The sequence below is a fragment of the Ziziphus jujuba genome, chromosome 6, assembly GCF_031755915.1.
Source record: "Ziziphus jujuba cultivar Dongzao chromosome 6, ASM3175591v1".
Taxonomy (NCBI): domain Eukaryota; kingdom Viridiplantae; phylum Streptophyta; class Magnoliopsida; order Rosales; family Rhamnaceae; genus Ziziphus; species Ziziphus jujuba.
The window spans coordinates 32056580-32128668 of record NC_083384.1 but is presented as its reverse complement, the minus strand read 5'-3'; the positions used below and the strand labels follow the sequence as shown (position 1 = coordinate 32128668).

The 72089-nt window shown below is 31.1% G+C and overlaps 5 protein-coding genes across 7 annotated transcripts in view; 4 read left to right on the top strand and 1 right to left on the bottom strand.

Moving 5' to 3' along the window:
- The window catches only part of LOC107435913 (uncharacterized), an 18431-nt gene extending 8364 nt beyond the window's left edge, over window positions 1-10067 (bottom strand). Inside the window, exons 1-15 of the mRNA XM_048463751.2 lie at window positions 9620-10067; window positions 9442-9540; window positions 9195-9355; window positions 8824-9082; window positions 8658-8731; window positions 8463-8532; window positions 7973-8329; window positions 6926-7005; window positions 6762-6813; window positions 6533-6686; window positions 6343-6430; window positions 5469-5571; window positions 5252-5342; window positions 3890-3987; window positions 1407-1583 (exon numbers count right to left, since the gene is read on the bottom strand). Of these exons, the coding sequence (XP_048319708.2) occupies window positions 1407-1583; window positions 3890-3987; window positions 5252-5342; window positions 5469-5571; window positions 6343-6430; window positions 6533-6686; window positions 6762-6813; window positions 6926-7005; window positions 7973-8329; window positions 8463-8532; window positions 8658-8731; window positions 8824-9082; window positions 9195-9355; window positions 9442-9540; window positions 9620-9868 (2112 nt within the window). The 5' untranslated portion in view covers window positions 9869-10067. The remainder of the gene's footprint in view (window positions 1-1406; window positions 1584-3889; window positions 3988-5251; window positions 5343-5468; window positions 5572-6342; window positions 6431-6532; window positions 6687-6761; window positions 6814-6925; window positions 7006-7972; window positions 8330-8462; window positions 8533-8657; window positions 8732-8823; window positions 9083-9194; window positions 9356-9441; window positions 9541-9619) is intronic.
- A 24471-nt stretch (window positions 10068-34538) lies between these two features.
- LOC107404452 (nuclear pore complex protein NUP98A) lies at window positions 34539-43165 on the top strand. Of its 2 annotated transcripts, XM_048463841.2 has the most exons (14): window positions 34539-34762; window positions 35254-35324; window positions 36177-36455; window positions 37150-37812; window positions 37952-38185; window positions 38272-38424; window positions 38521-38855; window positions 39462-39546; window positions 39671-39725; window positions 40257-40395; window positions 40578-40694; window positions 40806-40983; window positions 41627-41683; window positions 42194-43165. In XM_048463841.2, exons 2-14 carry the CDS (start codon window positions 35306-35308, stop codon window positions 42916-42918), a joined length of 3039 nt encoding a protein of 1012 aa, XP_048319798.2. In that variant the 5' UTR covers window positions 34539-34762; window positions 35254-35305; the 3' UTR covers window positions 42919-43165. The 2 variants fall into 2 exon arrangements, with proteins under 2 accessions (XP_048319798.2, XP_015866887.3); XM_016011401.4 differs by having other exon boundaries at window positions 34540-34762; window positions 38272-38855.
- A 5429-nt stretch (window positions 43166-48594) lies between these two features.
- On the top strand, window positions 48595-50447 carry LOC107404449 (AP2-like ethylene-responsive transcription factor PLT1). The gene has a single exon (XM_016011398.4). The coding sequence runs from the start codon at window positions 49173-49175 to the stop codon at window positions 50250-50252; it is 1080 nt and encodes a 359-aa protein (XP_015866884.3). The 5' UTR covers window positions 48595-49172; the 3' UTR covers window positions 50253-50447.
- An 8853-nt stretch (window positions 50448-59300) lies between these two features.
- On the top strand, window positions 59301-64483 carry LOC107407618 (protein NTM1-like 9). 2 transcript variants are annotated; one of them, XM_060818257.1, is made up of 9 exons: window positions 59301-59731; window positions 59991-60292; window positions 60466-60774; window positions 60996-61280; window positions 61458-61928; window positions 62012-62350; window positions 62435-62683; window positions 62779-64154; window positions 64406-64483. In XM_060818257.1, exons 1-8 carry the CDS (start codon window positions 59566-59568, stop codon window positions 63130-63132), a joined length of 2475 nt encoding a protein of 824 aa, XP_060674240.1. In that variant the 5' UTR covers window positions 59301-59565; the 3' UTR covers window positions 63133-64154; window positions 64406-64483. The 2 variants fall into 2 exon arrangements, with proteins under 2 accessions (XP_060674240.1, XP_048319890.1); XM_048463933.2 differs by having other exon boundaries at window positions 59310-59731; window positions 62012-62296.
- Window positions 64058-64430, top strand: LOC107407619 (uncharacterized). Its single transcript, XM_016014921.3, has one exon. The coding sequence runs from the start codon at window positions 64058-64060 to the stop codon at window positions 64238-64240; it is 183 nt and encodes a 60-aa protein (XP_015870407.1). The 3' UTR covers window positions 64241-64430.
- Window positions 64484-72089: the final 7606 nt, after the last annotated feature.

Below are 72089 nucleotides of genomic sequence, written 5' to 3'. Positions count from 1 at the left end.
AAACGTGTATTGTGTATCGTAACATATCGTGTAAGATATGCTCATATAATTTTATATATATATATATATATACTTACTATTCCACATATATCTATCATAAGATGAAAAACATAGTAAATATATGTCTCCATTGTTCCACAAAATCTTTCATGAAGATGAAAAACAGAGTGAAAAGAAAAAAAGAAAAAAAGAAAAAAAGAAAAAAAAAAAAGTTAGTGGAGATGTGATAGTATAGTCATAGAACTGTTAGTATAAATGTTTATAATAAATAATAATTGTAATTGGGGATAAAAAAGGATACATTAAGAGGAATACTATGCAGTTTAAATTATTGTCTTTATTTGCTATTTTAGAAAATAGAAATATGTTATACAGTGACCCACTATAACAGACTTCTATGCACACCAATTGCAAGTGGAGAACAGGCATATCTCAGACTCCTATTGCAACACAAACTGCAAACAGAAAACATTTATATCAACTGAATAAAAGAAAAACACACAAATACGAAGTCAAAGCGTTGTTTCTTTTCCTAAGACTTTTTTTTTCTTTTTTTTTTTATTTATTCTTCCTTGGCAAAGATGAGCTGCTTTCTTTCTCTGAAAATTTTTCATTTTTTTTTATTGTGTGCATATCAGTGAATCGATGTATCAGAAGTATTGGTTGATACGTTTTTTTGTATCGGTGGATACAATGAAATTCTTAACACACCTAACAGTACGTATCAAAATACTATTGAGATGACATTCTCATACATTACGTATCATGTATTGTACGATACAACCATGGTACAGTGTCAGACAATAATAAAAGAAGCAGGAGCTTAAAGGTTAAAATATAGGAAGTGGCAAATATAATTAATGCATTTATATATATGAAGCTTTTAAAGTACTTCAACCACCACACAAGCAAATTGCAGTCGCAAACACAAGAAACTAAATATGATGATGAGGTACAGAATAACCAAAAGGGATTACAGTTGTTGACTTCAAGTTAAACAGACAAAAAACTTATAAGTTTAAAAGGCAGAACAACTACTTGCATTAATGCACCATCAATCTCTAGTTCATGACACAGAAAGATGCATTTTAACATAAGGCAAAGAAGGTTGGTGAACTCTCCATCAACCTACAGTGTCCTCCATTGGTGTCTTTCTCTGTACCCACCAATTTCGAGTCACCGGAAAGGTCTTTAGAAAGAAACGATGACTTCAAAATGGTAATTCAAAGAACCAACACATATGATTTAGAATTGTGGAACTAATAATAAAATGATATGATGTACTACCACACTTGAACACTTCATCTCACTTTCAGATGCAAGCAAAAACATCTTACACAAAATAGATTATAAAAATTTACTTTTCCACAGCAAGAAGAACTAAAAGAAGGATAACAATATTTTACCTTTATACCAGCTGTAATGAGTTTTTCTCCAATAAGTCCCACAGTGTTTTCCATATGCCCCTTCTGAGGTCTGGTAAGAACTTCAGGAGTTCTCATAAGACCATAAACTATGCTTGAAACATTTTCCCAACAGGAAAACATTATGCTTGGGTAATTATGTGACATAGCTCTGAGTGCCTGCACAAAAAAATGCATAAAAATTGTCTTAGGGATATAAAAGCGTCTAAAAATCAACAAAACCATTTAAGTGCAAAATTAGGTTGGCAACTTTCTAGAAAGGTTTTGCTTAGCCTATCTTGTTTTCAAAAACTCACAAAGATAGACTACAAGGAACATTAGGGAAACTTGGAAAAGGCTAAGACAATCAAGAAGCCCCATAGAAGGCCCTTTAAAATAGGGTTGGCCCAAGATCATGTAGGAAAGAATGTGTAGCAAACAGGAACTAAATTTGCAGAGGTGCAGGTCAACATGGTCAATCAGGCCTACCCTGGTTGACCTGCAGTTAGATACAATAGTTATTTTTTCCGCGAAAAAAAAAAAAAAAAAAAAAAAAAACCATTGCGCAGATATGAAGCATAGGGGATTAAAAATACACCCGCATCTGAAAGGCTCCTAACTCTTCTTCCCTCTCTCACAAGTTTTCTCTAAGTGTTTTTATAATGCTTCTTTCAAGAACATCCCAAACCCTAGCTTCAAAACTGAAAAAGTGATATTTCGTTAGTGTTCTTGCTAACAAATTCAAGTTGAGCTTTGGACTCGTAAATCTGTAAACCTTGAAGAAATCCTGTGGATTTTGATTGGCATATGCAATTTAAGCGAAGGAATTCTGAGGACTTGTTCCTTCATCTACTTTTTTCCATCTGGAATGCCCCTCAACCCTTCGACTTCCAGATGAACGATCTTCGAGACTTTTGATCTATCATTGGCTCAAGTGTGCCAATCCTCCCAGCATGATTTCCTTCAATTTCTATATCATCATCTCCTACCATCATAACCTATCTCATGACTTTTGATCTACCATCCTCCATGATTCCACCATCTTTACTTTTTTCTATTCAACCAACCATAAAATTGTCTTTCTGATGGACCATACAAAGACTAGAGATTGGTTTCAACGCCTTCAAACAAGATTCTTGCAGGAATAAAAACCATCAAAGAGCGTCTAACTTTAATCCTTAGCCATTGCAAGATTACTCTGTTTTTTTTTTTATATTTCTAGCTACTTCCAAAAGGCCTCCACAACTCTCTCCAATACTTTTCAAGGTTTTGATTGACCATAAATTTAAAGGCAAACCTCCTAAAGCAGTCCAACTATTAAGATATTTAATCTTTACATCAATAATATGTAATATACACTTTCATCTTTCCACCATGACTAAAAAAGCACCAGAAAAGTGTTTGCCATTGGAGTTAGACTAAACATTTCTTGCTCCTTCAGACTCTTTGCACCACCATAAAGCTTGATCAAGCTGAAAAGATAACAGAGTGCTTCACTCTTTTACCAATTTCCTCACACCCATCTGAATATTATTCCATGAGTCACCTCTCATATCTCTCATGACTACTAATACAGCTGTTCAACCATTCCTTGACATACCCCTGACTGAGTGTTGATTTTCCTTCTCATACTTTCTTTCCATCTGAACCTCTTGAATATCTGATCTGTTGTTCTTGTAATCTGCATATTGATTCTTATGAATAAACCCTTTATTTTCTTCCATATTCTTTGTTGTTCGAGTCTGCCTTTCTACAACAATTTTATTCTGATCTGATTCTTTTACTTTCAATGCTCAGTACTTCCCCCGCCCGTGTGCTAAAAACCCCAAGGCACCTCTTTCTTGGAAATTTAAAGCAAGCATAATCTCTGAGATCCTATCCGATCTCTTCTCTTATCTCTATTCTGAATTATAATATCTACATGCACTATGAGTCAGCCACAAACTATTTCAACAAAACCTTAACATAACTAATCATAGTTCAGTAACACAAGCAGCAGCTTTAGGACACACCATTTGCACCTGTTTCATTTCACACGGACTGATAGCTCTTGTAACTCAACCTACTCGAAATGTATCCAAACAATAATAAATTGTAAACAGTGAGTCCATCACACTTAGGTTCTAAATGAAGAATTTTTCCATCTTGCTGATCTTATCTCATAAATAGAAAAAAACCTTTTTTCTGCACCAAGCACTCTAAATAAAGCACACAAACAGCTTTACTAAGATGGAAACACATCGACAGTATCACGAGGACCTCAAAGCACACTCAGGAACAAATGATTTTATAGCAAAAGCCAAATGCAGAAAATAAGAAAGCCAAGTAAGAGGCAAGAAAAACATTTAGGAGTTTTAAAAATGAAACTAAATCCAAAGAATATAGAACAAGATTACAAGAACGCAACAAGCGATGACATAAATGCAAATAATTGAAGTGAAACTTTATTAGTGAAATCAACTAAATTTTAGCTCCCACAATCATACCTGAAGAGCCTCAAAGCATACTGCAGGGTTGTATACTTGTTCAGCGTACTTAAACAAAGTAAAAGGAACACCCGACTTCTTTTCGGTCTCAAGAACACCTGGAAAAATGCATCAAACCAGTTTCCTCCTTCAACTAGATGAAAAACAATATTAAAAAAATGGTTACATATCCAAACAAGAAAATCATGCAAAGAAACATCCAGCCACCACTAGTTCAATACTTAATATAACTCAACCTAACCTATTCAACCTAGTCTTTGACCTTCAAAATCTTCATTTTTGAAGTAAGTTTTCATCTCTTTTGACTTGATCACCATATCTTCAATCCTCTTGAGGTCTAAAATATGCACCTAAAACCTTAGTTTTTTGAAAAAAAAGAGACTCACCCCACCTAGGTTTTCTAAGGACAACCTAAAACCTTGCCTATTCTATGTTTTTGTATGCTATAACATCCAATACTACACTAAACTAGGTTTGACAGACTTAACTAACTCAATCTATTCAACCTAATCTAGAAGCTCTTTAAGAAATGCAAGTTTCCATGTCTTCAAACTTCTAGAAGTCTTCAATATGCACCAAAATTAACCATTTTCAGAACGCTACAAAACCTACACAAACCTAGGTTTTTTTAGGACAATCTAAAACCTTAAGCACATTCTATGTTTTTCTATGCTATAACATCCAATACCATCCAGTCTATCCTAAACTAGGTTTGATGGATCAACTAACTCAATTTAACCTATTCAACCTAGACTTCAAGCTGTTAAAAAAATAAAATAAAATAAACATCTTCATGTCTTCAATCTTTTCGAGGCTTTAACATGCACACAAATGAACCTTCGTTATATGGAAAACTTAACCAACTCAATCTAACTTAGTCATCCTAGTTATCAACCTCTTCAAAGAAAGCAAGACTTCATGTCTTCAATCTTCTTCAGGTCTTCAACATGCACTTTATCGAGCACAAATGGATTTTTCCAGATCTAGTTAATGTTTCTTCAAACGATTCAATTCCTGAGATAAGCTTAATATGATGTGTCCACTGCCTTTCATGAAATAAAAGAAATAATTTTGTTCTGCACCACTCTTTATGGATGTAAATAAATAAAGTATCTAAAGAGTATGATTAATAGTGCGATCACATTTAATTTGTTTTACAGATTAAATACGTAGAAATAAAGATGCCCAACCACAAGAAAATATAACCTACTTTGTTGTACTACCAAAGGGGGGAAATAAAGGGTGTAAAACCAATCTGACATGCTGATAACCAGAATATAGAAATAATGTAGTGCAACAATTGCAACAATTACTTAGAAATATGATCACCCTTAAAACTTATGCTATGAGAACAAAGCTCACCTATAGATACATCTTTCTGGAGCATTTCTTTAATTTGGAGTGAGGAAGGCGAAGTAGTGAAAGCTACTGTTAAGCAACCAATTGAAGCGGCCTATTGATTGTCGTAAAATATTATATGGGCATCACAGGTAAGAAAAATCTAATAGGACTGACATTATATATGAATTTATATAAATAAAAAAAATAAAAAATAAATAAAAAAAACACAAATAACTACCAGCAAACCAGTCTGATCGCTTTTGAAAGGAAAACCTTCTTCAATCTTTTCTTGTAGACATGTAATAACAGTTGGCAATAGTTCTGTAGGCATTCTTGAATATCTGCAGAACATTACAAAATTACAAACAGCATTTTCTCAAAAGATGGAAGCAGAACAAACAAAAGCAGGAATATCCAGCATCAAAGTCCTGGACAGTCAATGAATAAGCCATCATTGAAAGCATACACTGGTGAACAAAAATATGTCATCACTGGCTTCCAATATCATTACATGCCAATTTGCAAACTGAGAGGTATCCACAAGAAGCCATTGATGCATCACTCATCAACTCGGACTAAAAAACAATTATTCTTTCAGAAAACAAAATCTAGGTTTATAGTGCCAGAATTTGTTTCAGAAACAAGAGATTGCAGTTTATTATGGGAAGTAGTATCTTCATTCACATTGGCATTAGAACAAAATTTACATTTATTAATTCAAGGGCATTTTGATATTAAATGCAAGTGTTGGAAAGGACTATTATCAGGAGTCATGGACCTTAACTTATTCATTATCATGTAGAGAGTTTGGAATAATATATACAATTGGAAACACATCCCGTCATGCATAAGGGTTACTTTGTTTTCTGGTTATTAAAGGAGCCTACAGCCACAAGTGAGGAGGAAGAGTCATAAGTATATGATCTGTTTGACTTAACAGATACTGTTGGATTCAGTTTCTAACAGTTAAAGCACTAAAACTGATTTTGACTTAACAATAACAAAATCAATGAAGTTGAGATTATGAGCAATATAAATAGCAACAAGAGATAGGAAACATATTCTAACATAGAAAGAATATAAAGAGATTCAGAAAAAGGGGAGATTCATACGGTGTAGTTGATATCAAAAGCATGAGAATCTTGAACAAGGATGCCAGCAATTTGCCATGAGTTTCGTGCCGAATTAAGTAAAGAATACCTACACAACACGCATCAGGAGAAAAGAAAACAAAACACACAGGAAAATAAACACATGTTCATTGAAACAGACAAAATGAATTGGTAGCAGTGCCTTTCAAACCTGTATGTAGCTGCATCAGTATATGTCCTAGGGAAATTGAAAGTGCTGTGAAAGATCCGCATTTAGAAGATTCTTTGTATTCTGCTACTTGCAGAAAAACAGAAGAAGGGCCATCCAACATGACAACCAAAGTTGAGGCAGATGCAATCCGTGCCTAGATACAACAATGAGTATTTGTTACATAGATATACTATTGAAGAAAAATCCTTTGACAGACAGCTAAAAATACCTTTAAATATGGATCGAATAATAAACACGTAAGTAAAGTAGCTTCGAATTTCCTGTAAATAAGCAGGTACCAAGACATCAGTGAAAAGTGAAAAATTTTAAGGAAACATAAGCAACGAAACAAAAACCAACTATCAGTCAAATGGACGAAACATCGTGCTTCACCTTGCTTGTAGCACATCACTGGTTGGTAAGAGCAGCATCCATTGGGTGGTAAACACTTTAGAATCAGCTTGACAAAGATCCTTCATGCCAAATTAAAAGGGCAAATTTGATTCTCAATAACCACCATATGAAATTCTCCACACGCAAAAAAGAAAACAAGAAACCGTTTAGGTTCTGAAGATTTTATTAAATTCAGAATATAACCTGTTGCTGGGACTTAATTTCACAGTCAAAATTTAACCAAACCTAGTACGACCCTCTTGTGTTTGCATACAACTGCAAGAAACTCAAGGCCTATAAGAAAATGGAAATAGAAGTCTTGTAATTTAAACATTCAAAAAGTTATGATAGTGTCAACCTTTCATAAGAAGTTAAGCTTGCTTAAGTACCAAAACTAAATATCAAAACCAACCTTAACTTTTTAAAAAAATTTTAAGATATACGCCATCAACCAAATCTGATTCTCTCCATGAGATTTTCATTGGTTGTGCATTCTAACGGTCCTAAACATCATTCTCTTTTCACTTTCCACAAAGCCCTTTAACTTATGCACTTTTGCATGGCATCTCAGAAATCTAACCATCAAACCAACCAACAGCTCAAAGAAAATAAAGATAAAACATAAAAGTATAACCCATAGTGCCTTATATATTATACCTAAGAATAAGATTGTCAGACCTAGATCATAGCCACTTCCCACAGAGCATGTCATGTATATTCAAGTGAAGCCCATGTCAAAAGCAATAGATGACCTTTTTTTTTTTTTTTTTTTAATTCTTCAAATTTATGTCTTCTGTGAAGTAGACGGCATACAATCACCTAGAAATAAGGTTTTTGCAGTTAAGTGATATTGAAGGGGAGGTTAAGTACTTCAAGGAAGGAAGATTATTCTTCAACATTGCATGTCTCCCCTATTGTGCAGCTTATTTTCAAATTACCATCAAACAAAACAGAAAGATGCAAACAAATAAATGAATAGACTTTTAATTTAATCAACTGAAACAATGAAAAGCAGATCAAGAACTACAAGAGAAAGTTGTAGATTACCTGTATGCAACCAATGGCAGCTATTCTAACCTTTGCTTTCTGGACAGCATCAGTGTCTTTTATTAACCCATCAGTGTCGCTGTACTCAGAGTCAGATGAAAGTGGAGATAAATCATGATCCAAGAGACTTTGAGAATTGCAAGCTCTAGACTGCTTCTTTTTTGAACTTTCTCTTCTGCGTAAATGTGGAGGCCTATATAGACCATGCTCTACTCTTTGAGGTTCTTCCAGCGGCGACTTAAGGCTCTTCAAACTATGTTCCTTTTCCTTCTGACTACTTGCTGGAAACGCAAGTTGTGGCCTACTAGTAATTCCATATGCAAAGAACAAGCGCAAAGCAGCCACAAAACCTGACACCTAAATATTAACAAATACATATATGTAAGCAGGTTTTGATAGATACAGAAACTGTTAAAAAGACAATTCTGCATATGCAACTCGATAAAATAAAAAAAAAATAAAAAAATCTTAAAGTCCAAAAAATACGTACATGGTCAGAAAGGGAATCTTTAGGATCTACAAGAACCAAATGCAGACAATGCAGAAGGGATGCATAAAACCTACAACGCACAAATCCCAACAATTATAAAGATTAAAAGTTTGATAACAAATTAGCTAAAACAAGCAAAGTCTTATTTTTCCCTCCTACTTTTCTTCTTCTAATACCAAATTGAAACTGGCCTACCGAGGCATATCATTCTCTTCCTCTTCCACGAGCACGCCCTCAGACGCCAACACATCCATCACTTTCCTCAAAACCTAGTTCACAATAAACTAGCCTTAGCATCAGACACATGAGTGTACACAAGCGTACCTACAATTTACGACAAAAGGGGAAAAGATATTTCCACCTCAACAGTTGACTTCCATACATCGGCAGGAAAGGATGATCCAGCTCTAGAGATAGCTTCACCAACCATTGAAAAAGCAACAGTCTGAACTTCCCACAAGTGGCTGTATTGCTGTACTCTTTTTCCAATTCGAGAAGAAGAGTTTTGGTTGCGGCGGATTAACTCCGAATGCGAGACTGCAATGATGCGCAGAAGGAATTTGACTAACAAAATATCGTCTGAAGGTGGAGCATTTCTGTGACACGACCTAACAAGTCGTCTAAAAATGGAATAGAACAGAGCAATAAAAAAAAAAAGGAAAAAAAAAAGAGTTAGGAATGACAGAAGAGAAGCGATACAAAATGTTGAAACTGTGAGAGAAAGGAGCGAACCCTAATGTGGACAAACATTGGACAAGAGGTGAAACATTGGGTGAATCAGCGGTAGGAGCTCTGCCGATGAAAAATTCCATCAAGTTTCCAAAAAAGCGGAGCATGAGTGTCCATGAAGATGAATTGAGTTGGAGAGGGACACTGCGACATACGTCGTGGATCTGCGAAAGAATGTGAAAATTCAATCAAAAGAATAGGAAAAAAAAATGAACAGAACAAAGAAGAAGAAGAAGAAGAAAGAGAATACCAAGCAGGATAAGTGAGTGAAGAAGGCAGGAGTTATATCTTGAGAAGAGTCACGGGTGGTTGTGACCAGTTCCATTAGAAACAACAAGTCCGACGTAACCTAATCGTAATATAACTCATGATTGAAGTATACCAAATCAAATTAAATTAAGAAAATAAGACGAACAAAAATAAAAAACCTCGTGAAGAGGAAGACGTGGAGCGGCAGAGAGAAAAGCGTGGGAGTGGGAGAAGATGAGTTGGTGGAGGAGTTGGGGAATAGGGGTGCGAAGAGGAGATGTAAGAGTTTCATCTCTCAGCGTGAGAAACCCCGTCCTCCACATCCTTACGTCATCCATAGACGAAGCCGACGCCCATGCCGATGCCGATGCCGATGCCGCCATCATTAGCTTACTTTCAGAATCATAAACACCACGGCGATTCCTCATCCATGTCCCCCTGCACTGCACTATCCACACGATCCCTCACCAACTACGCGTGTTTCCACTCCCAACGCTAAAATCTTATAATTCCTTTCGGCTCTCAGAATTCGCTTGGTTTGCTCTTTTCATCAAATTTGGGTCGGTCCCGTTTGTTTCTAAAATTTAAAATAATTTGAAGAAGCACATTATTTTCTTTGCCCCCACATTCTCATTTTGCCATTAAGCAGTGGCGGAGCCACCTTTAGGCATGGGGCCATGCCCGCTAGCTTTTTAAATTTTTTTTTATCTATTAGGTTTAAAAAGATTAAATTAAAATAATTAATTTGATTTATTTAAATGGATAACTGAAAATTCACTTAAATTATAAGTGTAAAAAAATAAAAACAATGTATTAGTACATATTTGCGGAGTTGAAGACAAATATCCATATCCAAATATGTGTCTTATTTGTTTCAATAATCCATGTAGCAATGAAATCCTAGTATAATCTAAATTTCAGATTTTATCAATTTAAATATTGAAATATATATACATATATACTAATTTATATTTGTAGTTTAATTATGTATTTAAATGACAAGTATTCAAAAACAAATCTATGTACATATATGGCTACTGTTACCTAGTTAATTAGTATTTTTTAGAATTTTTTTGCACTTCTTTAATTTGAATTTGTTTGTTTTTTATTTTATTTTTATTAGTTAAGTTTTTAAATTTGATATTTAATTTCCTTTTAGTATTTAACTTTGTAGGTATCTTCCATTTTCTAATTAACTAAATACATTTTCTAAAAATATTACTTCTATTTTTATAATCAATCATAAAATAGAATGGTTGTCGCCTAAAAATTACATAACATTATTTTAAAACTCAATTAATCATTATTCTATAATTATTATACTAAAGTTCAAAATTTTAGTATCGATAAAAATATTAAAGATTTAAAATATAAAAATATTTATGAAAATATCAGAAATTATTAAATATTAATAAAAATTCATACAAATGATTGAAATTAACAAAAATTATTTTAAAAATAAATTTTTTATTAAAATTTATGATTTACTTATTTAATTAATTAATTATCAAATTGATTATAAAAATTATAAAAATATTTGATGTATATTATATATTTTTTAATCAATTTATTTATAGTTTTTTTGGATGCTTGTATTTACACAACCAAAAACTCTACTTATACAGTTTTCTTAGATGGTTTTCATCCTTCCTTTTCTTGTGTTATGTGTTCATGTAAGGTGTCTATCTAGAAAGAGAAGCACAAGCAATAATCTTTCTATTTTTTCTTTTTCTTTTTTAAATTCATAGAATGTAAGAAAAGAAAAAAACTAGATATTATATGCGAATACAGTAAATTTCGAAATGAGATACATTAGAATTTATGGGTTATAAAAAAAAAAAAAAGTTAACAGAAATAGAGGCGGTTTTCTGTAGTAACCCACTAGTTTTTTAGGTCTATCCCAAAAATACTAGCCAAGTTGTATAGAAAATTATTTTTTATAATCTTATTTGTGATATACTGTTGAAATTTTATTAATTTGAACAAAAGTCCTTTCAATTTTATGAGAAATGATGTTTCCATTAATTAAATTGTATCATGTCAATAAATTTGCTTTAAGGGTTTGGTTTAGGAGTGTGCAAAAAACCAAAAAAAAAAAAAAAAAAGGTTGATTAACCGACTAAACTGACTAATCCAATCCAACTTATTTGGATTGATTATCCCATAATAATTAGATTGGATTGGTTTCAAAATTTCAAAATCAATAATCAATTGGGTTTGATTTGGTTTTAAAATACAAAAGCCTTAAATAAAATTGGTTTTTCAATTATAGGCAATTAGAGAAGCTAAAATAATAATCTCAAAAATTAATCTTTTGACACTTCTTAAAAATAGAATATAAATTCTTGTAAAATCGAAATTAAAATTTTTCTTTTCAATCACTTAAAGTAGGTTTAAAACTTTTGATAATCAGTTTTGAAGCTCTAAAATCAATCCCAACTAAAGCCTACATTCAAAAGCATAAATGGAAAAATTGATACTAATTGATTGGTGATAGAGTTGTTTCTAAATTAGCAATGGTGACATGGCAAAAACCAAACTCTTAAATCAATAGTAATGCTATTAATACCATATAATTTAGCAATATATTTATCAAGAGTAAACATATCATTATTTAATTTATTAACATATTAATATAATCTTAAAATAAATATACTAACCCTTGAAGGAATAAATATCATTAAATATAAACCAATCAAATAATGACACGTGTACTCTTAATAGATATGTTAGTAAAACATATGGTACTTGTAGAATTATTTATAAATCAAATTTATTTACATGGCACAATTTAGTTAACCTAAATTGAATTCAAGTGAAATGCAAAGTACTTGTATAATCTATATCTATATAATATATAAAAGTAGAAGAGTCTTGTACCACGTGTCAGCATATTATCATTCCGAATTCCCTCCAAAATCATCAATAAAAAAATCTTTTTTTCTATTATTTATGATTCCATTAACATATTATCAAGTGGAGTAATTATTTAAAAGTATGAATTTTTTTACCTTTATTAGTTATATTCAAAAATATATATTTTTATTATCTTAATATTAGATGATTGATTGAAAAAAATATACATCTTTTTACCTTTTATGGTTGTACTTAACTATATATAAGATCAAATTTTGTTTTAAAATAAATTTTAATAAACAATAAACATATATTTTTAATATTATATATATAAAATTTGACTATAATGAATATTGTCATGAACATTAAATGTAGGTGATAATCAAATTTTGTTTTAAAATAAATTTTAATAAACAATAAACATATATTTTTAATATTATATATATAAAATTTGACTACAATGAATATTGTCATGCACATTAAATGTAGGTGATAATCAAATTATATGTAATATTAAAATAAAATATATATAACATACAATAAGTTATATATAATTTAATATTAATCTGTATCATAATATACAAACCGACACATGTGATAGTGAAACTGTATATATATGGTATGTATATATATATATATACTTCTTTTTAAATCCAAACTATTGTTGATTAGATAATAATAATAATAATAATAATAATAATAATAAATATGATTAAATTATACTATAAGGATTTAACATAGAAAAATTAATTATTTGTAAAGAATAAAAAAATATGTTTGAATTTGAATCTATCTATATAATATATAAAAGTAGAAGAGTCTTGTGTTACGTATTGGCAGATTATCATTCCGAATTTCCTCCAAAATCATCAATAAAAAAAATATTTTTTTTCTATTATTTAGGATTCTATTATAATATTACCAAGTGGAACAATTATTTAAAAGTATGAAATTTTTTACCTTTATTAGTTATATTTAAAAATATGTATTTTTATTATCTTAATATTAGATGATTGATTGAAAAAGTATAAATTTTTTTAACCTTTTATGGTTGTACTTAACCATATATAAAATCAAATTTTGTTTTGAAATAAATTTTAAATAAACAATAAACATATATTTATAATATTATATATATATAATTTTACTATAATGAATATTGTCATGCACATTAAATGTAGGTGATAATCAAATTATATGTAATATTAAAATAAAATATATATAATATACCATATGTTATATATAATTTAATGTTAATCTGTATCATAATGTACAAACCGACACCTTTGATAGTGAAACTACATACATACGTATGTATATATGTATACACCTCTTTTTAAATCCAAATTATTGTTAATTAGATAATAATAATAATAATAAATATGATTAAATTATACTATAAGGATTTAACATAAGAAAATTATTTATTTATAAATAATAAAAAAATATGTTTAAATTTGAATTTGAATTCCATAGATGGAAAATATTATACAAAGACATTTGAATTTGAATTAAATTAAATAAATACATATGAATTTAAATTTTATAAATAGAAAAAGTTAAATAAGTAAATATTTTTTAATTTAAATTCTGAAAATAATTTACCTTATAAGGTAAGAATGTGATTATAAGATAAATAATAATAATAATAATAACAATATAAAAAATAATAATAATAATTAAATCACATTATGAGTATTAATATATGGAAATTAATTATTTGTAAGGAATCAAAAAATATATTTAAATTTGAATTTGAATTTTATTGATGAAAAATATTATTTAATATATTTAAATTTGAAATAAATTATATAAATGCATTTGAATTTTAATTTAGATTCTATAGATAAAAAAATTAGATAGGAAAATTCCATAAATGGAAAAAATTAAATTGGTAAACATCTACATAACTACTTAATATATGAATGTAGAATGGTCATGTGCCACGTGTCAGCAAATTATTATTCCAAATTTCTTCCAAAATTATCAATAAAAAAATTATCTTTTTTTATTATTTATTTTTTTATCAAAATATTAATTAATACCAAATGGAGCAGCTATTTAAAAATATAAAAAAAATTACTTTTATTGATTGTATTAAAAAATATATATTTTTATTATTATAATAAAATTTTCTACCTTTTATGGTTGTACCCAAATATATATATAAAATCAATTTTTATTCTTAAATAAATTTTAAATAAACAATAACTATATGATTATAATATGATATATATAATTTTACTATAATAAATATTGTAATGCACATTAAATGTAAGTCATAATAAAATTATATGTAATATTAAAATAAAACATATATAACACACCATTAGTTATATTTAATTTAATACTGATCTATATCATAATATACAAGCTGACACATATGGTAGTAAAATTGTAGATATATGGTATGTATATATATACCTCTTTTTAAATCCAAATTAGGTATAATATTAATAACAAGAATAGTAAATATAATTAAATTATATTATAAAGATTTAACATAGAAAACTAATTAATTTCAAAGAATCAAAAAATACATTTAAATTTGAAATTAAATTATATAGATGGAAAATATTATATAAATATATTGGAATTTAAAATTTGAATTCCATAAATAATTTACCTTATAAAGTAAAATTATGTTTATGGGATAAATGATAAATAATAATAATAATAAATAAATAAATAAATAAATTATGTTATGATATTTAATATATGGAAATTAATTATTTGCAAGGAATTAAAAAATATATTTGAGTTTGAATTTTGAATTCTATAAATGAAAAATATTATTTAAATAATTAAGTTATATAAATGCATTTGAATTAAATTTAAATTTCATAGATAGAAAAAATTAGATAGGAAAATTCTATAGAAGGAAAATAGGTAAACATTTTTTAATTTAAATTTCATAATTGAATAGTATTATATATAGAGATTAAATTTATAGTGCTTAATAAACTTTTATAATATAGGTTAAAAAAATATTAAAATAAACTTATTAACAATAAAATTTTTAAATATAATTAATTATTATAAATTATTTTTAAAATCATCCATTATGATTATCATAGTAACAATAATAATTACAATAATAATAAATAAAATTAAATAGATTATTTTTAAAATTATCTACTATGATTATCATAATAACAATAATAATTACAATAATAATAAATACAATTAAATTATATTATAAGGATTTAACATAGAGAAATTAATTGTTTGCAAATAATCAAAAAATACATTTGAATTTAAATTTGAATTTCATAGATTGAAAATATTATATACAGATATTTGAATTTGAATTAATCCATATAAATACATTTTAGTTTAAATTTGAATTTAAATTTTATAGATTAAAAAAATTAAATAGGTAAACATTTTTTAATTTAAATTCCATAAATAATTTAGCTTGTAAGATAAAAATATGTTTATAGGATAAATAATAATAATAATAAATAAATAATTCAATCCATTATGAGTATATAATATCTGAAAATGAATTATTTGCAAGATATCAAAAAATATATTTGAATTTGAATTTTATAGATGAAAAATATTATTTAAATATATTTGAATTTAAATTTAAATTCTATAGATAAAAAACTTAGATAGAAAAATTTTATAGATGAAAACAAAATAGATAAGTAATCACTTTTAAATTTGAATTTCATAATTGAATAGTATTATATAGAGATGTTAAATTTATAGTTCTTAATAAACTTTTATATTATAAATTAAGAAAAGATCCAAATATACTTATTAATAATAAATCTTTTAAATAAATTTTCAAATATAATTAGTTATTATAAATTATTTCTAAAATTATCTATTATGGTTATACATACCGTATATTGTACGGGATAGATGCTAGTAATATCTTAAAAAAAAAGCATATACGCCACATGTCAGCATATCATTCTTCTAAATTCTCTCCAAAAGTATTTTTTTTATATTCTATTTATTATTTATTATTCATTATATCATCTTTTATGGATATAACCAAATATATATAAAATTAATTTTTCATATAATTATCCATAACTATCAAACAATTAATAAAATTACATATGGTAATAATTTTGGAATAAATTTAAAATAAATAAAATATTTAATTTTATCTTATTTACCAAATATATATTTTTAACCCTTTTTAAATTTTATATATTTTTATTATTAGTATTATTATAATATTATATTATATTATTTAAATAGAGGTCATTATTATAATAGCAATTTTTTAATTTAAATCGTTAGGTCATTATATAAATTGATTAGTTATGATTCTATAAAAATTAAATTTATTGTATTATATATTAAACATTCAGTAAAACTTAACTGTCTTAAAGTCAACTACAATTTATAATAATAATAATAAATTAATAAATAAATTATATTATGACTATTTTGTATATGGAAATTAATTATTTGCAAGGAATCATAAATAAATTTGAATTTGAATTTGAATTTGAATTCTATTAATTGAAAATATTTAAATTTAAATTAAATTATATAAATGCATTTGAATTTTAATTTAAATTTCACACATGGAGAAAAATTGGATAGAAAATTTTTATAGATGGAAAAAAATAGATAGGTAAACATTTTTGAACTTGAATATATAATTGAATAATATTATATATACAGATCAAATTTATAATTTGTTAAAGACTAACCATGGAGTACTATATAAGGTACATGTAAACCTGCTTTATCTTAAAATCATTGTCATATATTTCCTTGTATTCATTTTATTTCCTTCCGAAGGTATTATAAATAATTAAAATCCAAAATAAAATTGCCATATATGTTATTGCAAAAATTTATAGTCAAATCATGATAATGCTCATATATTATGGAAATTTCCAAAAAATCAATATTAAATTATTTCTTTCAAATATTATTAAGATTGTGAAATTTTTTAAATAATTTTATTTCTGGATTTTAGATATTTATAATGTTTTTGAAAGGAAATAAAATAAATATAAGAAAATATATGACAATGATTTTAAGATAAAGCATGTTTACTTGTACCTTATATAGTACTCCACGATTAGCTTTTAATAAACTATAAATTTGATCTCTATATATAATACTATTAAATTACAGAATTCAAATTCAAAAAATGTTTACGTAGATTATGATTGTGAAATTGTTTAAACAATTTTGTTTCTGAATTTTAGATATTTATAATGATTTTGGAAGGAAATAAAATGAATATAAAGAAATATATGGCAATGATTTTAAGATTGTAGAATTTTTAATATAATTTTACTTTTTAATACAATTTTTTTAATGGTTTTGGGGGTACAAAATAAACATGTGGCAAAAGTTTTTGCTGACTTTCTTACTTTTATATATTATATTTTTTTCACAAATAATTTATATAAATAATATTTTCAAAAATAAAAATTATACAATCTTTGTAAAATTTTGAATAAAAATTTTGATCATAATTTTTGAAAATTTCCATAATATGTGGGAATGAAGATTTTATTTTTGGTGGTGAAATAAAAGTTGGTAAGAGAAAATTTTTCTCTCCTTATTTGGTTGCTTTTCGAATTTTTTAAAGATTAGGTTAAAAAAAAAAGTATATAATAAAAGACATTTTTTTTATTAAAGATATTTTATACAAAAACTCTATACACTAATATATATTCATGAATGGATATGCAATAAATGAAATTTTATTATAAAATAATAAAATTAATATATGGTAATTACTAATAAAATTGATCTCTTTATTAAAAATTTAAAATGAATAATTCAATTTTTTCAATTATTTTCAGAAAGTACTCAAAATGTACTTATACACACACACACACACACACATATATGACAAAATTTAATTAATATGAAGCAATATAAAATCAGTTTTACACAAAATGTGGATATTTTAAAGTATAATTGAATATCTACAATGTAATAAAAATTGTACAAGATTAATGATCATTAGTTTTATTTGTGATTATGACTAAGTTGATTGTTGAGATATTATTCTATTTCGAAGTTTAATTGCTATTCCAGGTCGATTTATTTTATTAACTAGAATGGTAATATTACTAAATAATTATTCTACTATTTAATTATTTTTCATAATTATATTATTATATTTTTAAATATAAAAAATGAAAAAATTCAATCTGGAACGATAGCTATTAAATTTAAATTGAAAAATTAATAATTATCTACAATTTTAATATTCAATATTCAATATTAAATTATTTAAAATCTAATATTTAATATAAAATAAAATTAAAGATTTTTTAGAAATATATTAAGGCATGATTTTTATTAATCATAAATATACATATTTGTATAGGATTTTATTAATATTTACAAGATAAAATATTCTATATATGATATAAATAATTGTAAATAGAAACAATGAAATATAAAATTTAATGAAAATAATTATTTGATAAAATCATTTTAAAATCTATATTAGATAATGAAAGAGATATAGAGAATACTATTATTTCATTTAAAAATATATAGAATCAAAAAATATATTTTAATTTTAATTTTAATTCCATTGATGGAAAATATTATATAAATACATTTGCATTTGAATTAAATCATATAAATACATTTGGATTTGAATTTGGATTTGAATTTGAATTTTATAGATGGAAAAATATAAATAGGTAATCAACTTTTAATTAAATCTCATAAATAATTTACCTTATAGGATAAATAATAATAATAATAATAATAATAATAATAAGTAAATAATATATAGAAATTAATTATTTGCAAAGAATAAAAAATATATTTGAATTGGAATTTAAATTCTGTAGATGAAAAATATTATTTAAATATATTTAAATTAAAATTAAATTATATAAATGCATTTGAATTTGAATTTAATTCCATATGGAAAAATTATATAGATAATTTATATAGGTAATTTTTGAATTTAAATTTCATAATTGAATAGTATTATATATAGAAGTCAAATTTATAGTTGTTAACAAATTTCTATAGCATAGATTAAAAAAAAATCTAAATATACTTATTAGTAATAAAACTTTTAAATAAATTTTCAAATATAATTAATTATTGTAAATTATATTTAACATGATCTATTATGATTATATCATCTATTATAGTTATATGTGCCGTGCATCACACGGGTATAAATGCTAGTTTTTTTATATATAATATGAATAATCTTAAAGTTACCAAATAAATATATTAAAATGTAGAGATGCAAAAATAACTTATATAGTCTCCATAATTTTACATAACCAACATGCCACTATTAAATTATTACCAAAATAATAATACCCTTAATAAATTAAATTCTTCATCTTATTTGTAACTTCATGAGCGTATGCACTTTTATCATTATTCATGAGCATATGCATTTTTATCATTATTCTTGTGACATTTCAATAATATATTGTTGGTATGGTTTTTAGACTTTGAATAAATCCATTCGTTGAATCCATAGTTAATTTCAATGTTCTTCTAAACCCAACAATAAGAACCTCTTCTGCATTAAAACCATTAAACTTTGTACCTATAGCCTAGAAACTATTCCAACCATCATTAAAACCATTAAACTCAATGAAATCGTTGATGGAATCATTGCTTCATATGGAATTATTGATGAAAAAGGTTATCTAAGTTTGAAGTCTGGTCCTTAAATGGCTGAATTGCCAAAATGGCTGATTGTTGTTATTTTCCATTTTGCTGCAAAATCCTCTTCAATTCTAAGCCAAAAAAGAAGAAACCATGTACGGCTATCTGAAAAATTCATACTTTTTAATTATCAGTGAAGATTTAGAAAGAATAGAGAAAAAGGAACAAAACCAAAGAGAGAGAAAACAGGGGAAGTACGAAACATTAGAAAGAAAATAAATGGCGAAGAACGTTGAATAAGGTAGAGTAAGAAAATAAAATAAAATAATTTCGACAACGAAAAACCTTGAGAATCTCATTGGAGCTTGGCGGCCGCCTGGCAGGTAACCACTGTTCATTCCACATCGACACGGAACGACTCTTTTGAGAGGAATAAGAAAAAACAAATATAAAAGGGAAAGTGGACGTCAGTGTTTTGGTAATTTAAAATTCTGTATAAATGCATATAGTTTTTTTTTTTTTTCAACATTGTGAAAATTGTTTCTCTAAAATGTATATAAGTGTTATGCATTAATATTTTATTGGTTAATATATTAATAATTTTTAAATGTTTAACTGTAATTAAACATAGACCAATCAAATATTAACAGATGATATTTGATATACATTTTGATATGATATTTGATATACATTTTGGTATATTTATTTGTACCTTTAGCATTGTTCATATTATATCAGACATTTATTTGTTATGTACATAATTTAAGGGGAAAAAAACAAAGGAATTATGGATAATATTTGATATATATTATATATATGGACTAGGATTACACCACAATTTTAGTGCGACAGGTATATTATTAGACCTCTTTCAAAAAATAGATATACTGCTAGACTAATTCATTTGCTATAATATTCGATTTTTTTAGAAAGTATGTTTTTATGACCTATTTATATAATTTACAAGTTACTTTTCTATATATATGCATATATTTAAAGTAGTTAATGGTTTTTTATGAAATAAAATTATATATATTTTTTGAAAAGTTGTTAACTATTAAGTCCAACAATCAATGTCTCTAAGTGCATAAGAGTGTGCAACCTTTGAATTGTAGTAAATTCAAAAGAAAAAAAAATATTGTGAAAATAAATCTAAATAAATCTAACTACTGACAACCAATTTTACTAAAAATAGAGAATAAATTTTTAACAAGTTGTTTTATTACTTATGATTAAAGGGACTTTACAAGCAAATTTCAAATGAAACAATGATAAACGAATTGAAGAAATCTTTTCCAAAATTTTGAAAATTTTGGAAACTTGGATGTTTGACTGATGATTTTTGTTAAAAGAATATGTGTTTGTCGAGTATGTGTGCGTGCATGTAGAGAGAAGTCTGAAATCTTAAATCCATTTCTTTATATGGCCTCTGATAATCTTCAATTACAATAGTATTAGAAGTCTTCTAACATGTAATTCCACAAAGAATAGGATTCTTATCTCTAAAACTCTTAGGCCAATAATATTTCTCTATCAAAGATCCAATATAATTAGATTTTTACTTCAACTGTAACTTTTGCAAGAAATAATTCATTTGGCTTAACATTTATGTCTCTGACGTTCATCCTTCATCTGTTCTATAAAAAATATTTTAAAAGCTAATATCAATATTTTATCTAAAAAGTTGTTCCTAACTTAAAAAAATAAATTTTTAGGTTCAACCTTTTATAAACTAAAAATGTTGCTTTTAAACTTCAGAAAAATATGTTATATGCCCAACATTCAAGTCCAACACCTTTACTTAAAATGTTGTTCTTAAAGTGTTGATCTTAAGAGGTTAATCACAAAAGGTTGATCTAAAAAGGCAAAGACATTAAATTTAGACTCAATATTCTACCATTATAAGATAAAAAAAACATTAAATTGGTCCAACTACACATGTCCCAATAAAACTTATTTTTCCATATCTCCATCCATGAATTTGGCCATTCAAATAAACTTTCACCATCAATATAAGAGTTTCAGCAAAATATTCCTCGATTGAACAAAAATCATGGTCCTTAAAATCATTGTCCCTAGAATTCATCTTTTAGGCCTAAAATCCAAATTACTTGTTTTCCTATTTGGTCGAAAATAGTGGTATAGAAAAAAAAGTCTAGTATATAAGTGAAGAAAAATATAAGAGGAAAAATACTTGTTTTTCTTATATTCTAGAATTGGAGAATTTACAAAGATAAATAGAAGAAGAGTTCTCACAATTAGGTTGACCAACTCCTTAAATCTAGGAAGCAAAAATAAAGACAAAATAATACTAATAACTAGGAAAATTAGATCTATGAGATTTTGATACTAATTATCCTTCTCCATTTATTTGGAAAGAACAACTACACTATTATTTTTTGATTGCATATTTAGAATTTCACTCCTCCTCAAGCTGGGCAATGTATGTTAATCAGTCCCAGCTTGGAAAGAAAGACCTTAAACTAATTTTGATAAAAAAATCTTTCATAAGAATATCTGCAATTTGAAGGCTTGAAGGTATATAAACCATCTTGATAACTCCCTGGTCAATCTTTTCCTTGATGAAATGTCGATCGATATCAACTTGTTTAGTTCTATCTTGGTGAACTGGATTCTTAGCAATGCTGATTTATCACATAGCATCTTTATTGGACTTTCAATAGAGATTTTCAAATCTCTTAGGAATCTTTTAAACCGTATTCGTTCACATATTACATGTGTCATAACCTTAAATTTAGCCTCAACATTGCTTCAAGCAATTACAGATTGCTTCTTGCTTTTCCATGTAATAAGATTTCATCACACATAGGAAAAATAGCTTGTGGTGGTCCTTCTATTAGTTAAAGATCCTACCCAGTACCTTCTATTAGTTAAAGATCCTACCCAGTCAATGTCTGAAAAGATTTCCACATTCCAGTTTATCCCATTTCTGAAAAACAACCCTTTTCTTGGAATGTTTTTAAAATATTTTGGAATCATGTACACTACTTTTAAGATGCTCCTTAGTTAGGTTATTCATAAATTGATTGACCATACTAATATAAAAACCAATATCTGGTCTCATATGGGATAAGTAAATGAGGTTTCCTATTGGTCTTGGGTATCCCTTATGTCAACTTAAACAAAATTTTCCTTCAAATTGAGTTTGTTGGAAGATCTGTAGGGATATATGAAGGCTTACTAAGCATACATGTTTCTTTTAGTAGGTCAAGAGTGTACTTCTATTGTGAGATAGAGATACCTTCTCTAGATCGAGTTATTTTCATGCCAAGAAAATGTTTCAACATTCTGATATCTTTGATTTCAAATTCTTTAGCAAGAGTATTATGTCAGGACCCGTCCAGAATTCCTTCCCCGGAACCCTAGACAGCCCTGATCCCAGGGAAACCCTACCGGACCCTCCAAAGGAAAATCCGACAGAGCCTCCCCTAAGGGATTTACTTACCACAATTTACCTGTACTGAAAACACAATTCTAAAAACATCCCCTTATTCCTCCCACAAACTACAACTGAGTCCACAAATTCCAACACTTCTCAAAGCAACAACAGTCCAGTGCATAAATAAAACAGAAGTATCCCAATAGTATACAGAGCTTTAAGAAGTGCTAAACAACAGAAATACAACAAGGCGGAAAAGAAATAATACACTGAAATGAAAGAGTACAAAGAAACTTCTCGAAACACAACAGCAGCGGAAAACTTGGTTCGCTCCGGAAGAACGTCTACCACCACTTGCACCTAAGGGAACGGAATTTAAGAGTGTGAGATGCTAATCATCTCCGTGAGTAACCCGAACTACTGAACACCTTTTAATAATAATAATAAAATAATAACAATTAAGGAGTGGAACAAATACCAACAATTAATAATAAATAATAATAACCTTTGGAAAATAATGATTTCCCTCAAAACTCTCACCAATCGCTCCGTTTGAAATGTTCCCTTTTTAAAACCTTTTCGCAAAACCCAATGTGCATACCTCCCAAAAACCAAGGGATTAAATAATTTAACAACAACAATTAAATAAATACATACCCCAAATATATAATAAAAAATATAATAAATTATAATAAATAAATTTTGAACACCTTTGGGGTTTAAACCATTATTTGCAATTACACCGACAATTACACCTGACGCACCACACCATATACCGGTGATGCCCTCCGATACCCAGCGTCCCGAGCACCGACTGGCGGGAGGTTAAAGAGAGAAACCTGCAGTGGTCACTTCGGCGTCCCGACAGTACCGACTGCTAAAAAAAAAACCATCACCCGGCCAAGGAGGGGGGCGGCTGTGCGCAACAATAACCTTGCCTGCCCACGGTCCAATGGCAACTCACGGGTGAAGTAATAACCGCACGCTAAACCACATAATAACCGCGTGCTAAACCACGTGTCCATACACCATACACCAGAACACCAATACTGTATGAGTGCGTCTAAAAATAAATATAAACAACCAACCGTACCGTTTTTCCAAAAACCACCGTGGGAAGTATACCAAAATTTCACAAAACACCATCCCACATATTTTATCCAATCACCCGGTACGAAATAGCGATAACAACAAACCACAATTTTCTCGAAATACAAAATGCAACCATAAAAATACCGCGGGCATAATTTATAAAATTTAACCAAATATTTTCACAAAATATTTAACCCAATTATGCCCGAGAAATCACATTTGAAACCACGTAAAATTAATACCGAAACATACCTTGCTCATGCATAACAAATAAATTAAATTAAACCGCATTAAAACCATAATTAAACCACACCACATGAGCGTAATTAAATACTAAATTAAATACCAATTAAATTTAATTAATTGCCCAAAATAATGTTTGAAGGTGGGTCACTCACCTGGAGAGCGCAAATCAACTAAGATCCTCCTCGGGATCCACTCCACTACTCGCGCGTGCACCTAAACAACCACAGTGCACAAACCAAAAATATTAATATTTTATTCGGGTAATTCCCAAATAGATACCCGGGGAGCGAACACCAAGCGACATCTAAGGGTTACGAGTTATATACCGAATCGAAGCTCGCGTGATGAGGATCACGGATTCGGTCTTACTTTCCGGTGATCGAACCCGACGGGGTCGGAATCTCGCCGGAAAGCTTTTCGAGTTTCGGCTCCGCAATTCTCCCAAACCGTCGCGAATTGGTGGAAACGGAAGTCGGATTTGGGTTCAGGAGGTCGAACACTGCGGACTGGAGCTGGCTGGAATTTTCGGGTACTCGCCGGAACAGTACTTTCCGGCGGGCCGCCACGTCACCGGCAACCGTCACCGGAACAGTATTTTCCGACGGTGGCCGTTTGCTGTGAAATTTTGCAGATTTGTAGATCGTGAGGAGAGCAATCCAACGGGACCGACGGTGAGCAAAACGGAGGTCGGACGGCGGAGAAATCACCGTTTGAAGATTTTCGACCCCTCGCCGGAAAACGCTCTGATCCCGGCGCGTCGGTGGTCCGATGGTCGTGATTTTTGGTGGGTAGGCCGGACTTGAGGAGAGGATCAAGGCTGTCAGGCGCGTGTGGCCGGAAAGTGGCCGGAACAGTGCCGATTCGCGGTGGCCGGCGGTGGAGGGGAAAAATCGCCGCCAAACTTCGGACGTCCGATCCGGGCGCGTCCGGCGGCCGTTCGCCGTGAAATTTGGAGGTTTTGCCGGAAATGAGGTGGGCAAGCTTTCTGTCCGGCGCGTGTGCAGTAACTCGGCCGGAACAGTGGAAAACTCCGGCGGCCGGCGGTGGCTCTCTCTCTCTCTTTCTCTCTCCTCTCTCTCTTTCTCTCTCTTCTCTCTCTTTCTCTCTCTTCCCCGAGAGTTTTTCAAAATTAAAACCCCTGCGTGACACTGTTCATGCCACGTGGACCAATCAGAAACTGACACGTGGCGTTTCACTGTTCACCGACCCAAAAAAAATATTAAAATAATACGGTATCCGGTAAACTTCAAACGTCCATAACTTTTTAACCGGATGTCCGTTTTGAGCGTGCTGCTAGTCTGTGAACTCGTATCGACGAGCACTTCACAACCATGCATGAGTCAAAGCTCAATTCCCCATAAACAAAAAGTCAACTCCAGCACCCCTTGGACAGTTTGGACCGCAACTTGTTTCGTCCATAACTTTCAAACCGTAGCTCCATTTTCGACGTGCTACCAGTCTACGAACTCGTGGCATCGTGCACTTCGCCACGATACCCTAGTCATCTCGAAATTCCCACCGAGTCAAAAAGTCAACTTTTGACCCCTTTGGTCAACGGTCAACAGTCAACCTCGGTCAACATGCACGGATTCCGGTGCGATTTGGGACGGGGTGTTACAATTATTTTCCCAACCTATCTCTTCTTCGTGATCACTTGTCAAGATAATATCAACCATATATACTATGAGAATTGTATTTTCCCTTTTAGATACCTCTTAATAAATAGCCTAAAGTATATCCATGTTTCTTGATTGCTATGGTAAATCTCTTGAACTAGCCCTGTATGACTATTTAAGGCCATATAGATATCTTTTGAGTTTGCAAACACTTTTGACCTTTTTTGGGTTCTCAAAACTAGGAGGAATTTCCATGTAGACTTCATCTTTTAGGTCTCCATTAAGAAATGCATTCTTGACATTTAGTTGATGGAGAGGCTAATATAAATTGGTCGCTAGAGAAAGGAGCATTGAACTGTGTTTAACTTAGCAACTAGAGCCAATGTTTCTTGATAGTCATTCTCGATATGAGTGGAATCTTGCTTTGTATCGATCAACTCTTCCATCTACTTTGTACTTCACAGTGAATATCCACTTGCATCCTACACGATGTTTGTCTTTAGGAAGTTCTTTGAGTTCTCAAGTACCATTCTTCTTGAGAGCCTTAATTTCTTCACTAACTGCATCCTTTCATTTGGGGTGTTATAAAGCCTTTTCAACATAACTTTGGACTTTTATGTTAGATAGATTTGAGGTAAAAGCCTTCTCACATGTCATAAATTGAGATAGGATGTTGAGTATATGACTTAAAACCTTTCCTTAGAGTAATAGGAATATCAAGATCATTTACCATAATAGGAATCTTTGTTACTTAAAGTAGAAGTGATTAGATTTGGAGTAAACTTTAGGTTTTGCTCAAGAACTGTGAGTGGATCTATCTTTATTGGAGCTATATTTCTTCTTGAGTAAACAATCCTTTTTTTTTAAATTTTGTTTTTCTTTTTGTATTAGAACTTGAAAACTATTTACAGTGAGTTCAAAATGGTCAGATTTGGATGAAGACTCATACAGGATAGGTACAATTGAAATTGAAGATGTGGTGGTAACTCTTGGAGTAGGAGAACTTGAGAAGGTGGAAGCTCTGGAGGAAGAAGTATCCATGTCTTGCTAAAATTGATATTCTTCTAGCAAGGTAGAATTCTACCCCCTGAATATGAGTTTTAGGGTAGAAAAGTTAATTCTTTAAAAAAGTCACATCCACGGTGTTATCGAATTTCCTATTAGTGAGAGAATAACACTTATAATCTTCTTTTACGAGAAGAGTATCTAAGAAATAAACATTTTATGGCTTTAGGATCTATTTTGCTCCTTTAGTAAGTTGTACAATCAAAGACTTTGAGTGGCAAGGATGAAATAATTCTGGTTTATGGGTAGACTTGTGTGAGTACTTGGCATGAAGTCTGGAATTTTAAAACTCTTAAAGGCATTTAATTAATGAGATAGGTAGAGATAAGAATAGCATCCCCCAAAAAATGTATTAGAACATGACTTGAGCATAATAGAACAAGCAACTTCTAAAAGGTGTCTATGGAAAAACTTTAATGGACTATACCATGATAAAGAAGATAATCCCCAAGAATAGAATGAAAGTATTCTTTGGCATTGTCAATTCTAAAGACCTGAATGGTGGTTTGGAATTGAGTTTGGATTATTGAGTGAAATTTTTTAAAAATCAATCGTACATTAGATTTTTCTTTTATGAGAAATATCTAAGTGACTCTAGAATGATCATCAACAAAAGATATAAACAATTGGCTTCTTGTGATATTATTAACTCAAAAAGGTTTCCAAATATCACTATATATAATTGAAAAAAGGATGTGATGCTTTGTATGGTTGAATGGGATAAGAATTTTGTGAATGTTTGGGCAACTAACAGATTTCACACTAGAAAGGCTTTGAATTTTTATTAATGAATAATGAAGGAAACAACTTTTCAAGATAATGAAAGTTGGATGACCTAATCGGAAATGCCACAATATAACTACACTTTCATTATTGGAAATTGAAACTAAATTTAAATCCTCAGCAGATTGACTCACTATGGCAAAATGAGCACTTTGAGATTGTTCTTCAAGTTGATTATCACTCTTTAAAAGGTAGAGCCCTTCACTTTCCTTAGCATTGCCGATCATCCTCCCTGAATTCAAATCTTGAAATTTACAGTGAGTGGGAAAGAATTTAGTAACACAATTCATATCCTTAGTGAGTTTGCTAATAAATAGCAAGTTGCAAGTTAGATTTGGAACCAACAAAACTGAACCTAGGACTAGGATCTTTGAGATAATAATTGACCCAATAGCAGTTACTATTGATAAAGAACCCTCTGCTATTTTCACTTTGTAATTTTCAGAACAAGGACTATACTTGCAGAATAATGAAGCATCCATCATATGGTCAGATGCTCCATAATCAATAATTCAAGATTTCTAATTCTAAGTTTTGACTCTTAAAGCACTTAGAAGAGCACCTTTGTACTACTAAAACCTGTACTGAGGATTGGTGCTGTAGGAATTGACTGAAGCTGATTGAACATCTTTTGCAGCATCTCAATTTGTTATTTATTGAGGTGCAGGTTCGGTTGTTGTTTGCTCACCAATGATGGCTACAAAGCCACGACTTTCTTTTCCCTAAGATGGTTTGTTTGATTTTTAGTTGGCTAGCTTCCATGAATTTTTCATCATGTTTCTTTAGTGTGTCCAAGCCTGTGATAGTGATTACGCCAAGGCTTACTTTTGCGAGGTCTACTGTCACTAGTTGAATTGATTCCACAGGTTGCAAGAGTTTAGCCTTTTAGAATACTTGGCACATTTAGGATGCTTTGATTTCCTATAATAATTTTCTTCCTACTCTCTTCTCGGTGCACCTCATAAAAAGCTTCTCGAATTGTTGGCAATGGCCTTATCCCAAACACTTTCTCCCTAACTTCATCAAGATTCTTGTTCAACCTAAGTAGGAATTTTGAAACTCTATCCTTCTCAACATTTTTCCTATATTTGGCTACATTTTCAAGGTAGTCCCAATCGAAATCTTTAAAAACATCCAATTGTTATAAGAAATGAGTGACAAAAAGATCACCTTTTCGTAAATCATGGAGGTTGCTTTTAATCTCCAATAATTCTACTGTAGTGCCATTGTTGGAATAGGTTTCCTTTCTTGCATCCCAGATCTCTTTTGCAATTTCATAGAACATGAAATTCTATTCAATTTCATTCTCCATGGTAGTAATTGTTAGGACCCGTCCAAGATCTTTTATCGGAACTCTAGACAAGCCCTGATCTTAGGAAAACCCTATCGAATCCTCCAATGGAAAATCCAACAGAATCTCCCCTAAGCATTGGACTTACGTTAAAATTCCCTGCACAAGAAAACACACTTCTATACGCACCACCTTATTTCTCCTACCTTACTACAATTTATTTCAGCAAGTTTATAGTACTTCAAATAAATAACAAGGAATCAGTACATAATTAATTAAATAGCACATCCAACATTGTATACAGAGCATTTATAAAATTCTAGGTATGATAGTTATTGCAACGCGGAATAGAAAGAAATATTACAAGATAAGAAAAGAAAAAATGAAGACGTCTCGGACTGTCAGTAATGAACAAGTCGTCGAGCTCATCTCTAGTCGATTGACGTCTACAACCTGAGCCTAGGAGAACAAAATTTAAAACTATGAAATGCTAATCATCTCAATGAGTGACCCAATCTTATATATAATACTAATACTAGCATAATAATAAAATAAACTTAATCAATTAATAATAAATAAATTAATAAATAAATACTAAGCATTTGAAATAATATTTTATCTCAAAACTCTCACAGTTCACTCAGTTGGAAATGTTTTCCTTTTTAAAATGTTTCATAAAACCCAATATTTATATACCCCAAAAATCAAGAAATGACTACTTAAATTAAGATGCACATAAAATGCAAATAATAATTTAGACATCAAGTTTACATTGAAAGCATTTTAAAAACCACTTATTAAATCTAGAATAAGATGAAATAAAATAAAATCATAATTAAACTTATATTAAGGAAATTTGGCAAAAAAATAAAAATAAACTCATTATATAAATTATAAAATTTACGAATTAAATCAATGAAATAATTGAAAAATATTTAGATCAATTTAAACATCTAATTGAAATAAGTGGTAAAATATAATAAAATCCATATTAAATCTTTACATCAATTTAAATGATAAAAATCATAGTAAAATGCATTTTTAAAATACGATTTTAAAATATTTCATTTTGAAAATCATGTCGAGAATATCCTGACGCACCATATTATATACCAATGATGCCTGACGGTATCCCGCATCCCAAAGCACCATCTGACGGGGAGGTTAAAGAGAGAACATGCATCCGGTCACCGTGGCGTCCCACTTGACCGATGCTATCAACAGTCATCCTAGCTATAGAGGGGGCAGCTGATGCTCACTGTGCCTTATACCCTGCCAGCCCTCAAGTCCAATGGCCTAATCATGCGCACTAATCATATCCATGTAAACACAGTATAGAACACCAGTACTATATGAGTGCGTCTAAAAATTATAAAATTATAGTATTTTCAAATATTGAAATCTCATAATTACCACTGGATTAATCACCTCTTTTCAAATCCATATAATCCACATTTCTTTAAACCATCATTGTAAATCTACCACATTAAAAATCCATTCTCATAATTTCATTGGTGCAAATATATCAAATTACCAGTGGCATAAAATCAATCCATAATATTTAAATACATAAAAATATTTTTAAAACATAATGCTTTAAAATCATATTTTTCTCAAATCCCCAAAATCAATTTAAATCAATGTATCTTTAAAACCATGTAAATTTCATACATAATTAACTTACACATTTCCTCAATACCATAAAATAAATTCCACAATTATTTCAATGCAAAATAAATTTAAATAATTATTTCCCTTCAAATCCAAAAAAAGCAATCCATACAAAAAAAAAATAATATTTAAACCTCATAATATTCATATACTCTTAAAATCATGTAAACATATTTAGCATGCATCATAATTTCAACATTTACTCAATAATAATTTAATGAAAATTAAATTCATAATGTCTTAAAAATCAAAACATTTCTTAATGCACAAATATTTCTAATTCATTCAATTTTGGCATCAAAATTTCAAATAGAATTTAATTAAATATTAAACACATAAAATATAATTTTTGAATATCTAATTAACATAAAATATTCATAATTTAACACCCGAAAATCAATTTGAAGGTGGATCACTCACCTCGACACGCAATTCAATCAAGATCCTCCATGTGATCAATTCCACCATTTACACGTGCTCCTAAAATATCATTATTATACAAGATCAAATAAACTAATATTTTATTCGGGTAAATAATACATGGTACCTGAGGGAGCTAACACAAACAGTATTCAAAATTCACAAATAATATATTGAAATGAAGCTTACTACACGAGGATTAAGAATCGAGTCTCACCTTCCAAAGATCGGACCCGTGGTGGCAGGAAACTCGCCAGAAAACTCTAGAATTCAAGTCCTCGAATCTCACAAATTGCCATGAATTGGAGGAAACCGACCTCAAATTTGGGTCCAGGGGGTTCAAATTAGTAGGAAAAGATGGGTAATGTGATCGAAAACTCGCCGGAATTAAGTTTCCAATGAACCATCATGGTCATCGGAGACCATCACTGTTGGCGGCACGATCGGTGGCCTCTGGTCGTGATTTTTGGTGGAAGGTAGATCGGGGGATGGATGACTCAACAGGACCGATAGTGAGGCAAATAGAGGTTCGCTTTGGGAGAAATTGAGGTTGACAGGTTTTCAATCACTCGACGGAAAAGGCTCCGATTCCGGTGCGTCGGTGGTCGAGTGGCTGTAAAATTTTGGGGCTGGCCGGAAATGGAAGGGTGGAGATGGGTGGCTGGTGCATGTGGCTTAGAAATGACCAAATGACGGCCAACGGTGGTGGCTTCTCTCCCTCTCTCTCTCTCTCTCTCCTCCCCTCTCTCTCTCTCTTCTTCCCTTTTTCACACACGCGTTTTAGTCCACATAAAACCACTCGTGGGTGATATTGTTCACTCACGGGATTGGATCAGAACATGACATATGGCAGACACTGTTCACTAAATTAAAAAATATATTAAAATATTATAGTATTCGAAAAATTTTGCAGATCCATAACTTTTCAACCAAATGTCCAAATTAGGCGTGCCACTAGTCTATGAATTCATGTCAACGAGTACTTTACAACCATATATGAGTCAAAGCTAAATTTCACAAGAATAAAAAGTCAACTCTGGCACCCTTGGACATTTCGGACCTTAAATTGTTTTGCTCATAACTTTCAAACCATAGTTCCGTTTTCAATGTGCTACTAGTCTACGGACTCGAGTTGATGTGTACTTTACAATAGTGCCTCAATCAATCCAAAATTCCATCCGAATCAAAAATTCAAAGTTTGACCCCTCTTGGTCAACAGCGGTCAAATCCGGTCAATTTCGATCAACTTTAGAAAATTCTGATGTACTTTGGAACGGGATGTTACAGTAATCAACCATGACATCACCATATTTTTTTTAGATCTCCAAGTTCGAAATTTTGGGTCTTCCTCTCGCAGATGTTTCATAGCACTGGTGAGGTAGTCATCTTTTCCCTTTCTTGATATGAACATCATCACTGCTTGAGCACATTGAAAGTAATTTTGTCCATACAATTTATGACTAGTTATTGGAAGAGCAAGACTTTCAAATCTGCCATGGCCATTGTGAGATATTCTTTCTTGGCCTCAAGAGGTGTTGGATGTAGTGCTTTTGTGTGTGGCCCATTCCATACTTTACCATTAATGAAAAATCAATTCAGTTCAAAGGATGCTATGATATCATGAAGAAAAAGATAAGAGAAAATATTTGTTTTTCTCATATTATAGAATTGAATTTACAAGGAGAGAAGCCCTCATAATTAGGTTAACCACCTCCTTAAATCTAGGAAGTAAAAACAGAAATTAAATAATCCTAATAACTAGGAAAATAAATTTATGAGATTTAGATACTAATCATTCTTTTCTCATTATTCGGAAAGAACAACTACACAATTTTCTTTGATTGCGTATCTAGTATTTCACAATAATGTACAAATTTTGAAGCAAAATAAAAAAAAATAAATTAGTTTTCTCAAATAAATCATTAATCATTTTAATTAGACTCATGTGTTTAAAGCAACATTCCATATACATATATACACATGAATGATATGGTAATCTACTTATGGACAGAAAATATGAGGAATAACATCCCAGCTATTAGATTAGCATAATTTTAGTGATATGATGATTATGGATAATTGTCCTTTACAATCATTTTTTGTAAGAGCATCTTTAATAATAAATATGTATTACTGTCCATATAGCATATAAACTGATATCATTTAAATTTAAATAGTATAAATATATGGTCAATTTTAAAATTGCTTTGGACTGGTAATGGGTAGAAATCTATTTATAACTATTAATTAATTCTATATATTTTATTAAGTTATTTTTTTTTTGAAAATTTTGACTTTTTAAATGAAATTTTATTTTTAAGAAAATTTCATAATATCTGACAAATCAATCAGAAGTAAAAGATTATTATGATAATGTTTTTTTTTTCTTGTCACATCAACTTAACGAATTGTTTATATAATTTCATCGGATATATATATTTTTTTTCTGAATGATTGCCTACTTTTCTGATATGATAAAAAAAATCTAATAATAGACAAAACCTCTAAATCCCTTGTTATATCAAAACCATATATACTTTTCTTCATCAAAACCAAACACTCAAACCGAAACCTATACATACTATAAATCTTATGGATTTTCTTCTCCAAAACTCAAAATATATATATTTTTTTTTTCAAAACCTGACATAAACTGCACGTGATAGAGAGAGATTTCCTAATTCAATATAACTTAGCATCAAAATCCAAAAATTTCTCAAATATTATTAAAAAAAGTCAATTCTATATATATCTCAAACCAATAAATTTTGAGCTTCTAAATTCAAAATATTTACTATAATAAAATAATTAATATGCAAAAGATAAATATGTGGATATCAGTATAATTTGACATGATAAAAAACCAAATAATATATGCAAATATAAATTACTATATGACCTATGATTTCCATATTAGTTTGCAAGTTGTTTTTTTTTTTTTTTTTTTTTTTTTTTTTTTTTGGGGTTGATATTGGATATTACTTGGAAATTGGAAAATAAATAAATAAATAAACAAATAATAATGTAGATTTTGGGTAATACGGACTTACTTTGAACGCAAACGGAACACATCGCTGCGAGGCTTAACTTTAACGCAACGCGGCTCTCACTAAGCCTGAGACTGTAATAAAAACCATTTGCGCATCTGCGGGGCGGGGGGGTTGTAATTGTTTTTTTTAAGCCTGATTCTCTCTGAAGAGAAGAGCGCGTACTGTAAAGAAGCGTCTTCCCTCTTCTTCTACTCTCATTCTGTCATTCTCTCAACTCCTCCAATCCCTTCAAATCGACGGTGAGTCCGATTTTCTTCCAATCCCTAATTTAACCGTTTTATTTCCTCTATGAAAGCCCTTAACTTTTATTTTTTTAATAATTTTTTCTTTATTTCCAACTTCTCCAAGCACCATCCCATTTTTACATTACATTCAGCGATTCGTCGAGATATTGAACTTGTAGTAATTCTCGTATCGCTGTGTATGATTTTGTGCATATATTTATGTAAATGGAAATTTTTCTTTCAAATAATAAATGCGAAATCCCTTTTCAATTCGAAATCCCAAGCGGAGCGGTTCTTATACAATTCGAGGGTTTCTATAAGACAAATTTCCAGGGGATCCCGAATCCACACTATGAGCTCTTTTGAAATTTTATATTTGAGTTGCTTTTATTAAATATTGAATTTATTATTGTTCGCACATTCTCACAATTATGTTTGGTTGAATGAAGCTTCTTATACATTCATGTCGTACGCTAAGTTTGATAATTGTGCCATTTTTGTTGCAGCTTCGGATTCACAACCTCTTGCTGGTTTTCAGCCACACAAATATAAGGAAAGATGTTTGGTTCTACTAACCGTAAGTGTCAATGTCTTATTGTATATTTTGAGCTATAGTTTATTTGCATTTTCTTTTCCTGATATCATGTTTGTTTGGATTATTAATCTTTGATTTTTGATTGGTGAAACAAACTGCTATTTGGTAACTTCTGTTTAATTACATTTGACCTAATGTGTTGTGAATACTTTTGAGATTTGAAGCTTGATGATAGCGTGATTGGTGGCTTTCTTTTCTTATATGAGTTTCTAATTCGTTGCATTATCTTGGTGTCGCACTGAAATTTCTTTGGATGATGTATGTTATAGATTTTTATTTATTTTCTATTTTTCTAAAACATCTTTTAGGTTAAATTATAATTTCATGGATCATTAATGTTTTTTCATAGCTGAATTTGTTTTGGCATAATTTTCTCCAACTTTCAACAATACAATTTCATGATTTGATGTGATACTTCACTCTCTCTGCTTGCTTGCATGTCATGAAATGCATATTTCTAGAGTCTATAAACTGTTATCCCATTTTTATAGACCATCTTCTGGGCAACTATAGAGTTGTCCTTCCGGATTCTAGTGAATTTGTACTTGCAGATGTCTGTGAGGCTTTTTTCACTAGCTAATGTTAATTATAGAAAGCTGATAGTAACTTACCGATGTTAGCTATGTCTTTGATAGACGTTTGTACAATTTTTAGGAGGAGGCAGTTTTGTTTTGTTTTGTTTTTTCTTCCTCCCCCCCCCACAAAAAAAAAAAAAAAACAGTTTGTTGGCTAGATTATCTCCATATTATATATTACCTTGGCTTTTTTCCCTTGAATTTATTTATAACAGTCAGTAATTTCTCTTTTCTTAATAATGGGAAAACTGTTTGACAGCTTTTGGGCAGTCATCTAGTAGTCCATTTGGGTCCCAGTCAGTCTTTGGACAGTCGAGCAATGCAGGCAACAATCCTTTTGCTCCCAAACCTTTTGGTGGTTCAGCACCTTTTGGTGCTCAAACAGGCAGTTCCATATTCGGAGGTACTTCAACTGGTGTTTTTGGTGCAACCCAATCTTCTTCTCCCTTTTCTTCCACGACAACATTTGGAGCTTCTTCCTCACCAGCATTTGGAAGTTCAACACCTGCTTTTGGTAGTTCATCTTCTTCTTTTGGTGGTGAGTATATTTACCTTGAGATTTACTTTTTAAATGATATAACTTGACCCTTTACACGATTTATGGTGTTTTAGCTGGTTGAAGCATCCTAATTAGATGTGGATTGTAAAGTCTGTCAATCTTATAATCTTTCAATTCTGGCTTTAGTTTTTGCATGAGTTGTTAGTTTGTTGACTTTTTCTTCCGTATTGGTTTTCCTGTGATATTGAACAGAATCTTGAGGTGCTTGAGTATATTTTTGAACATTATGCCTGTGAGAATGTGGGTGATGTTCCTTGTGAAATGAAAATATCGGTGATACATACTGTTACTTATTTATTGGCAATGTAATGCCAGATCTATTGGCCTGCTTTGAAGTAAATTGCAGAAACTCATATCTACCATTGCTTGCCTTGCACATTTTGTATCTTGTATTTATCTTCCTACAAAGATTATGGATTGTGATTTTCCTCTGCTTTTGGATTTTTGCTTTATTGCTTCCTTTATAGCAAATATCTTCTGCTTCTTCCTTCTTTTTTTGTTTTTCATTAACATAACTTTTTAGAGCCAAGAACTTTTTAACTCTTTGTTGAGTAGCATTTTACTAGTATAGAAAATAAAAGACTATCTATAATGTCATTTTAAGTGGGCTGATTTGAATTTTTTTATTCTTTTTATTTTCTCAACTGATGTTGCCATGTGTGTGAGTGAATAGGATCTTCTGTATTTGGTCAGAAGCCGGTTTTTGGAGCGTTTGGGTCCACATCTACTCAAACTAGTCCTTTCGGAAGCACAGCTCAACCATCACAGCCAGCATTTGGGGGCAGTATATTTGGTTCCTCTACACCTTTCGGTGCATCAAGTCAGTCTGCATTTGGCGCTACTAGCACCGCGGCCTTTGGTGCAACAAGCACCCCAGCATTTGGTGGTACAAGCACCCCAGCCTTTGGTGCTACTGGTAACTCAGCCTTTGGTGCCACTGGCACCCCTTCCTTTGGTGCTACAAGCACCCCTGCCTTTGGTGCTTCAAGTACACCTGCTTTTGGTGCAACAAGTACCCCGGCATTTGGTTCAACAACAAGTCCAACATTTGGTAGCACTGGGACTGCATTTGGGGTCTCAAGTGCCCCTTTATTTGGATCTGGGGGAGCATTTGGGGCTTCAAGCAACCCTGCTTTTGGTTCAAGTTCCTCTGCATTTGGAGCTTCTAGCGCTCCTGGTTTTGGTGCCTCTAGTGCTCCGGCTTTTGGGGCTTCAAGTAATCCATCCTTCAGCTTTGCATCCACACCTGCATTCGGCCAATCGTCATCTACATTTAGCAGCAGCAGCCCCTTTGGTACCTCTACATCTCCTTTTGGAGCACAGAGTTCCATGTTTGGTGAGTTCCTTAAATGTTTATGGCATAATGTGACTTTCTGTACTATGCTTTGTTTTAGCTCACAAAGACCTATAATCTCTAAATTATTGTATAATTACTCTATCGTTGCTGTACTTTATTCTTATGTGTTGTGATGCAGGAGCCCAGTCAACAACACCAACATTTGCAAGCACTGGTTTTGGGCAGTCAGCTTTTGTGGGGCAACGTGGGGGGAGTCGAGTGACTTCTTATGCACCAACACCTGAACCAGATAATAGCAGTAGTGGAGCTGGTGGAGCAGTGGGAAAGTTAGAGTCGATATCAGCCATGCCTGTTTATAAAGATAAAAGCCATGAGGAGCTGAGATGGGAGGACTATCAGTTGGGAGATAAAGGTATGCTTTAGTATAACTGTATTTGAACGCCAAGGTTTCAGGCCCTTGTTTCCACATCACTGAGCTCTATCTATCTTTAATTTCAGGTGGACCACTCCCTGCGGGTCAGTCTTCTGGGATAAACTTTGGTTCGTCAACTACACAGTCAAACCTTTCGGGTCCTTCACCAACTTTTGGCCAATCATCTTCAAGTTTGTTTTCTACGCCAACTTCTAATTTATTTGGTCCAAAAACTCCAGGTTTTGCAACTTCATCTCCAGCATTTACCTCTTCACCTTTCGGAGTTTCTTCTCCTTCCAACCTTTTCACATCAACTTCATTATCAACGCCTTCAGTATTTGGGACAACTTCAGCTCCATTTGCATCCACTTCAACTCCTTCATTTGTTTCATCAAGCTCGCCAGGGTTTGGGCAATCAGTGTTTACTTCTCAAGTTCAAGGATCAACCCCGGCATTTAATTCTACTGCTATGTTCAATTCCTCTACACCTTCAATTGGACCAGCAGGAACTGGTTTTGGACAAACTACCTCTGCTTTTGGGCCGAGTACAACTTCTTCCTTTGTAACACCTAACATATTCAACAATCCTTCCACTGGGTTTGGAAACATGTTTTCGAGCACTCCATCGCTTAGTACTTCAACCAACAATTTGGGTTTCGGTCAAACGGCTGTAAGTACTTCTTTAGGAAAGCTTTTTCATTATACTATTTAAGCTCTTTGTGCTTATGTTTCCTATGCATAATCTTTTATGATATAGATGATTTGTTGCTTATATGCTATCTTTTATGTGTCCTGTCTGGTTTTTGCTCTGATAGAAGTGTCCGGGTTTATATTTAACTTATTTATCTCTATCCATTAAATTTCTCATGTAATCATGAAATTTTTTCTCAAAGTGGGGCCTGACCCAACATAAATACACAGTAGGTGATACAACAGGTTTTGGAATAGAAAATTCAATGGCAATGATAATTTGATGTGTGGATGGAGTGTCAAATTGGAGAGTGTGTAGTTTTGAGATTTGTTAGCGGTGGCATGAGTCATAAAATGGTCTATAATCTTGGTGTCTAAAACAAGGTTGCATGCAGCACATTTAAAGTAAGCAATTTATTGGTTTCTGGAGTCATATTCACTTATGACTTCCTGTAAAATTTCATTCATGTATAGTTTGAGTAACTTATGTATCTTTGCACGTGTTCACATGTAGAAATAAACTAATTATTGGTTTTTGAACTTTTATGTTGATGCTGGATGTTATTTTTCCTTCTCTTTATTGTAGGCTTCTTTTTCTACACCATTTCCTGCCCAGCCACCTCAGACAACTGGTACTTTTAGCTTTAGTAATTTTGGTCAGTCTCAGTCAGGTAACTCATGTTTTTACTCTATGTCTATCTTTTATAAATATTTTTCTTTCATTTTACAGTTTTTTAGCTTTTTGTTTATAGTGCTGACATTTAAATTTGTTTTTTTTTTTTTTTTTTTGGGTAGCCAATGCAAGTGCTGCTCCAACAGGCATTTTTGGTCAGAATAACTTTGGACAAATGTATGTTAAATTTACATTTGCAAGAAATTCTAAACATGTGATATGATTGAAATTGTCATTGGCTTTTAGAATATCTTCATTTGATGTGGCATTTTTCAGTATTTATTTGTTCATTTGTTTCTATAGTAAAAGTTTTTATTTATTTATTTATTTATTTTTGTTTTGTTTTGTTTTGTTTTGTTTTGAGAGAGGGTAGGCTATGGGATTTTATCATGAATTTTGAGAGCATATGTCTAAAATTCCTAATGTTAATGCCTGGTAATAAGTCCAAGTCCTACAAGTTTTTCAGTGAGATTGGTGTTGACCTAAATTTTGGCCTTATTTCTGGAACACTGGTCAATATTTATTCTCCTTGCCAAAATTTACTAATTATGTTTAGTAATGTTTCAGTGCTGCCTGCTGTGCATATTTTTCCTTAATATTGCCCGAGTTCTTGGAAGTCAAAAATAACATTTTGTTATTTGCTGGGTGAGCCATGCTCTTTTTTTCAACTATGTATTAACTATTCGGCATGCCTTATTGGTTTTACAGGTCTGCCACTCAAAGCTCTGCTGTTGCACAGCCAGCACCAGTTACAAATCCATTCGGCACACTCCCTGCAATGCCTCAAATGTCAATTGGTCGGGGTGGCACTGCACCATCAGTTCAATATGGAATATCTAGCATGCCTGTAAGTATGATGCATCTTTGGGATTCATTTACTTTTTAAATTCAAATTAAACTAGTTTAATGTGGTCTGTTGAGAATTACTTTGCTGTTGTAGCTTGTAATTTGTCATTAGTGAGTGATTGCTTGAGATTATGCTGTGAAGGCAAGTGGACCAAGTTTGAATCTTTTAATTTGTTTTATCAGGTATTAGACAAACCTGCTCCAGTTAGAATATCATCATTATTAACTTCTCGACACCTATCACAAAGGCGGATCAGGTTGCCTGCAAGGAAATATCATCCTAAGAATGATGGTCCAAAGGTTAGGCATTTATTGTGAAGCTTCAATCTGAGTTTTAATTGTTTACTTCTATGAACCCTTTTATCACTACATATGGATGCTTACCTACATTTCATTACTATTGTTTAACAGGTTCCATTTTTTAGCGATGATGAAGAAACAGCCAGTACACCAAAAGCAGATGCTCTTTTTCTTCCTAGGGATAACCCAAGAGCACTTGTCATTTGTCCTACAGAACCATGGCCTTCGAAGTCTACTTTTGAGAAGGCATCCCCAATAAACGATACTTCTACACCAATAAAGGAGAATGGTAGGTCATTTTACTTCTCAATTGTGTTGTGCTAGGAGTTAGGAGAAACAGATACTGTGAAAGAAGTATAAGTTTGCTTTGGACAAGTAGTTCCTGTCAGCAAGTTATTTCAATTTGTTTTCACTTAAAAGCTGTTTCTGTTTTCAACTTAAAAGTTTTTTTTTTTATTTTTTTTATTTTTTTATTTTTTTTTTATGGGAAACTGCACTCTTATGTTGGTTAGCCGACATAACTTTTGTTGTTTCCTATTCTGGTTTGCTACTTCACACTTGGCTGTCATATAAATGAACTTCAACTAAATGACTTTATTTTTATTTTCCTATTCTAATACAATGGTAATTTTTTATCTACGATGGAAGTAATTAGGCTTCTTTTGGATTGGCATATGTTGACAAATTATGGAGTCTTTCTAGCTTCCTGCACATGTGATTCCATTGCCTCTGTTTTGTTCCCTTCTATCTCAATGTGATTGCTAATACTAGTTTACATTATTCATATCTTATAATGTATGGATACTCCATACCAACCTTTTATATGTGTTTGATTATGGTTCATAAAACGTCTTCAAATATGAATGCACTTGTGTTCATTCAGAGGATTTTTTTCACTATTTACTGACTCTTTAAAAACAATGTTGAATCAGGAAATAGTTTTGAAGCATGCCCTCCCTCAGGTGGTTCCAACTCTGAGGATAAAAATAGTAAGTATATCTTTCACTTACTCCCCCAAAAAGTTCCAATTTCAAGTAGAATTAGTAATTGGTTTTATTTTCTTGTGGATTTAGTTTTTAATTGGTAATTCTTTTGTTAATGTGAAACTTGAGCTGATATTAGTGGTACCTTTCAGTAGTGGTTACTGGTTGCATTAAAATTGGTTTATAGGTTGAGGACTAGCTCTCATGTGTTAATAGCTATTGGTATGGTCCTTGAAAGGAGGAGCGACCAGTTGATGGTTATCAATTGCTGGTTGCTCGTTTCTTCATACTTAAGTCTGCCAATATATTAAATATACTTATGCATTCTTTAAATACCTTATTCTTCAGGACCCTAGTTTGTTTTACTCTTCTTTTGCAATGGCAGTCATGACTACAGGAAACTTGTCTTCTGAAATACTGAACTGGGAATCAAGAGCTAATTTAGCAAAATATATAACATAGTGAAATATTCTTCATGCTATTTATAGATTTGTCTTAAAATTCTGTTATTTGTAGGAAATTCACATGAAGATGGTCATTTTGAGGAGCGTCCTCATGTGGTCGAAGTGAACCAAAAACCTAATGGAGTTCATGATGATCATTCTACTCAAAAAGGAGATTCATATATGACACTGAGTGGGCATAGAGCTGGTGAAGCTGCTATTGTGTATGAGCATGGTGCAGACATTGAGGCATTAATGCCAAAGCTGCGACGCTCTGACTACTATACGGAGCCACGAATCCAAGAATTGGCAGCCAAAGAAAGGGCAGAACCGGGATTCTGCCGCCATGTCAAGGATTTTGTAGTTGGACGACATGGTTATGGTAGCATCAAATTCTTGGGTGAGACAGATGTGAGAAGGCTTGATCTTGAGTCGCTAGTTCAGTTCAACAATCGGGAGGTGATTGTTTACATGGATGATAGCAAGAAACCTCCTGTTGGGCAAGGCCTGAATAAGCCTGCTGAGGTAACACTTCTTAATATTAAATGCTTTGATAAAAAAACCGGGCATCAGCATACAGAAGGGCCAAAAATTGAGAAATACAAGGAGATGCTGAAGAGGAAAGCTGAGGACCAAGGTGCTGAATTTGTCTCCTATGACCCCATAAAAGGAGAATGGACGTTCAGGGTCAACCACTTCAGCGAGTACAAGCTAATCGATGAAGATGAAGGCGAAAGCCAAGAGAGGTTGGATATGCATGCTGCCCAAAGTTTCTACCAGGAAATAGGGTCCAAGTGATGTGTGGGTAAAATCAGTCCGTCATTAATTGTGTGTTTTTGTTATGTATGGGATTTATTTGATTTTGATTTGTATAGAATTTAGCGGATTTGGTATGATCTGTTTTAGTTTTGGCACTGTATATCACGAGCGTTGTTGTGTTTTGGAATTCTGCTTTCATTCCCTTTTTCGTTAGTTTGCATTTGGTCAGTTTTTGTTGGTGTCAACTTGCATTGGATAATGGATAGAAGAAGATTGGTTGGTCAAATTTGGGCAGTTCAATGATTGAAATTCTCTATATTATCTTTTCCCTGGAACCACAAAAAAAAAAAAAAAAAAAAAAAGAAAAAGAAAAAAGAAAAAAGAAAAAAGAAAATTATGAATGTGCTCTCGTTTCCGCTGTTTCATTGTTCACATTTCACCATATAATGCATACCATGGTACGGATATACACCAAAAAGAAAAAAGAAAATGATACGTGTATAATACTTTTCACTATGTACACATACACAAACATTCAGCTTCTTAAGTCTGAAAAAAATGTGCTACCTATAAAATCAATTTTTTATATTTAGCTTTAAAAGTGGATCCGGTCCAATTAAAATACGCCTAAGCAAATCAATGTTTGTGATTAAAAACCTAAGGCCTGTTTGACCATTTGCTTTTAAAATAATTTTCTGTTTTGTAAAACAGAAAACTATTTTCAAAACAAAAAATTATCTGTTTGGTCATTAGTTTTCAAAAACAGTTCTAGAAAAAAAAAAAATAACAAAATTTGGAAAACAATAAAATGATGTTTTTACCTGTTTTGAAAATAATAAAATACATATTATTTTAATTTGTTTTCTTAATTGTTTTTCTATCTTGTAGAGAGAAAGTTGTAAAGAGAAAATATTACTTCAATTTTTTGGAATATTTTAGAGAAAAAAAGTTGTAGAGAGAGAAAGATAGAATATTATGTCTTGATAAATGTATCTAATTAAATTTTTTTATTCTTTTTTTTTTCTTCCTCTTTTAAAATCATTTTTTAATAGAACAACTTTAAAAAATAGTTATTATTCTTTTTTTTAATTGTTTTTAAGTTACATCAATTATTTTTTTATTATTATTTTTTATTTTCCTTTCCTTCGTTATATACCTACTGGTTTTTTATTTTTTTATTTTTTATTTTTTCATCTTACTTCTTTTATCAATTTTTTTGGGGCAAATATTTCTTATACCAATTATTTATTTTGCTATTTTATTTATTTTTCCTTATTTTTCATCTTTTCCTTATCAAATATTCTCTCTCTCTCTCTCTTCTATTTTATTCTTTTTCCTAATTTTCCATTTTTCCTTTATTCCATAATTTTTTTCTTATTTTCCATTTCTATTAGATTTTTTTTTAATTTTTTAATTTTTACTTTTTCTTTTTCATTGTTTTTCTGTTTTTCTATAAGTTATTTTTTTTTCTTATCTCCATTTTTTATTTCCCTTTATCTCCCATTGTATTTATTTTTTTTTTCCTTTTTATTGTTTATTTTTGTTTTTACTTTTCTTCTACAACAGTGTCAAGAAGGTCTAAACATGTGGCTTGATTATGTTTGTAATGTATAAAAGTTAGTAGTTTTATTATTATGCTAATATGAGATTTTATGGATGTTTATAGTTGGAAATATTAGGTTAAACTTGTAGAATTTAATTTTTAATTAATGCAAAATCCCAAGTCCCAATAGTTATTTTATTTATGTATACACATGAATTTATTTGCTTGAAACTCATATGAAAGAATTAATAACATACATTGTATAATATTAATAAGGTTTAAAAATTAATTGATGAAAAGATAATTGACTGATAATGTGGAATAATTGTTAGTTATATAAGGAGTGGAAAGACGTAGCTCTAAAAGACCAACTATAAATCAATGAAAAATTAAATATATATAATAAAAAAGATGTCATTACTTCCTCTCAGGTTTCAAACAATTTTCATTTTTATTTCCTAGTATTTTATTCACATCTCTCAAAATAATTTCATCTACATCTCTTATAATAGTCCCAGTTGTAATTTTCAAAATCTGAAAGGCTAAATTAAAATTAATACAAACCTGTGAGTTTAGATGAAATATTCTAAAAAAATATATATAGCTATAAATATTATATATATGTTTAGATGAAATATTCTAAAAAAATATATATAGCTATAAATATTATATATATGCTAATCAATTAATAATAATTAAAAAAAAATTCAACAAAAAATAAATTTTATATTATATTTTGATATATATTTTATATATATTATTCATTAATATGTGAATGCATTAATATATACATACATACATACATATATATATATATATATATAAATATAAATATAAATATAAATATTATAGCTATATATATTATATATAAGGTTCCTTGTATGTAAAAAAAAAAAAAATTCATTTTATTTAAAAAAAAAAAGTAGAAAAAAATGAAAACTTTTTTTAAAAAAATTTAAAAATTGTTTAGCCAAACATGTTTTTTGGCTTTTAGTTTTGAAAATTGTTTTCAAGTATTAATGACCAAACGGTTTTTGTTTTTATTAAATAGTAGAAAATAATTTTCTATTCTCTATTTTGAAAATAATGTTTAAGAAACAAAAAACAGAAAACATGGCCAAACAGACCCTTAGGTTCTGTTTGTTACGTAGGATATAACTTGTTTGTTATGGAGGATTATAGGATATCACTTGATTGGGATTGAGATTAGGATTGAATGAAATAAGAATTAATCCAACCTTATATTTGGTGTCAACAGAATTGGATTTATTTTATTTTATTTTAAATATCATTTTTTGATAAGTTATTGATTTTTCAATTAATCCAAGTTATCTAACTTAGATTATTTCTTTGTCTAATAATTTGTTTAAAAAAGTCTATCTAGTTGAATTATTATATTATAAATATTAATTATCCAAATTGTATATATTATATTAAATATTCAAAAAAATTCTTAAATATAATTGTTATATTGCTAAAAATAGAAAATAAAACTTAAACATGAATGGAAGAAACAAAGATAAACAAAAGAAGAAGAAGTACGAAGAAAAAGGAAAAAAAAAAAAAAACTCATGGAAGAAGAAATCAGATTAAAATAGATAAAAAAAAAAAGAAGGAAAAAAAAGTAGATAAAAATACTGAAAACTGAAGATAAAAAGAAAAAAGCAAATTCCAAGGTAAGAAAAAAACTATAAAAAAGTAGAAGATAAAACACAAAAAAAAAAAAAAATATTGAAGATAAAAGAAAAAAAAAAGATAGAAAAATAAAATAACAAAGTAAGGTAAAGAAAATAAGTTGTGGGGCTTGAGGCAAAAAAAAAAAAGGAAGGAAGTTTTTTGTTAGAGTGGAATAATTTTATCCAGAAGTAGAGGTGGGATAATCATATCCTATTAGAGCGAGAAAACTGTATGAGAAGTTTTTTTAATTTTTTTAATTTTTTTTTATTTAAGTGGGATAATTTTATCCCAGAAATAGAGATGGGATGATTATATCCAGGATTTTTTAGAATGGGATAACTGTGTGGGTATATATATATATATATTTTAATCTTGTCAGCTGCTACATCAAATATGAGATTAAGAGTATTTTGGTGTTAGATTGTTAAGGGACTTTCAAGACTGGCTTTGGAATTTAGGGGCCTAGACTAACTTTATAGTTTATAGGTTACTTTTTCATATAAATATTTAAAATAAATAATAAATACAATGAATAGAAACATTAATTTTTATTAAATAAAAAGGATTCAAATTTACATACTATGATTGTTTAACACTTTTAAAAGTTTATTTAAAATTTACTATTGTAGCATTTTTAAATACAAAATTAGTAATTAAACTACTACAATCAACTTGTTATATTTTTTAACAGACATTCTTGCTAGTCCATTAGAATGATAAGCAATTAGAATGATGAGAGTATGTATTGTACTTATTCAAGAATTAGATGTTAATCACACCGCAGTTATAGCTTTGTTGGAGGGAAAAAAAGATAATTATTGTATTTTTTTTGAAAAATTATAATACCGTTGAGAAAAAAACTAAAATAATGACACCGAAAAAAATAAAAAAGGAAAAAAATTAGCACTTTTTGAAGATAAAAAAAAAAGAAAGGAAAGGAATAAAATAATAATACTGCCATTTGCTTACATCATTTGGCATACAAAAACAAATAATTTGGTACCTAAAACTATCAATTAAACATATGGGCCGTTAAATTAAGGATTCAATTGTTAATATATGATACATCTGATCCATTTAGTCAATTTTAACATAAATTGCTGAAATATTGTTAACATTTGTTGGTACTTATGTAATTTGGAAAGACACACACACCAAAAAAAAAAAAAAAAAAATGGTCGTCGTCATGAGTCATGATGAGTAATGGATTAATTTTACTTATGAAGTAATTCATATATATGATCTTCGGGACCAAAACCAAAAACAAAAGGACTATACTTGGACTGTTTAACAAGACATAGAAATAAGGCAGAACGAAACTTGTATTCTAATTAAACTCTAATTAAAAGGGTGTAGTAAAAAAATAAATAAATAAATAAAATTAAAATAGATTTATTTGCTTTGCTACCAAATTGACAGATGGTTAATGTTATTGAAAAAGGAAGGACCATAAACAAAAAGAAAACAAGTTAGCTAAAAGGTGGTGGAATCGAAGAAGTAGCACCCAAGTTTCATAAAGATCGATTCAATTCATACACGTGGATACCTGTCCCCCAACAATTAGGCTTTGACGAGTCTGTGTGCGCTTACTTTCTCTCTTCTACCCTCTCCAATTCGACAACTGTACACAAATTACAGTTTTACAGACGAGAAGGAATAGAGTGAGCGAAAATCAGCCGATTGACTGCGCGCGTGAAGGGGAGATATGGGAGCAGTGTGTTGAAATATAAACTTGATTTTGGGTTTTTAGTATTTGGGCCTTGATTATTCAAGTAAAATCCAACTTCTTGAAACATCTTGTCTAAATAAGAGCTTAGTATATTCTAAAAAAATCTCATCTAAAAATTTATTTTAACATATTCTATAGAATTGTCTAGAATGTATAAGGAGGTTCTAGAGAGATATTTGTAATCATTAGATTAGAATTGGTAAAACCCTTGCCAATGATTTTCGGAGGTACCACTAATATAAATAAAGATAATATCTTTGATTTCGAATGATGCCAAAAAAAAAGTTTGGATGATGCCAAAAAGAAAGCAAGAAGTGAGAAATAAAACAAGTAACCTCTTTTTCTAAATCTTCTATTTTTAAGTTTTACCTCCAAACTCCAAAATTTTTTTTCAACGTAGTGTAGCTGGAATTGCTGCCTCAACGTTTTAGAATTAGGCCCACCGATGACGAGCTCATCAACCACTACCTAAGGCTCAAGATCAATGGCCATAATTCCAACATCCAAGTCATTATTAAGGACACTATCCCACAAAATTAATTTCCCATCTTTATCTGATATGCCTAGCTGTATCTGCTGTGATAGTTTTCCATATATATTTCTCACCTTATGTAATATTTAGAAATAGCTGTATTACCGTGTATAATTAAATGCATTACCTTGTATAGCCTTTATGTAATTGTATTTAACATCCCCTGTATAGCAATGAAATAACAGAGCTTTTATTTTTCCAACTCACTCTTTCACAGTCATCCCCGAAGTCGACGGATGCAAATGGGAGCCCTGGGATTTACCCCGTACGTATTTCTCTTTCTCTCTGCTCTGCTCTTCCAAATTTTTAGTTTTCTGTATCTTTTCTATATTTTTCTTCTGTTGTTTGGTTAACTGGATTGATTCTCTGTTTGCTGCATCAATTTTCCTTTATTCCCCCGAACCGAATGGCTTCTTCATTCCCAATCATTATTCTCATCCCATTTCATATGTAATATAGTAATATCTTGAATTAATAAAGGTATACGTCATATATCATAATAATAAAAAATTAAAAAAAAAAACAAAAATTAAAAAAGAATGAAGATGATGACATGCTACACATGCAATGACGAAGTCATCAAAGCTGAAAAGACGGCAAATGGAAGACCGACCATAACGCTAAGCGGAGATGTCTATTATGATTGTTTGTGGGTTTACGAAGAAAAGGAATAGCGGCGACAAAAACAATGAGAAGGGCCTGCAATTGCGACGCATTTGGCACTGTGTGAATGTCCGTATACGCACTTAGAGATGCTCATTTTCGGGAGAATCAGTATAAGAAAACCAATGGATAGATTCAAATAATAAGAAATGGGGCCACCAAGCGATAGTGGCATTAGGGGAAGAAGGAAATCGTCATCGAGGGGTCACCATAGATTTGTGGGAGTTCGTCAGAGACCTTCGGGAAGATGGGTGGCGGAGATCAAGGACTCCCTGCAGAAGGTTAGGCTTTGGCTTGGAACCTTCGACACTGCCGAAGATGCGGCCCGCGCATACGATGATGCAGCGCGAGCCTTGCGGGGTGTCAATGCCCGTACTAACTTCGACTTACCACATCATCGTCACTCCTCCGCATCCCATATCGGCACTACTTCTAGCGGCGATCACGCCGAGCCCTTTTCGTTTGAGGACATATGCTGCGGCGGTGGCAACTCAATAGGGACGACTGAAACAGAAGAAGGTCTTCTTGGTGCTCTTAAGGCTAAGTTACTTGATGGAAGGGGACTTCGGGTGCTTCCGCTGTTACCCAACAACAATAATATCAAAATCAAAGGTAGCAACAACAACAACAATAATAATACTAACGCAGAGCTAAAGGCATCAACATCCACGACCGCCGCTACTAGTAGTATTACTATTAATGGAGATGGATCATCATATGCGAATTCGAACCCCATGCAGCCAGATCATCTCCTCTCACATCATCACCACGTTGGGAATGTCCAGTGGCATCACCATGATCATGATCAGCTGGCTGCGGGTAATAATTCCCAAACAATAATATCCACATCAACCCAGCCAAGCGCTGCTGTGTGGTCTAATGGTAACAGTAATAATAATAGTCAGGTTAATCATCTGGAGTCTTGGGTGCCACAATTGAAGCATATGGTTCCTGATCATCATGATCAAGACGGCTTGTTTGCTGCTGTGACTTGGGCCGTGCCCAGGCTTGATTCAAGTAGTGTTAATAATTTGTCATATACGGATAAGTTCTACTGCTCTTTGGAGCCGCCAACAATTAAGGTTGATGCTAATTTGAGTTCATCTTCCGCAATACATCATGGGACATCTGAAGGGTTTTGGTCATCGGATCACCAGCAATTTGAGGTTTGCCAAGGTGCTAATGCCTCTTGGGATCCTCTCTTCTATATGTCTTCCGTGCTAGGGTGATTAATTGCTGATGCATCTTAATTAATTTGTTCCTTCTATTATAATTAATATATATATAGTTAATTAATGCAATTCTTTCGACCTTGTGCCTATCGGGTATGTTCGATATGCAGGTAGTGTAATAATTCTGTTGCACTATATTGAACTAGATGGTATTGTATTAAATTGTATTGTGTTAATAATATTGTACATTGTTTGGTATAAGATTGCATTGTACTACAAATTTTTATTAAAAAATTAATTTTGACAAAATAAAATTGATCTTTTATATATATATATATATATATAATTTTCTTAAGTAACTACATTATTAAAAATATAAAAATTGATCTTTTATCATTATTCATCTAATCTTTTAAAAATAAAAATATAGTTCAAATTAGGTCGAATTGATTTTAATTTTTTAAAATTGTTAAATTACTCATAATTTATCAAATTAAGTTACTTTATTGTTATTCATGATGGTATTTTACATTATTTAAAGTTAAGTAATATTAACTGTTAAAATACTTATAGGAAGCTTTAACATTAATAATTAAAAAATTAAAAAAATTGAATATTTTTTTTATAGTTATTACATGAATTTTATTATATTAAGTAAGGAAAATAAAAAAAGAAAGGAAAAATTAAAAAGAAAACAAAACCAAAAAAAAAAAAAACCAAAAAGGAAAAAATAAGCAGTTAAACAAAAAAAAAAAAGAAAAAAGAAAAAAAGAAAAAAAATTGCATAGATTGAATAAATCCAAATAGCCTACTCCCCCCAAAAATAATAATAATAATAATAATAATAAATTAAAAGAAGATAATTAGTTTTTGCAAAAAAAAAAAAAAAAACAAAAAACAAAAAAATTGCGGCCTGTTTGGTCATATTTTCTGTTTTCGAAACATTATTTTCAAAATAAAAAATGGAAAACTATTTTTTGTTGTTTAATGAAAACAAAGAGCATTTGACCATTAATATTTGAAAACAATTTTTAAAACTAAAAAACAGAAAACATGTTTGGCTAAATAATTAAATTTTTTTTTTTTTAAGTTTTCATTTTTTTCTACATTTTTTTTTACATAAAATGAATTTTTTTTTACATACAAGGAGCCTTATATATAATATATATATATATATATATATATATATATATTAATGCATTCACATATTAATGAATTATATATATATATAATATATCAAAATATAATATAACATTTATTTTCTGTTGAACTTTCTTTTAGTTATTATTAATTGATTAACATTATATATAATATTGATAACTATATATTTTTTTGAGAATATTTCATCTAGACTCACAGGTTTGAATTAATTTCAATTTAGCCTCTTCGATTTTGAAAATTATAACTGGGACTATTATAGGGGGATGTAGATGAAATTATTTTAAGGGGTGTGAATGAAATAATTGGAAAAAAAAATGAAAACTTTTTGCAACCTGAGAGGAGGTAATGACGTTTTTAAAACCTTAGAAATTAAATTGAAATTAATGCAAATCTGAAGAGGTTTATATGAAATTAAATTCTACAAGTTTAACATAATATTTCAAACTATAAACATCTATAAAATCTTATATTAGCATAATAATAAAATTATTAACTTTTATATGTTACCAACATGGTCAAGCCATATGTTTAGATCTTTTTGACATTGTTGCAGAGGAAAAATAAAAATAAAAATAAACAATAAAAATAAAAAAAATAAATACAATGGGAGATAAAGGGAACTAAAAATTGGAGATAAGGGAAAAAAAAAAAAGAATAACTTATAGAAGAATAGAAAAACAATGAAAAAGAAAAAGTGAAAATTGAAAAATAAAAAAAAAATCTGATATAAATGAAAAATTAAAAAAAATAATGGAATAAAGGAGAAATGGAAAATTAGGAAAAAGAACAAAATAGAAAAGAGAGAGAGAGAGAGAGAGAGAGAGAGAGAGAATATTTGATAAGGAAAAAGAACAAAATAGCAAAATAAATAATTGATATAAGAAATATTTGTCAAAAAAAAAACATTGATGAAAGAAGTAAGATAAAAAAAAATAAAAAATAAAAAACTAATAGGTATATAACGAAGGAAAAGAAAATAAAAAATAATTGATGTAACTTATAAAGGATTAAAAAAAAAAAGAAATAGCTACTTTTTTAAGTTATTCTATTAATTTTTTTTTTGAAAAAAGAGGAAGATAAAATAAGAGAATAAGAAAATTTAATTGGATACATTTATCAAGGTATAATATTCTATATTTTTTTCTCTACAACTTTCTCTCTCTAAAATATTCTAAAAATTTGAAATAATATTTTTTTTCTACAACTTTCTCTTTATAAGATAGAAAAACACAGATAAAAAAAAACAATAAAAAAAACAAATTAAAATAATATATATTTTATTATTTTCAAAATAGATAAAAATATTATTTTATTATTTTTAAAATTTTTTTTTATTTATTTTCTAAAACTGTTTTGAAAAGTAATACTCAATCAGATAATTTTTTATTTTAAAAATAGTTTTGTGTTATACGGAATAAAAAATTATTTAAAAAATAGATGGCTAAACACGCATATCTTGATCTTTTGCAGGCGAGATCCCACCCCGGGTCAAGCTGTGTGCCATATAGTACAAAATGGGATGCGCCCTGGTTTACTTAAAACGCCTTGGATTGCATGTTGTAACTTGCCCGATGCTGGTTAGCATATTAAGGATACTGTGCTGTCAATTGCTACTGTCACCAAACCACCCCTTATATCCATAACAGCTGCCTAGCTTTCCTCCCTTTTTTTTCTTTTTTTTTTTGTTTTTTTTTTTTTTCGATGAACGCTCGTTAGTATATATATTAATACTATGCTGTCAATTAGTATCGTCACCAAACCAACCCAATATATCCATAAAAGCTCCCTAGCCCTTTTTTTATTTTATTTTATTTTTATTTTTTTGTATATATATTTTTTATGAAAGCTGCCTTGCTTTCTCACACAACAATAATTTTTTTTTTTTTTTTAAATGAAAGCTGCCTTGTTCTCTCACACAACAATAATTTTTAATTATTGCATCTACATGCAAAAAACCCATGTTTATTCTAGAGCAACATCCAACAGCTCCAATCCTTGTTGATTTGCACTAAAGCAAGTAGCTCCAAAGGGAGTTCATTTATTCACTCCCTATCTTATCATCAGATACCAGTCTTATAACATTATCGACCTTTAAATATTGGATTTTCATCAATTTCATATAACATAAAAAAAATAATAAAAATGCACTTTTCATCATCGGAAACAACTTGATTTTCAAGATCTCTTGCATTACATTTGCATAATGAATCACAAGAGCAATTAGGAGTTGATGATTAATTCTTTTTTTTTTTTTTGGGCTAAAAAAAGGGTATTTTATAAACCAAAAAAGACAAGCTAACTAAGAAGAAGGAAAGCTTGCCAGCAGATTAAGAGTTTGCAAACCTACCATTCTCTTGATCCACAGACACTTCTCAATGCATCTCCAAGAGATTCTTAAAAAATAAAAAAACATCTTTTGTATAATAAACAACATCTTTTGAGATAATTAGTAAAATTTGAAAATATCCTTCAACAAAAATTTTTATTTATGTTCATAATTTTTTTTTCTCTATAGATATTTATTATTTTATTTGTAGCCCTTCTTTTTTTTATAAGTTACCTATCTCTTAAAATATTATAATAGTGGCATATGAACATGTGTTATATTCAATTAAATTTATATATTATTGAAATGAAGAATGATTTTGACTATTTATATTTGGAAAGTCAAACCAATTCCTTATATAAAAAATTTAAAATAAAAAATCTATTTGAATTCTTTTTTAAATGTTATATTTTTAAAGTAAAGAGCATGGTCCATTTAAAAGAGTCCTTGATATTTTCATAAAAATGAAACAAATGAGATGCAGGCCATAGGCCCACTTTATCAAATTTACAAGCCCATTGGCACAAATTATGAGCTAAACAATTGATTGATCTGAGGGACCCAACCAAAAACAATGGAATCAAAAAGCAAAAACAATGGAATTAAAAAACCAGTGTAATTTTTGGTTCGTTGGCCAATTCAAAAAATCCACCACTTTGGAATCACATTTAGATAGGATATTCTTCTTGCCACTATCCTTAGCCATCAAGATAGCTTGTTGAATCGCGAAGAGCTCAACAACTTCTGGGATATGAATAGACTCCTTGCAAGTTTGAACTTTGATCAACCCACCATCAGCATTCCTCACCACCAAACCATTAAAGCAATGGCCATTGTTATAGCCACGTCAGAATTGATCGTCATAACACCTTGTGGTGGCAGTAACCAAATGGCACTCTCACTTCGGGTGCATCTATTAGAGTGAGAATTAGGATGTTACAAAACAGAGAACTCAGAGAACTTCAAATTCAAAATAGAAATGGCATCGTTAATGGAAAAGGCTTTTCCTTCATAGACCAAAGAGTTTTGGATGGACCGGATACTTTCTAACAAAGTTGTAGCATAAAGAAAAAAACGAGTCTTCATCCCCTTTTGCAATTGGCAACATTACCTTAGGAGCCATGAGGCAATCAAGAAACTTTTGTAGAGAACTTCCATATTAGGGACCATATGATATTCTAAGGAGTTGCAAACCAAAAGGCTTTGGACAGCCATGGCACTGGAAAAATAAGTGAGTTTCAAACTCAACCTCCTTACATTCATGAGGGCATGTAGAGGCAATCCCATCCCACTTCCTTGCTAGCATACTAGACCTAGTTGGGACGCCCAAATTGCCACTTTCCATAAAAAGAATTTTGACCTATCATGAATCTTACTACTCCACAAAAACTTCCATTACCTTGATTTAATTGCGTTTTCCTAATTATCCATTAAGAAAATAGATTTCACCCTGAAATTCCCGCTCCTACTACCTAGCCATATAGGTCTATCAGGGAGGGTATTCGAGACTCAAGAACATTTTCTTTATGTTCTTGCTAATTTCTTTGTCAAATAAGTTATCCAACAGCTCCAAATTTCAGTTTCTACCAGGTTGCTTAGAGAAAATTCACCATCCCCACCTAGCCAGCTGAAACACCTTTTTTAGGTATTGGCTCAAACTGGTCATTGTTTGGCACCCAAGGGTCTTTGCAAATACTGACTGAGTCACCTTTCTCCACCCACATAAAGTAACTTTAGCAATGACCTTCCTTACATTGAGAATTCTATTCTAAATCCATGAACAATTCTTCCTTTTCTTACATTTGAAGAAAATAGATAACGAAAAGTATTTAGCTTTGAGGGGTTCGAAAAGTATTTAGCTTTGAGGGGTTTCACCCACATCCTATCTTCCTCAATACTTAGAAACCATCCAAATTTTTTTACAATGCTCTATTCATATCCTTTAGCCTCCTACTTCTAAGGCCATTACAAGATTTTGGCTGGCAGATATTTTTTTATAAAACTCCTTTCCATTTGTTTCCTCCTGGATCACCATTCCCAAAAAAAGCTCTAGCTTTCTTTTCCACCTCCTTACATCATCCCACCATTAGTATGCTTGAAGACATAGCTAAATAGGGATCACTGAACTGACTGATTTGGTCAAAGTATATTTGATAGCTTGGGATAAGAGTTCGGATTTCCAATTTTGGAAGCTAACCTCCACACAGGCTTCAAGTCCTCGAAAGGCTTAATTTTGCTATGACCTAGAAATAGGGGTTTGCCAAGATATTTGGAAGTTTTATCCACTTCTTTCATCTTTAAAAGCCTCCAGATTTTTCAAAGTTGATCCTTTAACCATTCCACCTATAGTACTTAGATAAGAAATTGACAATACTCATAGCATTCTCACCCTGCAAAAAAGCAGGAGATTATCTACAAAAAGTAAGTGTGATATGGACAAGCTAGACTGATCAATTTTAATGCTGTGTATTTTCCCCTCCCCTTCATACTTCAGCAGCAGTCTAGACAAAAGCTCATAATGGATGATAAAAAGGAAGGGGGATAAAGGATCCCCTTGACTCAAGCCTCTCTCCATCTAGAACGAACCACACACACTTCCATTGAGGAGGACAAAAACAGACACCATTGACAGGCATTATGAAATTAAATTCACCACTTCAAAGGAAAACCCATAACAAGTGAAAATGTGAGAAAAGGTCTTCTAATCAACTCTATCATAAGCTTTCTACATACCAAGCTTGATCCCCAACAATCCATTAGTTCCTTTCTTCTTTCTCAACATGTGAACCACTTCTCCAATCAAAATCGAATTTTCCACTATCCAGCTCCTTGACACAAAGGCTGCCTAATGGGGCATACTAACATTTCCAGCAATTGTCTAATCCTATTCATCAGTATTTTAGAGATCACCTTGTACGTTGTGTTACAGAGATTGAGTGATCTTAAATGATCAATCTTAAACATGAATTTGGTCTTTGGGATTGAAACATAAAAAGTAGTATTTGTAACTTTCCGAATTTCACCTAATCTAAACACGTTTTGAACCAATCTAATAATGTCCTCACCTGCTGCTAGAATAAGGTTGGCATACTGGCTCGCCCGAGGGCTTTGAGAGGGTTCATACTCTCAAATGGCATATTGCTCGGCCCAAGGGCTTTGAAATGGAGTAGATGATTAATTCGTGTTTAGTTTAAACATCCAATGACATTTTTATTTTTTTATATTTTATTTTTTAATTTTAATATTATATATATATATATATATACACACACATAGCCATACTAAAAGTGCCAATAAAAGGTTAGATGACACCTATGTAATTTTTTAATTTTTATAGTTTTTTTTAAGCATATGGTGTTATTATTTTTACTTATTTTTCAATTAATTAGTGTTGATTTTATAAATTTTCTTTCTATATTTGTTGTTATAAAGGGATATATCTTTTTTATGTAATTTTATTTTTCTTACTCTCCAATTAATTAGTGTTGATTGTATATAATTATCCTTTTATATTTGTGGCTCTCAATTGAATACAACATAGTTTTTAGATCAATTTATTATTTTTTGCTTGTTTTTCAATTAATTAATATTGATTTTACAAATTCAGTCTCTATATTTGTGGTTCTAAATAAATATGATATGGTTTTTAGGTGATTTTATTTTGCTTGTTCTCCAATGAATTAATATTGATTTTACCTATTTATCTTTTTACTATTTTTTTCGTTTGCTTTCTAATTAATTAGTATTAATTTTACAAATTTGCTCTCTATATTTATGGTTTTAAATGAATATGATATGGTTTTTAGGTAATTTTATTTTGCTTGCTCTTCGATTAAGCAATGTTAGTTTTACATAGTTATCCTTCGTACCTGTGTCTCTCAAAATAGATGCAATATAGTTTTTCGTTTCTTTTTATTTAATCTCATTTCTCACACACACACACACACACACACACACATATATATATATATATATATATATGATATTTATGTTCGGATGGGCATTCATGAAGAAATTAAGAATTTTAATGCTACCAATTTTCCTCATCTTTCTAGTATTTCTCTTTTTCTTCTACTCTATTTTCATTTTGCAGTTTAGAATGCCTTTTATATTGTATTTTAGATGCTTGGGTAGTTTATAGATTAAAAATTAAGATGAGACAAACTTAATAATAAAGTCTACAAAATGTTTAGGATAGGCATGCTTTTTGTATGAGTTTTTCTTGAGCCTAAGAATACGAAAATGATTCTTTTGCATGGTTTTGAGGTTTATTATCTTTTTGCTATTTTGTTTTTTGATATTTGGAGATGGGAGATTTAAACTAGAGTTATTGTTGAGGGAAACAACTATTACCATCGAGTTCTTCCAGCAGGAATATTCATTTTGTTATTAAGTATATTTTTTTATTTTATAGCAAGCTATTTTAACCCGTTCAATTATAATATAAAATTCTCTGATTAAATCCCGTTAAATGTGCATTAGGGGTGTACAAAGTTATAATAGGTCCAATAAAATCTATCAATTCAATCCAATTAAATTGGATTAATTTGAAAATTTTTAAAATCCAATTGGAGTGGATTAATTATCGATTTTGGTGTTTAAAAATAATCAATATAATATATTTAAATTTTATTAAATTTGGATGTGATCGTTGGCTGTCTATGATTTAATTCTTTTGTACCCTTTTTTATATTGTTTTATGTTTTATGAAACATAATAACTTAGCTTTAATTTAATCAATTTAAAATTTTATGTGAATTACACTTTTAGATGCTTTTGATATTGCTAGGATGTAGAAAACCAATTGACTTGGACCAGTTATGGAACATTGACTAAATTAACCTATAATTTTTTCCTTTCTAGTTACTTATCCTTGCCTTTTATAAGCATACTAAACATAGTAAAATAAATTCATAATATCTTATGTATATTATTCAAAAATTTTACTAGTATCCACAATGTTAGACAACTTTATTTTGTTTTTAACAAAGTCAACATGAAATTTTTAATTGTTTATATTTAAAGATGTACCGATTCTTGATTGGTTTTTTCAAATAAAAGATCTTGGTGTTTAAATGAAATTCTTAAATTGAATAATATTACGAAAGTTTTTGAGAATTGTAAAATATCTAATATCTAATGTTTTTTGCAATCTCAATATGCTGCAACTAGATATGGTATAAAAAAGCTTTGAGGCCAAAATTTGTATACATTTATATAATTAATATTTACTAAAACTGTTAATTAAACATATGGGCCATTAAAATAAGGATTCAATATTGTTAAACATTTGTTGGTAGTTATGTAATTTGCAAAAACACAATGAAAAAAAGAAAAGAAAAAAAGGTCGTCGTCATGAGTCATGATGAGTAGTGGATGAATTGATGATTTTTTATTTATTTATTTATTTTTTGGTGAATAGGATGAATTGATGATTTACTTATATAGTAATTCACATATATGATCTCCACGACCAAAACCAAACACAAAAGCAGTATACTTGGACTGTTTGAGACAGACAAATAAAGCAGGTCATAACACATGGAGTTAAAAAAAAAAAAAAAAAAAATTATTTGCCTTGCTAGCAAATTGACAGATGGTTAATGGTATTCAAAAAGGAAAGATCATAAACAAAAGAGAAAAAATTAGCTAAAGGGTGGTGGAATTGAAGAAGTAGCACCAGGCTTCATAAAAATCAATTCAATTCATACACGTGGATTTCTGTCCCCAACAATTTGACTTTGACGAGTCTATGTGCCTTTACCTTCTCTCGGCTACCCTCTCCAATTCGAGAACTATACACAAATTACAGTTTTACAGACGGAGGAGAAGGAATCGAGCGAGCGAAAATCAGCCGATTGACTGCGTGCGTGAAGGGGAGATATGGGAGTAGCGTCGCTGGAATCGCTGCCTCTAGGTTTTAGATTCAGGCCCACCGACGAAGAGCTCATCAACCACTACCTAAGGCTCAAGATCAACGGCCGTCATTCCGACGTCCAGGTTATCCCCGAAGTCGACGTCTGTAAATGGGAGCCCTGGGATTTACCCCGTACGTATTTCTCTTTCTCTCTGCTCTGCTCTTCTAACTTTTTTGTTTTCTTTATTTTTTCTGTATTTTTCTCTTGCTGTTTGGTTAATTGGATTGATTCTCTGTTTGCTGCATCAATTTCCCTTTATTCCCCCCGAACCGAATGAATTCTTCATTCCCAATCATTATTTTCATCTCATTTCATATGTAAATATAATTATCTTCAATTAGTAAAGGTATAATTATATATAATTGTGGAATTTGGACCGCACGCACGCAGGACTGTCGGTGATAAAGACAGAAGACCCGGAGTGGTTCTTCTTCTGCCCGCGTGATCGCAAGTACCCAAATGGGCAGCGGTCCAACAGAGCCACGGATGCCGGCTATTGGAAAGCAACCGGCAAGGACCGTACCATAAAGTCCCGCAACTGCAAGTCAGCGTCCAACACCAACGGCTTGATTGGGATGAAGAAGACATTGGTCTTCTACAGAGGCCGCGCTCCTAAGGGGGAGCGCACCCACTGGATCATGCACGAGTACCGTCCCACTCTCAAGGACCTCGATGGTACCGCCCCCGGTCAGGTATGTTTTTGCTAACAATCTTAATTATATATATATATATATATATATAAAGCTGGGAAATTAATGTCTGCAAATTTGTAATTTAGTTGTGGAGTTAGATATTTTTTAATTATTCATCGATTCAGTAAGTGTCTGTCATCCTCTTTGTATCTTTGTTCTTATGGCAAAACCAGAGCCCATTTGTTCTGTGTCGCCTGTTCCGAAAGCCAGAAGACAAGTCTGATGCACTCAAGTACGATGAGGTAGACCAAACTGGATTGTCTCCTACCGCAACCAAGTCTTCTCCCGATGATACCTCCTCTGATCTTCTTCAAGAGACTGCAACATCTGACATGCAATGTGAGCAATCCCAAGGGATAAAGAGCTGGTTAACTGATAATTTGGATACCATCACACCAATTGCTAGACACGTTGAGAGCTGCAGCAACAGTTATATGGCTTCTGATGTGGAAGACCATGTCGCAGAAGAAACTCCGTTACAGGTGGGATTTGGATTCTGTATCTGTTGCATTCCTCTTTTCTTTCTATTCGCTTATTTATAATTATGGTAAACTTATTGACCTGGTATTTCTCTTTTTTATTATTATTTTTTTCCCTTGAAGCACACAAAATTCCAGGTGAATATGCTTCTGGAAGAAAATTCTAAGCTACAACCTGCTTTTACTGAAATTGATCCCCAGTTTTCTCCCTATTGCAATCACAGGTTGAAACAGAGCTGATACCCCGTGTGAATTCACCTTTTGCCTGTGACTTTGGCAATGACAACAATGGAATGCATTTCCTGGATGGTACCGGTGAACAAGATGTATCTCTCACAGAGTTGTTGGATGAGGTCTTCCATAATAATGATGATTTCTTCTGTGAAGAGTCAACCAACGTTAAGAACTCCGTTGTCGCAAGTGGACAATCATGTACGCTATACAACATCCCACCAGGAAGTTCACGTCTTAATGGTGCATGCAGTGACTTGAACACTGAAATGGCCCAGGTATTCTCCAGTCTCTTTTACACTGTTATGCTGTTAAACTTTCATTGTATCCCGTCTTGTTGGTTGCTGAAGAATTGGATAGCCATCTTATGGGAGCCTCATTTTGTATTCAACCCAGTTTGTAGTTTTCAGAGTTAAATTTGATCTCTAACTTATTGCTTTGTTCTTGTACACTAGCATGATCTGGATATCAGAGCTTCAGGGTGGCATAACGAGCCAGTGGATACCAAAGACATGTTGCAGATTCAAACACTATTTGGATCATCTCAAGCTGATGTGGCACATGTTGACCGTGAAGTTAGTTTGGGAAATAATAGTGACCTCAGGGATAATTTTTTTGGACAAGGTTCCTTCAGTGGTGACTCTGCTTTGGGTTCGGCCAATGGCATGTCCAACAGCTTGGAAGAAGCAACCAGTAGGAAGTATCCTGTTGGCTACAGTGGTAATCATGCTGGTGGAACAGGAATTAAAATCAGGACCCGTCAACCTCAACGACAACCAATTTTGGACAACTTTGTCAGTCAAGGCACTGCTCCTAGAAGAATTCGTTTACTGATGAATTCTTCCCCTGGGTCAATCCTCAATGTCAATGTGAGGGATTCAAACCAAAGAAAAGAAGAAGAAGAAGTACAATCAACTGATACAGAGGTACGAGTCATTTGATGAAGCTAATTTTAGAGTTGTGAACTTGTGACAATATGCATTCACATTGTCTCACTTGTTTCCTGCAGGCTAGAGAAGTGACTGAGCAGGAGGAGTTTGTTATGTCTAACAATGAGGAAGAATCAATGAATAGGGACGATCCTGGTGATATTGCTTATGGCAATGCAATCAAGATTAGGACTCGTTTTCCCCAACAACCACCGAATTCAGATAATTTTGGAGCACAGGGCGTTGCTCCAAGAAGAATACGTCTACAAATGAATACTTTGCCTAGGTCAGTGGTCAATGATGATGTGAGAGATGTGAAGCAGAACAAACAAGAATACGGAATACGGCAATCAGCTGTTACTGAGGTAAAGATCACTGGTAATGTTAAACCTAGAATCTTTAATGAAGCTGTTACTGAGGTAAAGATCACTGGTAATGTTAAACCTAGAATCTTTAATGAAGTAATGTGATTGTTAAATATTTGTTCTGATTCTTGCTCATAGGCTAGAGAAGAAGGCACAGAGGAAGGATCCAACTTTAATGAGCAGGAGAAAAACTATGATTTGATCAAGAGCAAGGAAGAAGCGGCCAGTAAGAAGAAAATTATAAACTACGATGGTGGTCATGATGGAGAACTTATACAACCGAATTTGGACGATAATATGAATCCAGGCACTGCTCCGGGCAATGGCAATGTGATAAATGAAAACTGCGGGCGAAAAGAAGATGAAGTGCAATCAACTATTTATGATGTAAGGGTTATCAGGTTATGCTACTATGTAGATCTGAACGTATATGTGTATATTATATTCACCGAAAAATGATTCTGCATAATTGTTCCATGTAGGGCATAGAAACTACAGAGCCGAGCTCAAACTCTGATGGACCGGACGAAGAAAGCCATTTTGTGAAGTTGGATACAAGCTTGAAAATCGAACCAAGCAGGGAGGTTTCTGAAGAATCTTATAGGAAACTGAGGTTAAGAGCAAAGGGGCATAATATATTAATTAAAAGCAGTAAAATGCAGGAGGCGACAGTGTCATTGTTTTTGAATTCATCTCCTCCTCGACATTCAATTTTTTCGGTAGGAGTATTAACTATAGCTGTTGTAATTATAGCTGTTGTAATTCTGTTGGTAGTTTCCACTGGCTTATGGAAAGCACTAGATATAGATATCGGTGCTGGAGCTATAGGCGTGTAAATTGCATTTTCGATATGTACATGTACATGTCCCTGTTTTCTAAAATGTGGAGCTGTTAAAAATATCTTTTTAGCTGTTCACAATCAACATCTTGGGCGATACCAGGTGCTATGTACAATAGCCAGCTATTTACGAACAGTAAATGTATTCGAATGTTTTTTTTATTATTATTTATTATTTGAAGTTGTTATTTGCATATCTGGAATAAAGAATGGGAAAAATATAGGCTTTTTTATTTTTTTGGGTAAGCATTCATTCAACTGGCTGCTGAGACATTCAACTAGCAATAGTGAATTGTAAATTTGTGATGCATCCAAATTAATGATACTGCCAAGTGCCAACCCAGTGGGACGGACGGCTGTATTATTGATTGTGCACCTGGGGGAGCATCAGAAATGAGCTCACCAGTAGCATGGGTGGATAAATGTATTACGTGGCTAAACAAACAAATATAATAATAAGAAGATAAGGGAGAGCCGAGGGGAAGGGACAGAGAGAGAATTAATTAATTATTTATTCTGTTTATTTTAAAAAAGAAAAAGGGAAACGATAGAGAAAGAGATAATGTGTTGGTAAATCAAAAGGGGGTCGCGTGGTGGGGATGGCCACGTGGAAGCTGGGCGGCAAGCACACTGGAAGCACAATTAAAAAAATAATATCTACTGATAGATATATATTGATGGGGGGCGGGCGCCGTGGTAAATCAGAGCCCACAGCAAGTACTTGCTTTGCTAGTAGTTTCTAGTTCCTACGTCCCACCAATTTCAGTTCAAGAATCTAAAAGATTGTAGAAGAGGGCTTGGAGGTTTGGATGTTTCATATTTATTTATTTATATGGGTGGGATTGGATGGTATATGAAATTGAGATTTAAATAAACAGATCAAAGAAGAAAAATAAAAAACAGACAAACAAGAAGGAGATCAGATGATACTGGTGGCAATAATGGCGGAACTACTGGAGGAATATACGGCTTTGCTAGCGAGGATGCTGGAGCATATGTTCCAATCGGCGCCTTTTCCAGGTCGAGTTCGTTTTCTGATACTTCGCAACCTTCCTTTCGTTTCCTATGGCTATGCTCCTCCTCTCATTCGTGCCCCTCCTGCTTGAGTCTTGAGAATTTAGATTAGATTTATTAGATGCAGGATTTCTTACTTGGTTGTGCATAGTTCATTCTATACACTTTTGTTTTTGTATGTAACCTATGTTACTTATCCGCACTAGTTCTTTTTTAATTTGCTTGTTTGTTAATCTTCGTGATTCCATTTAAAACAGGGAGTGGATATTGATGTTCTGGATCTATGGAATTCCGATCAATTTCTAACATATATATGATTCTGCAAATTGCTATAATGAAGGCATTAACCTGTAGTATACAAGGAAAAAGAAGAGTGTGGAAGCTCCTATCCTGTCCTAGCTATGCTTTTTTTTTTTTTTTTTTTTTTTTTTTTTTTTTTTACCATTTTTTTTAATAATAATAATAATAATAATAATAATAAAGGAATCAACCTTCCTTTTTTTGGTGAATAAGGAATCAACCTACTTAATGATTGTTGTTGAATTTTATAGTATCAACGGCAAGTCTGATGTTCCATTATAATTATAATCCCAACTGGATTTTTAAGCTCTGTAATCAAATGCTTACATTGAAATTTGATACAAAATTGACATTTTTGGTCCTGTGCCACGCTGCCTAATCACAAATGTCACTCATTTGCATTTCGTCTGCATTTTCAATCCGCCAACCTTGTGAATGAAACTTTATTGTCAATGTCATCAATTGATTATTTATTTTTATTTTTATAATGCCAAAAATAACCTTTTTTTTTTTTCTAGATTATTTGTGAAGCTCCCTTCACGGTTACCAATTTCCATACCTCACCTTTCCTTTTTGTAATCTAACATGTGGCAATGGTTAAGATTCTTTCTTCCTTTATTCTTCCAATTTTCTTTTTTTTTTTTTAATCTATTTATTGATGCTTTAAATATTATTTTAATTAGATAGATTCTTTAAAATAAATTGTTTTCTATAGTTACGTAAGAAATATTTTTCTTTTGAAAAATAATAAATTCTATACCATGGCTACAAAAATTTTAAAAAAAGTCTACGAAGTACCAAACAATTCTTACCAAAACATATTTTAAAAAAATTAAAAAGAGTTCAAAAGAATTGCAATACATTCTTTGCTTCATGTTTACCTTTTTTCCCTTCCAAAAATGTTCTTTGATACGTACTTTTTTTCTTTGATGGATCCTTTGATACATACTTAAAAAGTGTTTTTTTTTATTTTTATTTTTTTTAAACAAAATTTTTACAAATCATTCGATTCTGTGTTGGTTTTTACTCCTATAATGAATAATGTTTTCTTTGAAAATTAATTATACATATATATATATATATATATTATAGTTTTTGTACATGACTTTTAATTTCTTTTTTATTATTTTGAAAAATAACTTTTCATAGTTTTCTAGTGATATCACAATTTTTAAAACTTTGTTTAACATGCTCGAGCAAATATTAAACTTTCTATAAGAAAAAGAAAAAAAAAAAAAAAAGAAGAAGAAAAAGTAGCATTAGGCAAATCCACATATTAATTGTAATACTCTGTCATCCTCTTATCTACTAATATTATCTCTAATTTAGCTACTGCATTTTAGACGGTATTGTATTTTTGTTCAAACTTCCATGAAGTACTAGTATTGCTCTCATTGACGCATGCTTAATCATAAAGTTCTATCTCATCCTAAAGTTAATTACTACTTAACCATAAAGTTTTTTTGAACCTCAAGGTTAACAATTCTAAAAAAGTATTGTTGTCAAGAGAATAACTACTTTACATTTAAACTGTCATAGTTTTACACCCTAACAATGTGGAATTGAACATCATGTAACTTTTGCTAATAAGGTAATTTGTTAGTGTTTACAACCACCATACTTACCCTAGCAGCATCATACCAATTCACTTTTAGTCATCACAATTCAATTTTCTTGGGATCTAGCATCCCAAATAAGTGTTATAAGATTAGATACTAAGTAGCGTTGGCCAATAAGGTAACTTGTTAGTGTCTCGTACTCGCCTGCACTTATTCTGGTAGCATGATACTAGGTTACCTATGTTCGTCAAAATCCAATCCCATATGAGGCGCAACATTCTTGCTGGCACATTGCAGGTTGGATAAAAGCTATAAACCATCTGTAATGTCCTACCATTCTTTTGCTTTACCTTCATTTTATGTATTACCTCCACTTTTCCCACCACACTCCAGATGGTATAGTGTTTTTGTTAACATTTAGGAAGATGTCATTCATCCTAAGATTACTTCCATCAAAGCACGTTTGATTCCAAAATTTTTTCAAACCCTAAGGTTAACAACTCTGAAAAAGCCTTAGTTGTTAAGAAAATTTCTACTTTATATTTAACCATCACCATTTTACATCCGAGTAATATGGGGTTAGACACCGATAAGATAGCCTGTTATTACCTTGCATGTCAGGACTCGTCCAGAATTCCTTCCCCGGAACCCTAGACAAGCGCTGATCCCAGGGAAATACTACCGAACCTTCCAACGGAAAATCCGGCAGCACCTCCCCTAAGGGTAGGACTAACCAAAAATTACCTGCACTGAAAACACACTTCAAAAATTCATCCCCTTATTCCTCCCACAAACTACAAATTGTTCCACAAATTTCAGCACTTCTCAACAATAACAACAGTCCAGTGCATAAATAAAACATAAGTGTCCCAATAGTATATAGAGTTTTAAGAAGTGCAAATCAACAGAAATACAACAAGGCTGAAAGAAATAATACACTGAAATGAAAAAGTACAGAAGTACTTCTCGAAACACAACAGCAGCGGAAAACTTGGTTCGTTCCGGAAGAATGTCTACCACCACTTGCACCTAAGGGAACGAAACTTAAAAACGTGAGATGCTAATCATCTCCATGAGTGACCCTAACTACTGAACACTTTTAATGATAATAAAATAATAATAATAATAACAATTAAGGAAATTGAATAAATACCAACAATTAATAAATAAATAGTGACAACTGTTGGAAATAATAATTTCCCTTAAAACTCTCACCAATCGCTCCGTTTGAAATGTTCCCTTTTTAAAACCTTTTCACAAAACTCGATGTACATACCTCCCGAAAACCAAGAGATTAAACCATTTGATAAACAATAAATAAATAAGTAATTAAACCATTTGATAAACAATAAATAAATAAGTACATACCCCAATATATAATTAAAATATAATAAATTATAGTAAATAATTTTGAACATCTTTGGGGTTTAAAACATTATTTGCAAATTACACCTGACGCACCACACCATATACCGGTGATGCCCTCCGATACCCAGCGTCCCGAGCACCGACTGGCGGAGGGGTTAAAGAGAGAAACCTGCAAACGGCACTTCGGCGTCCCGACAGTACCGCTGCTAAAACCATCAACCCGGTCAAGGAGGGGGGCGGCTGTGCGTAATAACAAACTTGCCTGTCCACGGTCCAATGGCAACTCACGGGTGAAGTAATAACCGCGCGCTAAACTACATAATACCTGCGCGCTACCACGTGTCCATACACCAGAACACCAATACTGTATGAGTGCGTCTAAAAATAAACATTATTAACCAACCGTACCGTTTTCCAAAATTACCGTGGAAAATACATTAAATTCTCACACTTACGATCCCACATATTTTTATTTAATAAACAGGTACGAAACAGCGATAACAACAAACCACAATTTTTTCGAAGTACGAGATGCAACCATAAAAATACCGCGGGCATAATTTATAAAATTTAAACAAATATTTTCGTAAAATATTTAACCCAATTATGCCCGAAAAATTAATATTGAAACCACGTACAAATACTACCGAAATACACTTTGCTCATTCATAATAAATAAATTAAACCACAATAAAACCATAATTAAATCACACCACATGAGCATAATTTAAATACCAATTTAAATACCAATTAAACATAATTAATTGCCCAAAAAAATTTTTGAAGGTGGGTCACTCACCTTGAGCACGCAAATCAACTAAGATCCTCCTCGGGATCAACTCCGCCACTCGTACGCGCACCTAAACAACCACAATGCACCAACCAAAAATATTAATATTTTATTCGGGTAATTCCCAAATGGGTACCCGGGGAGCGAACACCAAACGATATCTAAAGGTTACGAGTTATATACCGAATCGAAGCTCGCGTGATGAGGATCACGGATTCGGTCTTACTTTCCGGTGATCGGCCCCGACGGGGTCGGAATCTCGCCGGAAAGCTTTTCGAATTTCGGCTCTGCAATTCTCCCAAACCGTCGCGAATTGGCGGAAACGGATGTGAGATTCAGGTTCAGAAGGTCGAACACAGTGGACTGGAGCCGACCGGGAAACTGGGTACTTGTAGATCGTACGGTGGCCGTTGGCTGTGATTTTTTGCAAATTTGTAGATCGTGGGGAGAGCAATCCAACAGGACCGGCGGTGAGGCAAACGGAGGCCGGACGGCGGAGAAATCACGGTTTGAAGATTTCCGACCCCTCGCCGGAAAACGCTCCGATCCCGGCGCGTCAGTGGTCCGGTGGCCGTGAAACTTGGTGGGTCGGTCGGACTTGAGGAGAGGATGAAGGCTAGCTGGCGCGTGTGGCCGGAAAATGGCCAGAAATGGGTCAATCGGCGGTGGAGGGAAAAAGTCGCCGCCGATCTTCGAACGTCCGATCCGGGCGCGTCCGGCGGCCGATCGCCGTGAAACTTTGAGGTTTTGCCAGAAATGGGGAGGGGAACCTTGCTGGCCGATGCGTGTACAGTAGATCGGCAGGAAAATTTGAAAATCTCCGGTGGCCGTCGGACTTTCTCTCTCTTTCTCTCTCCTCTCTCTCTTTCTCTCTCTTCCCCGAGAATTTTATCAAATAAAAGCCACTGTGTGATACTATTCATGCCACGTGGACCAATCAGAAGCTGACACGTGGCGTTTCACTGTTCATCGACTCAAAAACATTAAAATATTATGGTATCCGGCAAACTTCACGCGTCCATAGCTTTTTAGCCGGATGTCCGTTTTAGGCGTGCCGCTAGTCTGTGAACTCGTATCGACGAGCACTTCACAACCATGCACGAGTCAAAGCTCATTTCCCCATAAATAAAAAGTCAACTCTGGCACCCCTTAGACAGTTTTGACCTCAACTTGTTTTGCCCATAACTTTCAAACCGTAGCTCCGTTTTCGACGTGCTACTAGTGTACGAACTCGGGGCATCATGCACTTCGCCACGGTACCCTGGTCAACTGGAAATTCCAACTAGAACAAAAAGTCAACTTTTGACCCGCTCGGTCAACGGTCAACCTCGGTCAACGTGCACGGATTCCGGTGCTATTTGGGACGGGGTGTTACATTGCATCAGCCACAGTTACTTTAATAGTATCACACTGATTCACCTTTGGTCATTATATTATTAATGAATCTAGAATACACAAATATTTGTCAATGCTACATGTTAAAAGATCTTTAAAAGATTAGGCAAGGTTTAAATGAGGAGAGTATCTTTGTCTACATGCCAATAAAGCTATTTACCTTGGTGTGGTTTGGTAACATATTGATTTTTTGGTTTTTTCTGTTTAATTTTTTGTGATTTGCTTATTTTAAATGTTTGTAAGTAGTATTTAAAATTTGTTAGATATTGAATCTTTTTTTTGATAATTTACAGTAATTTTTTCTTTTTTATTTTTTCAAACCATGACCTAATTGGTATATGATTGAAGATATATTAACTGAGTTAACCTTACTTGACTATTAGACATTTAATTATTATTTCCTCTATAAAACATTTTAAAGGAGCTTTAATCACAAAAAAAAAAAAAATTTTGAAATAAGTAAGTTATATACAATTAGATCAAAAAAGATCAAAAATAAAAAAATTAGCGTGTTATCAAATTACATCTTTAATAATCTTTTTTAGCTTTTTTGTATCTTGTTTTCTCAAACAAATCTTAGAAGTTTTGTTTTTAATCTTTTATATTTTTATTTTATAAACCATTATTTTGTTTCTTTTATAATATGTTTATTTATCATTATTGATGACAAATAGCAATGGAATTCATATGTATATCAAAATTTAATTGATTTTCCAAAAGTGTTTACTTTTTCATATTAGATTTTTAGTATAAAAAAGTCAAAACATTATTAAATATATCCAATAAATATTTATCATCTCAATAATAAATTTCATTAGCGCTTATCATTAGTGGTGTTCATTACTTGAAATTTACATATTTTGGCAATCACCAATTTGATAATTTTCAATCTAGTTTAAATTGATTTCAACATAAAATCTAATACGATCAAATTTGATAATGATCTGTTTGGATTACATTGGGTGGTCTATATGTTTTTCAAAACGATTTTTATAAATCAATTTTGTAAAATGAAAATGGTAAATTAGATGCCATATTTTTAAAATTTCAAAGTATCTCTAATGGTGAATGTTGGAAAATGATGTGGTATACAATCATTTTATGGAATCAACATTCACCGTTATATTGTCAGGACCCGTCCAGAATTCCTTCCCCGGAACCCTAGACAGCCCTGATCCCAGGGAAACCCTACCGGACCCTCCAACGGAAAATCCGACAGAGCCTCCCCTAAGGGATTTACTTACCACAAATTACCTGTACTGAAAACACACTTCTAAAACATCCCTTTATTCCTCCCACGAACTACAACTGATTCCACAAAGTTTTAGAGCCAAATCATGATAATGTCCATTCTTTATGGAAAGTTTCAAAAAATCAAGATCAAATTATTGTCTTCAAGTTTTATTAAGATTGTGAAAATTTTTAAATAATTTTATTTTTGGATTTTAATTATTCATAATGCATTTGAAAGGAAATAAAATAAATATAAAAAAAATATATGACAATAATTTTAAGATCTTAGAATTTTTAAGATAATTTTACTTTTTAATTTTAATTTTTTTAATGATTTTGTAAAGAACAAAATGAACATGAGAATGAAACATAGCAAAAATTTTTACTGACTTTTTTACTTTTATATATTATATAGGTGATCTTTTTAAATAATATAATATAATATTATTTAATAATAATAATATATTATTTAAAAAGGGTAAAAATATATATTTGGTAATAAAAAAAAATCAAATATTTTATTTATTTTAAATTTATTTCAAAATTATTACCATATGTAATTTTATCGATTGTTTTATAGTTATAGATAGTTATATCAAAAATTAATTTATATATATTTTGTCATATCTATAAAAAATAAGATAATGAATAATAAATAATAAATAATAAATAATAAATAAAAAATATGCTTTCGGAGAAAATTTGAAAGAAAGGTATGCTGACACATGGCGCATAAACTTCTTCTTTTATATGTTATATAGTTAAATTTTATAACTCATTGTTTTTTTATACAATTATTTATACAATATATAGAATATTTTATCTTGTAAATATTAGTCAAATCCTGTACAAATATGTATATTTATGATTAACATAAATCATGCCTTAACATATTCCTGAAAAATCTTTAATTTTGTTTTATATTAAATATTAGATATTATATAATTTAATATCGAATATTAAATATTAAAATTATAGATAATTATTAATTTTTCAATTTAAATTTAAATTTAGTAATTATCTTTCCAGATTGAATTTATTCATTTTTTATATTTAAGAACATAATAATATAATTATAAAAAATAATTAAATAGTAAAATAATTATTTAATAATATTATTAATCTTGTTAATAAGATAAATCAGCGTGAGATAGTATTTAAGATTTGAGATTAAATAAGAACAAAAAAATCAACTCAATCATAATTACAAATCAAATTAATGGTATTAGTTTTTTACAATTTTTATTACATTATAAGTATTCAGTTATATTTTTAAATACGAAATCCACCTTTTAT

Bases quoted from the DNA above. Each gene is read 5' to 3' on its own strand.
- LOC107404452 (XM_016011401.4), top strand. The intron at 37,813-37,951 runs GTGAGTTCCTTA...GTTGTGATGCAG, and splicing joins AGCACAGAGTTCCATGTTTG to GAGCCCAGTCAACAACACCA. The intron at 40,396-40,577 runs GTAAGTATGATG...TTGTTTTATCAG, and splicing joins ATGGAATATCTAGCATGCCT to GTATTAGACAAACCTGCTCC.
- LOC107404449 (XM_016011398.4), top strand. From the start codon at position 49,173: ATGGGGCCACCAAGCGATAGTGGCATTAGGGGAAGAAGGAAATCGTCA.
- LOC107407618 (XM_060818257.1), top strand. From the start codon at position 59,566: ATGGGAGTAGCGTCGCTGGAATCGCTGCCTCTAGGTTTTAGATTCAGG. The intron at 60,293-60,465 runs GTATGTTTTTGC...TGGCAAAACCAG, and splicing joins ATGGTACCGCCCCCGGTCAG to AGCCCATTTGTTCTGTGTCG. The intron at 60,775-60,995 runs GTGGGATTTGGA...TTGCAATCACAG, and splicing joins CAGAAGAAACTCCGTTACAG to GTTGAAACAGAGCTGATACC.
- LOC107407619 (XM_016014921.3), top strand. From the start codon at position 64,058: ATGATACTGGTGGCAATAATGGCGGAACTACTGGAGGAATATACGGCT.